The following is a 72,089-nucleotide window of genomic DNA, read 5'->3' on the forward strand; positions in this document are numbered from 1 at the left end:
CATCTCTGCCACATTTCAGCTTTGATTAATGCCACTGTGCTTTGGAGGTGCCATCCTGATGTGTGAAAAAGATGTTCTGGTAAAAGTGGGAAACTGCTGGACTGTTTATGTACTAAATTATATATTGCTTCATGTGTGATGGTGCTGTAATTGACTGCAGGCAACTGTATTGTTTTGCAAAGAGTTGACATAACACAAAAGCTAATAAAAAAAGATTAAAAAAAATAACATTACAGAATGGTTTAAATATGACAAATCTTGAAATTGATATAAATAATAGTGAAGCAAATAATACTCCTCTCGAAATGAATATGGGCATCACTGAAATTAGATACGAATCACATTGTGTTGCATAGCATACTGCATGAACTGGATAAGCGTGTGAATGAATTGGATATGGTGAATTGTGTATAATATGCACTGAAAAGCACTCACAGTGTAGTTCAATGCAAGCTCAGCACGAGGAGGGGTTGCTTCTACCCATAATTCTATTCAGGCCTTCTCTTCTTCTGCAGTACACACGAGCTCCCACCCTTGCTGAAGCTTCTGGCGGTAGGCCTTAGCTAACAGGTGCAGAGGCTTTTGGTGGGCAGTGGCACTGGCACTGATCAACTGCCAGCCAGTGCCCAACAGCCACACCAGCCCCAGCCTGACTGCTGAGCCCTGCAGCCCGGCACTGTGTCACAGCAGCAAAAACAAAAATTAGGCCTGGAAGCAACCGGTATCTAGACCGGATGTACCCCTTGTCCAGAAGCCGCAATGTTAAGTGTGTGGGGGAGGAGGGGTTACATGGCAAGGATTGGGGCTCACAGCTGACCTAAGGCTGCTCAGCGCTGGCAGGCTCACATTCCATGCTAATACTACGTTTCACGTGGCAGGACTGCGTTGTATTATTAATGTTTCCTGCGGCAGGGCTCTCACTTGTCAGCCTGCCTGACGTCACCGGGCCCAGTCAGGTTGTGTGTTATGAATATTGCCGTGCGCGTGTGATCTCACATCCTACGTGCTGGTGTGGGAGGCTGAAGTTGCGTGCCTGCATACCAATCATGGCACTCGCATTGTCCTGCTGCAGCTCGCACCAGCCCGGGCCGCAGTGTGCTGTTTCCCCTACAGCGAGTCCGAAGCATAAAAAACAGTCTCATAGTTATGATCTTACGAGCTTAATCTCAAAAGAAGGTGTTGCCGAATCCAAGTAGGCTTGGCCCAGGAAGCACTTGTCTTCTTATGTTTTCCAGGCAATAGGGGAACACCCCACACTTGATGGCTCAGGCTGCCTGGATTCAACCACATATTCTCTCACCCTGCCACTGCGCAGGACAAATGGTGGTTAAAGGGGGGGGGGGGATGTTGCCGCGCTCTAGTTTTTTTTCACATCCTGCGGAAACGGAAGCCGCACCCGGGAGCGCTTCTGGGTGGCAGAGGCGAAGAGCGCTACGCGCTATGAGTGTGCCTCGCGCTCCATAGGAGATTATCTATAAATAAATGAATAACCCAAAGTCTGCAGCCTCCGAGTGGTTATTTAGGTAAAGGGTGTGCATTACAATGGCAACGAGGGCTTAAGGACGACCCCCACTTCATCTACACACACTAGGCCCCACAAATACGGAGCGCGACAGCACACAAGCTGTTCGTGTGGGGAAAACACTGCTGGAGAGAGCCATAGCCTGGGAGAGGCAACAAACTGGCCAGTGAGAGCCCACGCAACCCTGCTTGCCACTCACAGGTGAGGAGCATCAAGACAGAAGCGCATCTGGCCAGCCTCAACAAACCAGAAAGAGTAGACCCTGCACAACACACCCGATAGGGTAGACAAGACGGCCAAGAGTCACCAGAGTCACCAGGGAGCTCCGGACACCACGTGAGCAGAAAGCAGCAAAAGAAAAAAAATAAACCATAAAACTAAAAAAAGAAGCTGACAATGCAGAGTGGAGCCAGTGAGTATCACCCCACTTACCCAACCGAAAACCATAGACAGAGAAGAGCTAGCCGGCCAACACAAGTCTACGGGGCAAGCCACTGACAGCCATAGGCTAGCATTACCACTACACTGGAGTCCCAGAGCACAGGCGAGGAAGGCGTAGGCAAAGTGACCCCAACTCAGCTCAGTGACAACGAGGACACTGACGAGCACAGAGAGGCCCTGAGTGACGATATCCAGGCCCAGAGACAAGTACCCGCCAGAAGCACGATGTGCGCCCAAACATTCTCGTTGACCAACCCGGTGGCCTTCTTAGCTAAGCCAGGACAGCCAGAAATGCAGTGGGAGGATTGGAGAGAGTATTTCAAGAACTACATCCCCGCGTTGGAAGAAGAAGGAGGTGAAGCCTTTTCTAGCACTAGGAAGAAGAAAATACTCCTGCACAACCTCGGACCAGCAGGCCAAAGGATATACCTTAATCTTGTTAAGGCTGAGAGACCAGCCACAGACACGGACGTGTTTCAACACGCCTTAGAAGATCTTGATGCACACTATCGTCCAGTGGTTTGCACAGCGATTAACAGGTTTAATTTCTACCAACGCAAGCAAGCCGAGGGAGAATCAGTGAATGAGTATGTTGCGGCCTTACAACAACTGGCAATCACGTGCAAGTTTGGGGCGTTACAAGAAGATCTAATAAGGGACCAAATCATAATGCACACCGTCAACACCTCCATTAAAAGAAAATTGTGGGAGAACTGAGATGCCCCGCTCTAGGAAGTTGTAGCGTTAGTCAAAAAGGCGGAACTGTCCAGGAGATGTGTGGAGGCCGCACGCCACGAGAGCAAACCAGAACCAGCAGTGTGCAAGGTCTCGAACCGGGACAATGCAAACGCAAGACCAGGACAACAACAAGGGGCCAGGAACAAGCAAAGATATCAGCCCAAATCATTTAGATTCATCCGGCAACGCGCAGAAGGGAAGAATGCATGCTACAGGTGCGGAAGTCAAACACATGCGGCCCACGACAAGAGTTGTCCAGCTTTTAGAGCAAAATGTTCTTATTGCGGCATATTGGGGCACTTTGAAAAAGTATGCAGACGGAAGTCACAGAAAGCAGAAGTAAAGTTTGTGGACCAAAGCAAAGATGGAGAAGATGGCAACACGGATGAAGGGAGTGAAGATGGCGTCCTGTGCATAGAAGAGCAAGTGCTAGACATAGGAAGCCCCACGCTCAAGAAACCAGCGTGTGCCATGACCATTGGTGGAGTGCCAATAATCATGATAGCGGACTCGGGGTAACCCTACACTGTAGTGCAAAGGAAGGTATCGGAGAGAGACTTTGAGCCCATTGTGGGGAATCACTTGATGCCCATGGACATACACCCTGGCGCATTTACAGAAGAACCTATCCCCATGGTGGGATTCCGCCCTTAAGATTCGAATTCAATGGACAATCAGCAACAGGAAAACTGTACATTGCTGAACTAGGACCTTCGGTACTAGGCTGAAAAGATCAAGGAGCCTTCAAGATCAAACTCAATCCAGGGAGTGGCACACAAGTACTCATGACCGAAGATAACCTGCTCCAGGAGAAGAACACATGGAGGGAGGAATTCCCAGGAGTATTCCAAGAAACCATAGGACGGATGGCTAAGTTTACGCACAAAATCTGCCTAAAGGAAGGGGCAAAGCCCATAAGCCACAAGGTCCGTAACATCCCCTTTAGGAGCAGAAGAGCAGTGCAGGAAGAATTGCAAAGGCTAGAGGAAAACGGGGTCATCGAAGCCATTGAAAGCGCAGAATGGTTGGCACCCCTGGTGGTGGCACAGAAACCGAACGGCAAGGTACAGCTCTGTGTGGACCTCCGAGAACTTAACAAGAACATCATAGTGGACACGTTCCCACTTCCCAAGATAAATGAAATGCTGGCAGAAACCAAGGGAGTGAAATGGTTCTCCACAGTGGACTTTACCGCCGCCTACCACCAGATAGCTTTACACCGTTCTTGCAATCACCTGACGTCATTCATAACCCCATTTGGATGCTACAAGTTCCTGAGGATGCCTTTCGGGCTGGCCTCAGCTGCAGCGGTTTTTCAAAAATGTATGTATTGACTGTTCAGAAAAATGGAGGGCATCCAGTTCTTTCAGGACCACATCCTAGTGATGGGCAAGTCCCAGGCAGATCACAATGAGAAGCTGAGGGCAGTGTTAACAGTCCTAGCTGAGAACGGATTGACTGCTCAATGGGTCAAATGTAAATTTGGGAGAAGGTCTGTAACGTATTTAGGTCACGAGAGACATGATGGAGGCGTGGAACCCAAACAGCCTAATGTGAAGGCCATCGCGGATGCACCCACTCCCTCATCCAGAGAAGACGTCAGGTCCTTTTTCGGAATGGCTGATTTTTATAGTAAATTCGTCCCTCACTTTGTGACAGAGACCCACCATTTAAGACAGCTCTTGAAGGAAAGGAACAAGTTCTATTGGACAGAAGCCGAGCAAGGGGAATTTGAAGCGCTTAAAAAAGACATAAGTGCAGCCATACCTTTACAAGGATTTGATCAGGACGCATTGTCGATCCTGACTGCAGATGCCAGCGATAGAGGACTGGGAGCTGCCCTAAGCCAAAGGAGTCCCCAAGGAGAAGTCACCACCATAGGATTTGCCTCAAGGTCCTTAGCCCCCAACAAGGAGAAATTTAGCGTAGTGGTAAAAGAGATGTTGGCGGCAGTGTGGGCGATGGTGCGTTTCAGAAAATTCTTGTGGGGTGCTAAGTTTCTTCTGCGCACAGAACACAAGCCCTTGGTGAAAGTCCTCACCTAGAGCGGTCATGCACATGCGACACCACGCCTAGCCAAAATTACATTGAGGCTCCTGGACTATGTGTATGAAGTGGAGTATTTGCCAGGCCAGGAGAATAAAGTGGCAGATTACTTAAACAGGGCGGCTGCGCAAGAAAAGGCGGAGGACCAAAGACCCAATGAGTGGGAAGAATATGCCATAGCCATCATGGAAGACCAGGAAACAGCTATCAGTGCCCGTGAGTGGGAGACAGGCTACGAGGCGGACAATACGATCAAGGCCGTGAAAGGATACATAATAAGTGGGTGGCCGCCGGCCGGACAAAATACTATTGGACAGTAAGTTGAGAAGCTACTGGGAAGTTAGGGAGGAACTTTCCATAGGAGATAACCCATGTTTTCTACTTAGAGGAGCTCGGGTAGTAACCCCGCAAGCCCTGCTGGAGAGAGTCTTGGCAATTGTACACAAGGGACATTTGGGAATCGTCAAGACCAAATGGAGGACTAAGGTAGCTTACTGGTGGCCCGGCATAGACAATCACATTGAAAGACATGTCCGTGAGTGTGAGCAGTGTAGCAACGTGGACAAAACTCAGGTGCTGCTTCAACCCCCTCTGGGGAAGTATGACTGTCCAACAGGCCCATGGGAAGAAGTGTTCATCGATATCTTGGGCCCCGTTCAGGATGCCCAAATACGTCACAGTAACCATAGACCGGTACTCCAAATGGCGGGAAGTAATGGTCAATGAAACAGTGGATACAGACGCAGTACTATCATTCTTAACGGACCTGTTCGTAAGAGAAGGTATCCCCAAAGGGATAACATGCGACAACGGGCCACAATTCAAGTCGGAAAAGTGGGCAGCATTTATGGAAAGAAATGGCATTACGGTGAGATATACCCCCATATACCATCCAGTTGGCAACGGCCTGGTCGAGTGTTTCAACAGGGTTATAATGGGGTCTATTAAGGCAGCGATAAGCGCAGGTAAAAACTAAGTATGGGCGAATTTGCGAATTTTCGGTCCGCGAATTCGCACGAAATGGCAAAAAAATCCGCGAGTTCGCGAATTTTCCTGGGAACTCGCAGATTTTTTTGCCATTTGCACAAATATCTGACCACGTGTGCCTGTAACTTTGCTAGCGCGCCAAAAGGCGCTGAGGTCCCATCAGTGAGCTCCCCATTATAATGGGGACAGCTAGGAAGACGTTTCATACCGCTAGTGTGTGGTGGACGGGGCCAAACAGGCGGGGCTTCTATGCAAGTTCAGATGCATCTTGTTAATAAAGGGTTAGAGACCAAGCAGAGCAGCAGATGAGGAGAAAGCAGCCTCCTGGTCACAGGAGCTACACAGGGATGGCGCTCGGGAAACTCATGGATGCAAAAATACGTTTGGCACAGGACCCCAGAATCCTTCAGATGTCCAAGATAGCTCTGCTGCGAGGGTTGGTACAAAGCCATTCTGATCCTGCTCAGTGGGTACAGGCGCATGCAGCTGCTGCTGTTGGACAATATCCCATCTCATACTAAACTGCCCCGTACAGGAATATGCTGGCGCTGGGCAATAGGGTGCAGTGGCATGCGGGTGCTGCACGCCTGGTACATGCACATACCGGAGCCAGGAGGAAGGACACATGTTTATTGGGGCTGTGTAGCAAGTTATGACTTTACATTTTCACTGCACCAGACGGTGGTACCACCTACACGGATAAGGAGCATCCAGGCACCAGACTTCATGATGCAAGAACTTAATGGTGCTGTGCGGTATGGATATACATGTACTGGGGCGGCACTTAGCACAATGTGTGCTCACACCCAGAGTGCTCCCAGGCAATTGAGCACAAATGATTTTCACACTGAGAGGGCTCTGGGGCAGTTCAGCAGCACGGGGGCTCACACCCAATGGGCCCCGGGGCAGTTTTGTAGCGCAGGGGATCACAACCCATGGGCAGCTCAGCAGTGCGGGGGCTCACACCCACAGGGCTACCAGGCAGTTTAGCAGCGCCACCCTCTGGTGGTTCATCACTGCCACCCTCTGGTTCATCACTGCCATCCTCTGGTTCACCACTGCCACCCTCTGGTTCATCACTGCCACCCTCTGGTTCACCACTTCCACCCTCTGGTTCATCACTGCCACCCTCTGGTTCATCACTGTCACCCTCTGGTTCATCAATGTCACCCTCTGGTTCATCACTGCCACTCTCTGGTTCATCACAGCACCCTCTAATTCACCACTGCCACCCTCTGGTTCATCACTGTCACTCTCTGGTTCATCACTGTCACCCTCTGGTTCATCACTGTCACCCTCGGGTTCATCACTGCCACCCTCTGGTTCATCACAGCACCCTCTGGTTCACCACTGCCACCCTCTGGTTCATCACTGCCACCCTCTGGTTCATCACTGCCACCCTCTGGTTCATCACTGTCACCCTCGGGTTCATCACTGCCACCCTCTGGTTCATCACAGCACCCTCTGGTTCACCACTGCCACCCTCTGGTTCATCACTGCCACCCTCTGGTTCATCACTGTCACCCTCTGGTTCATCACTGCCACCCTCTGGTTCATCACAGCACCCTCTGGTTCATCACTGTCACCCTCTGGTTCATCACTACCACCCTCTGGTTCATCACAGCACCCTCTGCTTCACCACGGCTTCATCACTGCCACCCTCTGGTTCATCACTGTCACCCTCTGGTCCATCACTGCCACCCTCTGGTCCATCACAACACCCTCTGGTTCACCACTGCTTCACCACTGCCACCCTCTGGTTCAGCACTGTCACCCTCTGGTTCATCACTGCCACCCTCTAGTTCATCACAGCACCCTCTGGTTCACCACTGCTTCACCACTGCCACCCTCTGGTTCATCACTGCCACCCTCTGGTTCACCACTGCCACCCTCTGGTTCATCACTGTCACCCTCTGGTTCATCACTGCCACCCTCTGGTTCACCACTGCCACTCTCTGGTTCATCACTGCCACCCTTTGGTTCACCACTGCTTCACCACCGCCACCCTCTGGTTCATCACTGTCACCATCTGTTTCATCACTGCCACCCTCTGGTTCATTACAGCACCCTCTGGTTAATCACTGCTTCACCACTGCCACCCTCTGGTTCATCACTGTCACCCTCTGGTTCATGACTGCCACCCTCTGGTTCATCACTGCCACCCTCTGGTTCATCACAGCACCCTCTGGTTCACCACTGCCACCCTCTGGTTCACCACTGCCACCCTCTGATTCATCACTGTCACACTCTGGTTCATCATTGTCACCCTCTGGTTTATCACTGCCACCCTCAGATTCATCACAGCTTCCTCTGGTTCACTACTGCCACCCTCTGGTTCATCACTGCCACCCTCTGGTTCTTCACTGCCACCCTCTGGTTCACCACTGCCACCCTCTTGTTCACCACTGCCACCCTCTGGTTCATCACTGCCATCCTCTGGTTCATCACTGTCACCCTCTGGTTCATCACTGCCACCCTCCGATTCATCACAGCACCCTCTGGTTCCCCTCTGCCACCCTCTGGCTCATCACTGCCACCTTCTGGTTCACCACTGCCACCCTCTGGTTCACCACTGCCACCCTCTGGTTCATCACTGCCACCCTCTGGTTCACCACTGCCACCCTCTGGTTCACCACTGTCACCCTCTGGTTCACCACTGTCACCCTCTGATTCATCCCTGCCACCCTTTGGTTCAGCACAGCAGCCTCTGGTTCACCACTGTCACCTTCTGGTTCGTCACTGCCACTCTCTGGTTCATCACAGCACCCTCTGGTTCACCACTGCCACCCTCTGGTTCTTCACAGCACCCTCTGGTTCATCAATGCTTCACCACTGCCACCCTCTGGTTCATCACTGTCACCCTCTGGTTCACCACTGCCACCCTCTGGTTCATCACTGCCACCATCTGGTTCATCACTGTCACCATCTGGTTCATCACTGCCACCGTCTGGTTCATCACAGCACCCTCTGGTTCACCACTGCCATCCTCTGGTTCATCACTGTCACCCTCTGGTTCATCACTGCCACCCTCTGGTTCATCACAGCACCCTCTGGTTCACCACTGCCACCCTCTGGTTCATCACTGTCACCCTCTGGTTCATAACTGCCACCCTCTGGTTCACCACTGCCACCCTCTGGTTCATCACTGCCACCTTCTGGTTCATCACTGCCACCCTCTGGTTAACCACTGCCACCCTCTGGTTCATCACTGTCACCCTCTGGTTCATCACTATCACCCTCTGGTTCATCACTGCCACCCTCTGGTTCACCACTGCTGCCCTCTGGTTCTTCACTGCCACCTTCTGGTTCATCACTGCCACCCTCCGGTTCATCACGGACACCCTCTGGTTCACCACTGCCACCCTCTGGTCCCCACTGCCCCCTCTGGTTCACCACTGTGACCCTCTGGTTCACCACTGTCACCCTTTGGTTCATCCCTGCCACCCACTGGTTCAGCACGACACCCTCTGGTTCACCACTGCCACCCTCTTGTTCATCACTGCCACCCTCCGGTTCACCACTGCTGCCCTCTGGTTCACCACTGCCACCCTCAGGTTCATCACAGCACCCTCTGGTTCATCACTGCCACCTTCTGGTTCATCACTGCCACCCCCTGGTTCATCACTGCCACCCTCTGGTTCATCACTGTCCCCCTCTGGTTCATCACTGCCACCCTCTGGTTCATCACAGCACCCTCTGGTTCACCACTGCCACCCTCTGGTTCATCAATGTCACCCTGAAGAGTACCAGAGACCCCCCCCCCACTCAAAAGGAACCTGAGCCAATGGACAATGACTCTCTGCTTTGACAACTCGGCAAAATGCATGAGGGACAATCTGCTCTTGAGTCACCAGGTGACACCTGACAGCTTTCACACTGGCTCCTGTGTCTCTAAGAGCCTCCACCTTTTGGCCATTGACTGTCACTCTCTGCCCATATTTCTTAGTATTCCTGGGTAGCTGATCTTCTGAGACCGTCTCACAGTCTCCTAAAGAGACAAGGGTCATCTGTGCGGGACCCTACCCACCTTGGACATCCATCTCCTCCCCCAAGGCTACACTAGCCATTTGCCGGGGTGGAGCACCAGTGGGTGCTTGTTTACAAAACAGGCGGCACCTGGTATCATTCGCCTTTTGACCCAGGTCACCACACTTGTAACATTTCAGGGGCCCCTGGGGAACAGGAATACCTGTCGGGGTCCCTTGCTTTCTCTCAGGGGGAGGCTGGGAACCTTTCACGGGGTTCCGTTGGGGACTACTTTGGGGCCCTTTGCGGAACTCCTTCTGTTTACCCTTGTCCCCCCACTCTTCCGCTGGGGACCCCCCCTGGCTGAGTCTCCCATGTGACACTTGTGAACCCTGGTACTGACCCAGCGGTCTGCCTCCTCAGAAAGCTTCCTAGGGTTAGTCAGCTTGCTATCTATCAGATGCTGGCACAGCTCTGGAAAACAATTATCAGACAAGTGCTCTCATGCAATCAAATCAAAGAGACCTTGAAAATCATTAACCTTGCTGCCCTTTACCCAACCATCCAATGCTCTGCAAAAGAAAGTGACATATTCAACCCAAGTACTGTTTTCTAACTTTTTGCACTTCCTGACCTCTGCCTATAGAACTCAGGTGTCAAACCATATCTAGACATCAATGCATCTTTCATGTGGCTGTATGAATTTTGGACTTCAGAAGGCAAGTCTAACAATGTATCCCGCCCCTCACTAAGGGACGTTCCCCACAACCCCGCTCACCAATCTCTCTCAGGGACCCGGTGGGAAGACATGGCTACCTCATAGGCTCTGAACCACTGACCAATATTATCATTTTTGTAAAATTCTTTCACCACATCCTTGGGAATATAGGGCCAGATGTAGGACTGCAAATACCGGTCGGTAACGACCGATTTTGGCCATTACCGACCGGTATTTGCAGATGGAGATGTAGGGACCTGAAAATGTAACAAATCGTGTATTTACCAAATCTGTTAATTTACCGAATCAGTATATTTACTGAATCGGAAAATCTACATGTAGGTGGCACTGTAATCAGTGCCACAGGCCCTTACCGATTCGTTATTTATCACCAAATACTATTTGGTGGTAAATAACGAATTCCTGTGTACATGCACGCATGTACACCTGTGCCATGTGGCACACATACATGCCCTTAGGGCATGTATGTGTACCACATGGCACACAAGCCAGAACCAGGGGTGCAACAGGGTGTTAAAGTGACACCCTGTCCCCCTTGCAAATTCGGTATTTTTACCGAATCAAGGCCCATAGGAATCAATGACAATTACCGAATCAGTAAATACCGATTAGGTAAGTACCGAATCCTACAGAATCGGTAAAAAATACCGAAATTTAACTACATCTCATTTACCGAATCTAGAATACCGAATCGGTAAAATTCGGTATTCTAGAGTCGGTAAATGAGAATTACCTACATCTAGCCCCTACACTCTACTTTCTGTATGTACTGATTGCATGCTACCTCCAGAGGGAGTAACTTCTAAACTTTTGGTTTTAAATGCCAACTCCCTCGAAACTTTTTCATGCTCAAACTGAATTTTCTTTTCCTCAAGTTTAAACTTTCTATTTTCTATTTCTAGCTGCCTATTCACCTTGAACTTGTTCATCTCCATTTAGTGCCTTCTCGATCTCTCTCTGTCTTCCAACTCTTCGTGAGACAGACTTTTGTTAGAGCCAATGCTACCTGTACGGGAAGGGACCTTCCTTCCACCTGAGCCCAATGGCTCTCCCTGTTGTACAATTGCATCATCATCCTCCTCAATCACAGGAGTTTTCCTTGCTTCTACCCAGGCCCTCAGCGCCTTGTAGAAATCTTCCTTCACTTTAAATCCAGAAGTGAAAACATTGAATTTCTTGCAAAAGTTCTTTATCTGCTTTACTGTGTAGCATTCTAGCCTCTCCTCTTCCCATTCGCAATTAAGGGAGGCTACAGATTCTGCTCTCTCCACTGAATTAGGCATCTTGCAAAAATAGGCAATCCAAAAATCAAAAAGGAATCTACCAAAAAGTATGTGGTATCGTTATGGTCTGCACTCACTAAGTAGTGTTCACCAGTCACTATACATAAGTCACAAATGCCAATTCGGAATCCCTTCCGCTTGACTTCCAATGTTAGATTTGGGGGTCTCTAGTTGGCACAGGTGGGTAATTGTGACAAGTAGGGACCCTCTCCTCTAGTCTAGCTCACCCTCAAGATAGCGTGGCGAGAGCAGCTAAGGCTTTATTTCAGAGGTGTTGTAAGTTGAGCAGTTGTGACCACATACAGTAACCCAGTGACAACACTGCAAATGGATACCACACAGGTTTAATATAAAAAAATAAGTAGACTTTATATAGAGTTACCACAAGACCATACACGACAAAAATACAGACTATGATTACTTTAAGATGGTAGATTTAAGCTTAGTTCAGTTCTTAGATGCGACACTCTGCGTCAATGTACATTAAGCAATGTCGCATCGATGGGAAATGCTGCAAAGTTCAGATACGAAGAAATAAAGATGTGCAGATCTTCCAGATGCGGCACGCTTCTCTGGGATGTGAGAAACTCTCGGTTCGATGCATGGACTGCAGCGGCAAGACCCTTACGATGAGACGGCAGCAGCTCCAGCGGCGACGCTCTTCTCCATGATGCGTGAAGCTTCCGCACGATGCGACAACTACAGCGGTGACATCCAAGATGCGACGGCAGCAGCTCCGACGGCGGCGCGCTTCTCGGGGATGCGAGGTGCTCTTGGTCGATGCGGTGCAATGCGACAGTTCCAGCGGCGACACCCTCCTTCTTCGGAGTTGTGACGGCAGGCACAGTGAAGGCGACACACTCGGACCTCGTTGCGAGATTCTTCTCCTGATGCGGTGCAGTGCGACAACCACAGCGGCAACACCCTCCTTCCTCGGAGTTGCGACGGCAGCAGCAGCGATGGCGACACACTTCTTCTCGTTGAGTCGCGCTTCCAGCTCCTGCGACACGCACATCCTCAGAAGACCCAAAACAGCAGCAGGCACTTCCACAAGAACTCTGGGGAGCTGGGGGTTGAAGTCTGTTGTCCCTGAGACTTCAGCAGGAGGCAAGCTCTTTTCCAAGCCCTTGGTGATCCTTCACAAGGTGAAAGCAAAGTACACAAAGTTTCTTTCTCCTTCCTTTGGCAGTAAGGTAACCACTGCAGGCCAATCCCCCAAGCAGCACTTCAGCTTGGGAATAGTCTCTCCTCAGTTTCTTCAGGTTCTTCTCCTCAGTAAAGGTTTCTTCTTTTAGTCCAAAAGTGATCTAATTTAATGGGAGCAGGGTCCTAATATTTATACCCCAAAATCCTTTGTTCTCTGAGGGGAGAAGGGCCTGTTCCCAGTCCAAACCAGTTCCGAAGCACTCTGTTTACCAGACTTCTCCTTTCCTTTCACAGTGCAGGGCAGAAACATCAGACGCCCCACAGGAGGTGGAGCCAGCATTGCGGAAGGCAAGTACAGTCCTGGAGCACTTTGTTGACAGGACTCCTTCTCTTCTTTCAGTGTGCAGGGCAGAGACATCAGCCGCTCCCCGGGGGGGAACCAGCATTGTGGCAGGCAGGCACAGCCCTATTCAGAGTTCAGGTGCACTCCTCCCTCCCATCTAGATGCAGATCTCTCTATTCACCAATGGGTGACTCAGCCTGTCTCCTGGAATTCCCCAGCCCTGTCACTCACACAACCAGACATAGGAATGCACAACCTAGCAGAGGCAGGTTTAAATGGTTAGACAAGCAAATACCTACTTTCTAAAAGTGGTATTTGCTAACACAGAATAATAAAATAAACTTTAGTAAAAGATGTATTTTAATATTCTTAGTCCAGGCATACTAAACTCGAATGTCTACCATGTTCTATGAGCCTGTTAGGATTATAAAATGTAACAATTCTAACAGCCCCTTCTGGCTCATGGAGAACAGGTAGCCGTGCAATAGTGAAAAACGAAAATGGCTGTAATTCATTATTAGGACATGCCACACACATCAGGGCTTGCCCTACCTTATACTCACAATGCACCCTGCCCTTGGGCCTACCATAGGGGCGACTGATTTGAAGAAAAGGGAAGGTTTAGGGACTGGCAAGTGGTTGCACTTGCCCAGTCAGCATGACAGTACCAGACTGCACGCAGGCTCTGCAATGGCAGATCCTAGACACATTTTACAAGGCTGCTTCTGTGGGTGGCACAACCAGGGCGGCAGGCCCACCAGCAGCATTTACAGGGGTGCCTGTAATCAGTCTTGACACCAATCCCCTAGTTTATGTTGTGCAACAAACGTGCAGATCCTATATATTTTTGGGAACTACAAGAAATTACACTGCCATCCCTGGTTTGTTTCTTATTTAACGGTCAAATCAGAGTAGTTCAGTCATGCTTTCTCAAAGACCCCACTCACATTTAACCTGAGACGTCTGTAGTGAGAAGGGAAATCCGCCTCCGCTGAGTAGGTGAATCCTATGTATTGGCTGAAGGTTTTCTATTCCTCTTTTTATCCTATCCTGTTGGACGTCGGGAAGCCACCCCTGTCGCAATTGAGCCAAAGCAAATCAGCTTTGAGCCTGCGCACTATCCTGTGTAGCCCCGGAAACTTCACATTCTCATACTCGCTGTTAAGAATATAACCGTCTCTGGGACTAATTAAAGGCACCACATTGATACGACGTCTCTGCTGGTTTATATCCATACATGACTGCTTGTATCTCACAGCTCTCTGATCCAACAACTATTAAGCCCAGGTGTGCTGTATGAACTACGGTAGAACCTTGATGCACTCCCTGGTCAAACTAACTGAAGGTAACTGCTTTTATAGAAAGTTTTTTGAGCAACCCCTGCGCCAAAGTATGCTCATTGTGTGAGGAACGTTCATGACAGATATCTTTAGTCCTCTCTAAGCAAACTCCCCGTGTTGGATATCTTGAGTTGTGTTGCTGTCCCCATCCCTTCTTTACTGTGCCCTGATGAAGGTGTGGCCCAAGTCTAGGACGAACAACGAAACACCCGTTGGCGCTCGAAGATAGTCCCTACACTGTTTCATCTGGTCTCAACTGTGTGTGAGACCCCACGGGACCTGAGTCATCCACATCAGTTGGCTATCTGATTGTGTTGTGAGAAGGATGAGTGAACTCTGTTGATGTATGTGTGTTTTTAGTATGATTGCTTGAAGGGATGTGTGGGACGTTGTCTGAATGTGGTGATTATTTATTATGAAGATATAATGATTTTTCTAATCTGATGTTTGAACTGATAGTGTGAAAAACAAAATAAAAATGAAATCTTTTTTCTAATATCGCTGTGGCCTTTTGATATTATTATGGCTGTTCTAGTGAGCCTTTGAATGAATACTTTCTTTTATAGCGCATGGCTACTCTTGAGCATCCCAGCGCTGTAAGACAAAGGAAAGTAAAGACACTATTGGAAAAGGTGCGTCTTTAAGCGCTTCCTGAAAGCAAGATGGTTTGACTCATGCCTGATGGCGTCTGGGAGTGCGTTCCATTCTTTAGCTGCGTGCACCGAGAGTCGGCGGCCACCCATCCGGGCCAGCTTCATCCTGGGAACTACCAGCAAATTCCGCTGGTTGGATCTCAGAGATCTCACTGATTGGTGGCGACGAAAAAGGGGATCCAGGATAGGCGGGCCAGCCCGATGGATGGATTTATGCGCCATGCACATGGTCTTAAAAGTTATCCTTCCCTTGATGGATAGCCAGTGCAAAGATTGAAGTGCGGCTTTTGCTGAACATCTTTTCGGGACTTTCATGAGTAGTCGGGCAGCACAATTTTGTACCGATTGCAGAATTTTTATGGTCCCGACCGGGGCCCCCATGTAGACAGCATTTGCATAATCCAGCCGTGACATAATCAATGACTGGACTAGCAATCTTCTTGCTTCAAATGGCAGAAGGTCTAGCACTTTTTTTAAGACTCTCAGCAGCCCATAGCAGGTTCCGGCTACCTTTTTTGCTTGGTGTTGAAATCCTAAAGAGGAGTCTAGCCAGATCCCTAGGCTCTTTATATGAGTCTTGGGTGCTGGGGGAGGTCCTAGGCAGTGAGGCCACCAAGGATCAAGGTTAATTGGGGCCTTGTAACCTAGGAGCATGATGTCTGTTTTGGCCCCATTTAACTTTAAGAAGGAGGAAGTCATCCACTCCAGAACCTTGGTGAGACATGGGGTCAGGTTGTTGATCCCCGGGTTTAAAACATCGTTCCTCACCAGGGAGACCACCAGCTGCGTGTCATCGGCGTAGGTAACAAGTTGGATTCCCCAGGGAAGCACCACCTCAGCCAGTGGTCTCATATAGATATTAAACAGAGTTGGGCTGAGGGAGGAGCCCTGGGGAACGCCGTGATTCAATTGCAGCTGGCTGGATGACACCTCTCCCTCAAAGACAGAAAAGCTTCTGTCAGATAGAAAGGAATGGAGCCATTTAATGGCCAATCCCGAGACTCCTGTAAGATGCAGCCGATGCAGCAGAAGAGAGTGGTTTACTGTATCGAAGGCTGCGCTGAGGTCCAACAGGACCACCGCAGCGCAGCCTCCTGCATCCACTATACCTCTGACTGCCTCCACTACTGCCACCAGGGCTGTCTCCGTTCCCTGTTTTGCTCTAAACCCGGTCTGGGTGGGGTGCAGACCTTCCGTGGATTCAATGAAGGAAGAAAGGACCCGATTCACATATTTTTCAGCTATTTTGCTGATAGTTGGTAATAGTGAAATAGGCCTGTAGTTGGCCAGATCTTCAGGGTCTAAGCTAGGTTTCTTAAGCAAAGCTCTGACCTTGGCCTTCTTCCATTTGGGGGGCACTACACCGGAGGCCAGTGATGCGTTAATGACCTGCGTTATCACAGGGCATACTGTCCCTGATACCTGTTTAAGAACTGCCGGGGGAGCAGCATCTAACGGGGAGCCAGATTTAAGCTTACCAAGGAGACTATCCACCTCAGCCAAATCCAATAAAGGAAAGGCTTTAAGATCTACTGATGGGTTAGAGTCCATGTCCAGGTCCTCCTTTTTTTCTCTCTTCCAATCATCTGGGATGTCTGTCACAGATGCAAAGCCGGAGTAGATGTTAGAAACCTTAGATGCAAAAAAGATAGCCAACTCATCACAGTGTTTCTGTGGATTCTGAATAGGACTAATGGTCCTGGGTGTAGTTGCCAGGGATTGAAAGATTTTAAAAATTTCCCTGGGGGCGTTAGCGGCTTCCATAATTTTGCTCTGATAATATGCAGCTTGTGTGGTTTGTATTAAAGTTTTGTAGGATCTCAGGGTTGACCTATATTCATTTTTCGCAGAAACTGCGTAGTTCTTTCTCCACTTCCTTTCCGCACGTTTACACACTTGTTTGTGTTCCTTGAGTTCCCTGGAGTACCAGGGTTGCTTATTAGAACCCTCTCTATGCCGTAGCTCTTTTTTTGGGAGAATAGGATCTAGTGTGGTGTTGATCCACTGATCAAAAGCTTCATTAGCTGCAACCGGGTCCTCAAGGGGAACGGGCGAGCAGCTTTTGAGGGCTGCCTCCCATTTTTCAGTGGGTAATCTAGACCATACTCGGCTAACCTTTTTTTGAATGGAGGCCTTGTGGATCTGTGTTGCTGGGGACCACAAGAAGGACAGTAGTGCATGGTCTGACCATGGTACAAAAGTGGGCTGAGTACATGCTATATTTCCAAGATTGGTGAATATGTGATCTAATAAGTGTCCACCTGTATGAGTGGGACTGTCCACAATTTGTTCCAGATGCACCACTCTCATGGTCTCCACCAGGCATTGTGATGGCCTGGCATTGACTTCATCAAGGTGAACATTAAGGTCACCCAAGATGGTAAAATTGGGGGTGCTACTGATAGGGAGAGAGATCTTATCTAAAAGATTGTTACAAAAATCATGGGAGTCGCCTGGGGGTCTATAGACCAGGATCCCGGAAAAAGTGCAGGTGGGAGAAAAGGATATAGAGAAACCAATACTTTCACAGTCCGTAAGTGGACTCTCCGAGGTTCTACATCTGAAGTTATTTTTATAAATAATCGCCACCCCTCCTCCTCTACCGGGCATACGGTCCTGTCTCGCAATGGAGTACTTCGGTGGTAACGCTTGCACTAAGTATGGGTCTGAGTCATCAGTTAGCCTTTGACTGATTGTACAAGTTTGGGACTCTACATGAGCCCGCATATTTATCAAACCTAGGCAGAAGTTCAGTTTTTTTGATTGTGTCTTTGATTCCCCTGCCCTTCTGCCTAGTATTTGTTTTTCCAGGGGTCCCCTTTGTTTAATTGCCCACCTACATATGGCCCTAGTGAGCTATTTTGACTCTGTGAAAAGTACTGTACTGTTTCCACGATCCCTGAAGGATCAAGGGTTGTCATATTCGATGGTTGCCAGAAACTATTCGCTCCTTGGTAAGGTTAGGGGGCTTATGGTGGCTCTGTGAACTAGCTGGTCTATAGGCAGTCATATCCTGCGGGGTTGTCCGTAATCAGTCTTTACACCAATCCCCTAGTTTATGTTGTCCAACAAATGTGCAGATCGTCTATATTTTTGGGAACTACAAGAAATTACACAGCCATCCTTGATTTGGTTCTTATTTAACGGTCAAATCAGAGTAGTTTAGTCATGCTTTCTCAAAGACCCCCACTCATATTTAACCAGAGACGTCTGTAGTGAGAAGGGAAATTCGCCTCCGCTGAGTAGGTATATTCTATGTATTGGCTGAAGGTTATACAAGCCTGAAGGATTACAAATTTCCCACAGTGTGCAAAACCTTATCTCTTTTCCATACTACTTCCTCTCACAATGTCTGTCGGGGGAGACGGTGTTGCTAATACAGGGGAAGAAGATCTAAAAGTTTTTCTAAACATTACAGTAAATTGCAGACGTGCAGTTACTATGCAATTATTGCAATCTGGCCTCCCAGCAACTGGTGGTAGTGTTACCTTCGTGATTGAGGCACACAAAGCCTTCATTACAGAGGTATTCTAATCTTGTTTCAAAGTCCCACCTGCAGATGCAAGCACACAGTTGTTTCATGCTTACAGTGAAGATGGCACACCTGAAGAATACTTTCCATACCTGGACATAGAAGTCCTGTTAACATACCAAAAGTATTTGAATTGGTTTAATGGCACCTTTTCCACACAACAACAAATGTGAGACAGCAGAGAAGGAACAGCCTGGCTGGTCCTAGCTGCTTACACACCGCATCCAGAGATTGATACATTGCCAGCAGCAGAATTACGTATGCTTTACAGAGACGTAGTAGAACTATACAGAAACCTTACACAGTTTGTAATATGAACACTTGCAATTCAACCTGCGTGGATTACTCAAGCTGGCCAACCTCAATTGACTACACCAAATATCAGCCCACAGACGCCGAAAACGATTAGGGGCAGAATGTCCACTAAACATGAGCAAATGCTATTCTGGATAGCACAGTAAATAGCACAGCTTGAAGCAGTATTTCCCTATATGGGCCAACAGGAAAAACACAGGATACTAACAATTTGCTTCCCAATGGGAATAGCTCCCTCGATAGAGGATTGTACCGCTTGGGGTACAGTTTTCGCTGCTGATTATACCAGAATTCATGGCACCCCCCTGAGCAGTTATACCAGATGTAAGGAAACAAATAGAGAATGAGTACGGGGCAGAACCTGCCCTGTACTTGGGGATGAAAATTATGGCAATTTAGCCCAGGTACCAGCAATTATGTTATGTAACATGAAAGGGGAGGCAGCAGCCGTGGCTATACGTCAACGCCTGAGGGAAGTCACTCCTACAACAGGAGCAAGCACTACCTAAGATTATCGAAGAAACCTATGCTTTGGGTAGAGATAACTTGGGAGCTAGACCTTGGAAACCACAAGTGACGAGTAATCCTGAAAATAATAACTCAAAGCAAGCACCCGATTCTTCCAAAAAGAAATTGTTGTAATCGAATCTAGGTCCCTAGTGCAATTTTCCCGATTCACGCCCTTATATAGGTATACTTTATCATATCCTTATATAGGCATAGAAATCACAACCCTATTTGGTCTAAGCCATACAGCCCAAACACTGCATGGCTACTTCCACTAGGTTCCGAGAATTAACAATGATTTCTTCGCAAACCCCGCCTTCAGCAGCTAGGATCTTCCTCCTGCTTGAATATTAAGTTCTCCAAGAACTCCTGGCGTTTTCCAAGAATTTAGCCTTTGAGTGATGATATTAAGTCCAAACATGCGTCAAACTTGGCACCTTCAAAGTATAAATATGCCTAGGTTTGCCCAGTCAAACACACAGTGGTTTGGAGCAGATCGACTATCTACTTGCCCGACGCCCTGCAGCAGCAAGTGCCGAAAGAAGCCGACCCTCCAGCTGACGCAATGAGAGAGACGCTGTCTTTTCTCTTGCCGAAAAATACAGCTCTAGTGTTTCCAGCTTACCCTTGCAGGTATCTGGGAAATCGAGTCCTGAGAGAGAGATACAAGACCTCCTTCATTCTAAAACCAAGGTACGAAGCTGATTAGACCTCTTAGAGAATTCTTGGAATAGATTCCTGGCAGTGAACTACTAAACTTAGGCTACTCCTCACTTACTTCCTCACTAGTACTAGACTCAGGTTAGGTACACCGGGGTAGGCGTATTTTAGAAACACCAGTTGAGTACTTTTAGTCATTATTTATTACTGTATGTATTTTATACATTTTATCCACTTTCATGGCTTAGAAACCATATCATGCTTTTACAGTACTACTTTATAATACTGTTCGTGTTATATGCAGTGCACTTTATAACCAGTATTATGATTGTAGCAGTACATTTCCAATGATTGAGAAAGAAGACTGTTCAATAAATACTTTTATTAAAAACGCCCGTCTCCCTATTTCTCTGCATCTCTGGTGAAACGAAGCATGCACGATTGACTGAGTAAAATAGTTATCTATTGTTTCCGCGACTCTAGAGATTTGATTTCTTATTCTTGAGAAACAAAGTTGTCATGTTTACGCGGTTGTCAGAAACGAATCCCTTCTTGTGAAGTCGAGAAAGTTTCTAGTGACCTCTTAGCTAGCTGTCACTCACTATTAAGTTTAATATATTCGGTAGAGACCTAGTCGACTTCAGTCCTACGTCTAAACTACAGTAAATATTATTCCAATGCGCAGAGCCTATTTGGAATATAGGAACTACACTACATGGCTCCCAACGTTTGGTAAGGCGATAACTTAACGCTAGATACTAGAGTAACTCAGTGGTGCTTTTCACACAGACCCCTTTTTCCCGTAAAATACTCAAATAGACGTCTTGAGTGGGTAAAAGGATAATATCCGCCAGAACTGAGTAGGATGAAAATCCTATGTATTAGTTTTTTTTGGTTTATTCAACGTTGAAGGATACAGTGTTCCAAAATATTGTACACCTAATCTTTGTTTCCTTGAAACTTGTTCTTGAAACTTTCATTAAACAATGTCGGATAATGGCAACAACAACGCAACCGGTGGAGCTGCAGTAAATGCGAACCAACCGGGTTTAGACGTTACAGGGTTTAATGAAAACGACAAGGATGCTGTAATCTTCCCGGCAAATATAAGGAAAACCATAACTATAAAACTTATAGAAAAGGGGGTATCATCGAGAGGTGGTGAAGTTATATTTGTGATAGAGGCACATGAATATCGGCACACAGAGGTGTTCTATTCATGGATTGCTTTTCCACAAGCAAATCCATGAACACAGGAGTTCCACTACTACAAAGTAGAGGAACCTCCTGTGGAATACGTTCCTTTCAGGGACGTTGAGATTCCACTAACTTACCAAGAGCATCAGCTCTGGTTTAATGGCGCCCTACAACATCAAAATCACATTACCAGGCTCGGTCCACTAGGTAGACCAGGAGCTACATGGCCGGTACTAGCCAGCTATACACCACATCCTGACATTAACAGAATGACAGGTCCAGAACTGTTAGCTCAGCTGAAACAGTAAATTAAAATACACAGTCAATTGGTGCAATATGTCATGAGGCCTTTAACAGTCCAACCTGCTATAAGGATTCCACAGGACACCCCTCACCAGGGGAACACAAACAAAATTACACCACAGACTATAAATCAGTCATTGGTAAATTGCCCGCAAAAAGGGAACAAATTCCGTTCTGGTTATCTCAAAAAATTACTCAGATAGAGGCAGTATTCTCTGATAGTACACCTCATGAGAAACACAGAATTCTGACAATCTGTTTACCAATGGGGATAGCACCACATGTGGAGGACTGTGACACTTGGGGTACAGTCTTTGCTTCAATCTACACAAAAACACATGCTGTTCCGTCTATGGCGGTAATACCAGACATTCTGAGTTAGATTCAAAATGAATACGGTCCAGAACCGTTCTTAAATCTAGGTATGAAATTACTGAAAGATTTCAAACAGGTCTCAGCTATATTATTAGCTAACATTAAAGGTGAAGCAGCATCCGTGGCAATCTGCCAAAAATTAAAAGAAACAGATATAACATATCAACCATATGAGCTTGCTAGAATTATTGAAAAATCTTATGGTGAATTAGGAAGAGATAGTTTGGGTGGGAAACCAGTAAAATCTGAATTAACAGAAAATCCTGAAAAGGTGTTTATTAAAAATAATCTCACTACTCCTAAAAAGAAGTGGGAAAACACTAAACAGACTCTTCCTAGAGAGAAACGTTCTCAGTCCAGAGGAAGATCTCCCCAAAGGGGAGGTAGGTCTCCCCAACGAGAGCCCTCTGAAAAAAGGTATAACCTTAGGAATAGGGATAATTTGAAAAAACCTGACAGATATCAAGATAATGATACATGTCCCTCTCGATCTTTTCAGACTTCCTCGCAGAAATCGGAAAGAAGAGGTTGGCCAGAACACAAGGAGGAACGTGTCAAGTCCAAAGGCAAAGAACCCGTTCACCAAAGGAAAAAAGCTCAATTTCCCAAAAAGAAGGTAGCTAGCATAAAAATCAGACATACCGAGGATCTTGAGGACACAACTCAAGAACGTGGAGTGGGCTTAAACAATGCTAGACAGCGCAGCAGAATTCACCATAGTTCGCAGGATCCTGAAGGATCATCTGGAGACAGTGGACTTGAATGAATGCATTCAGGTTGAAACTGCAGACACCAGGGTTAGTGTATCCCACAAGTTATATTAAGTAACACTCCGGATGGAGGGGGACATAACTAGAAAAATAAGAGCACTCTTCTGGGAAAAGCTCTCCAAGTGCTATGACATTCCTCTAGCTGAACAAGACTGGCCACCTGAATTTGTCAGGGAATGCTCACATGGCAAAGAAATAATTATGCCAGCCTTCTCAAATCACATTCCAATTCATAACAAATACACTTATGCCAGATAATGGGCAGTAGCTCAGGCTCCAGCATTATATAAAAATCATGTGAGGTGGGATGAGGATTCTCCTCACCATAAAATCCAGTTAAAAAATCAACATGCTGACACAAAGGCAGTACCCAGTTAAGCAAGAAGATAAAAAAAAAGTCAGGGAGATTTTAAATCAACTTGAATACCAAGGGGTGATTGAAACATGCAATTCATCAATGAACAATCCTTTGTTTCCTGTCTCCAAACCAGACAATTCATATCGTCTAGCATTGGATTACAGACACTTAAACTTGTGTTGCAAAACTTTTGCAGTACAAAATGCACATAGTGCAGCACTGATGAATAACATTGTGCGCCAAAAATAAAAAAACACATTAGACATTTCAAATGGGTTTTTCTGTCAAAACCTTGCACCCGAGAGCAAGCATCTGACCGCTTTCTCAATAATGGGGACGCAGCAACAATTTTGCTGTCTCCCCCAAGGATTCAAGAATAGTCCAGGGTTATTTTCAGCCAGGGTAACAGAGTTACTACAAACGTACGATGATGAGGCATTATCTTATGTCGATGACATCTATCTTACAGATGACGACTTGGACAGACACTTGGAAAGAGTGAACACCATAATACTTGGGTTCGCCTCTGAAGGGTATAAATTCAATTTTAAGAAATCACGAATTGCCCACCTCAACGTCCTATTTCTAGGATACGAGTTATCAAGTGAAGGCAAAAGCCCGACAGCAAACTTTCTAGAAAAATGTGCGCTGCTCCAAACTCCAAGAACGCTGAAAAACTTACAGTCCATTCTAGGTTTCCTGAATTTTGGAAGTACTTATGTTCTGAATTACGCAGAAAGGGTTAAACCTCTCTACGAACTAATCAAACCTGATTTCGAACCAACTAATTGGATTCAAGCACACACAGAAATTCTGCGTTCAGTCCAAACAGACATGTTTGCAAAAACACAGGTACAGACACGCGAAAACATTCACAATCTTGTAATCCAAATCATTCCAGGGAGATGCAGATTCACTTACCTGACCTTTAATGAGGGAGAAATTGTACCAATAGCATACAAATCACACTTGTACACACAAGCTGAAATGAAGTTCACTTCTACTGAGAAAATTCTGATAGCAGCTCAAACTGCAGTAGCAAAAGAGAGAGCTCTAGCGCAAGCTAAACGCATAATGATCGTTACCCTGTTCCTGCCTTAGAGGCAGTGACAAAAGCAAGCATCCCAAATGCTAAAGCATTACATGCGAGATGGATACAATGGGTTAACTCTCTTGCTGCAACAGACGTTGAATACGTATCTGACCCCAGCTTGAAAACACAAGAATTTCTCCAATACGAGCATGAATGTCCACTGCAGACGGAAATTCTGCCTCTTGAACATTACGGATGTATAATATATACAGACGGATCAGCACAGCCCTCAATTGGGGGTAAACAAGCATATAGTGCTGCGTGCACGATCGTTAAAGGTCATTGGCGCGAAGGTAAATTCAGACCTATGGTCACAAAAACTCAATCACTCGGAGACTCTACAGTCTTTCAAGATGGCGCTTGAAAATACCGATCGCGAATTCCCCACACTCATAGTGTGCGATTCGTATTTCTGCGTCCAGTCTTACACTGAAAATTTGCAGAACTGGGTTATTGTTAGACCTGGCATCTTTGGCGTGGTTTTCCCCTATATTTTTGCCTCTACCTCCTGTATTTTTGATGCTGTGCTGGATTTCGGTTTTGCTGGTTTAGATGCTTTGGACACTCTGCCACTGCTGATCAGTGCCAGAGTGTAAGTGCTCCCTATGTAAATTGCTATTCTGATTGGATATACATGTTTGGCATAATTGTGTCACCATGAAGTCCCTAGTAAAGTGCACAGGGTCTGCCAGGGCTGGTGATGACAAATGCTACTAGTGGGCCTGTTGCACTGATTGTGCCACCCACAGGAGTAGCTCTAAAATGGTGTCTCAGGCCTGCCACTGCAGTGCCTATGGGCAGTTTAGAAACTGCCATGTCCTCCTGGTCAGTGTCCCCACTGACCAGGCCTAACCCTTCCCTTTTCGTGCACATCAGTCACCCCTATGGAAGGCCCAAGGTACCCCCCTGGACAGGGTGCAGTGTATGTGAAAGGTAGAGCATGTACTAGTGCAGGTGACATGCTCTGGTAGTGAATTACAGCCATTTTCGTTTTTCATTATTGTAAGGCTATCTTGCTCTATTGGTTAACATGCGGGATGCTGGCTACAGTGGCTTCCAGCATTTCTTCCCATAGGACCAAGATAGAACATAAGTATCTAGTATCCCTGAACTCAGAATTTAATAACACATCTTTTAGGAAAGGTTGTTTTTAAATCCTGTGTTTGAGAACAGCACTTTTAGAAAGTTGCTGTTCTCTTGTCTGACCCTTCTGTGTGCCTTGGCCTGTTTGTGTATTGACTGTCTGGTTTGTGAGTGACAGGGGCTGGGGATTCCCCAGGAGGCTGGCTGAGTCAACCCTAGGCTGAATGACTGCATTTGCAACCTGAGTAGTGGGAGGAGTTAGCACCTGGGCCTGAATAGGGCTGTGCCTGCCTGCCACAATGCTGGCTCCACCTCCTGCTGGGTGGCTGACGACCCTGCCGCTCACTCTGAAAGGAAAGAAGAAGCCAGCAAAACAAAGTACTCATGATCCACCCAGAACTGGTTCACACCGAGCTCAGGGCCCACATGCACTAAGAGAACAAAGACTTTAGGGGTATAAGTGCAGGACCCCTGACAACAGAAAATTAGATCATCCTGGAATCAAGAAGAAACCTCTGCCAAGGAGAAAGCTGACTCTGAAGAAGGAAGACAGTCCTGCTGTTACTCTACTGGACTGACCTGCTGTTGCTTTGCTGCCAAGGAGAGGGGAAGGACTTTGCTGTGTGCTGTGTCCCCTGTCTTGAAGGGATCTCCATGGGCCTGAGAAGAGCTGGCTCCTTGTTCTAAAGTCCCAGGAACAAAAGGACTTCACCCCCCAGCTTCCCTGAACTCTGCTGAGAGAGTTCTGTCCTTCCTAGAGTGCGTGATCCAGTTGTGGGGCCTCTGGAAGTTGTACCTGTGCTGGGAAGCTTGAAACTAAGCTTGAGAGACTTTTGAAATTGAAAAGTGTTGCATCGCTTGCTTGCGGAGCGCATCCCCGACAGTGCGAGAAGTTTCCCGCCGCTACGAAGGTCAAGATCGTCGCAGCGCCTGACGCCGCTGCCAGAGCCATCGCATCCTTCGTTTGCGGGACGCACCAGACCGGTGCGGGAAAGTCGAACATCGCTGCGAGTGTCGTCACAGAGCCTGTCGTCGCTGTGTGAGATCGCCGCACCGCTTGCTTGCCGACCGCATCACGTCGCTGTGAGCATCGCCGCAGAACCATCGCATCGAGGAGCTGCGAGAGAGAGGATCACTGCTGGACCGCGCATCGTCGCCCCGGAGATCGTCGCAGCCCCTACGAGATTGTCGCATCGTGCCTTTGTGAGAACAAACTTCCTACGGAACCTACGCACCGGAATCCATACAAGTGGCCTTCCTCCCCATACAGACCGGATTCGTTGCAACACGAAAGAACTTAAAGAACTTTGATTACAACCGTAAGAACCCTTTTGAAACCTTATTCTTGAACTGTGTATGTTGGATTTTTGTCGTTTTGGTCTTGTGTAGTTTCGAATAAATAACTTTATTTTCCTAAACTGTTGTGGAATCATTTTTTTTATACAACACAGTTCGGACAGTGGACCGCTCCTATTTTTAAAGCACCTACCCAGATATCACCAAAATATTCAATTTTCAATAAACTAGCGTGCACTTTAAGCATGGGCGGAAAATCCGTTACGCTCACGGATTTTGCGGATTTTCGGGAAATTCGCAATCCGCGAGATTTGCGAATTTCCCGCAAAATCCGCAAATTCGCACGCAGCGGATTTTTTTTGCGGCGCGCGGCTTTGGTGATACAATTTTTGCGGCGCGGGGAGTTTATCATCGTTTGCCGAGTTGTTTTTCTCGATATTTTGCGAGTGCTGCGCCATTTTGGATCTTGCTGTGTGATCCCGCGGGAATTTGGCGAGCGCGATTACGTCATCGCAGTTTGCCAACTTGCACAGCGAGAGTTTGTCAACGCGAGTACGGCGAGATCACGTCTCGCGGTACTTCGCAATTGCGAGATTTGAGATGCGGCGAGCAGCAACAATCTCGCACAAGCTAAAATATAAAATTTGCAATTCTGCACAAGAAATCCACCAGCAAGCAGCATAAACCTTCTTGAAATGATGATTTTTATCTTAATAACTCCTTAGGTTGACATTTGCCTGCACTTTTTTAGCGAGGAGTCCATTTTGGGGAGGGGGGGGTGGGAGGAAGGAAGTGCCCCACAGTCTTCAACTTCCTGTTCCTGTCCAGCAGGCTCCTTCCAGTGCTTTGTCCATCTCCTGGTCACTTTTCATTTGGATCTGGAGCTGGAAGGATTACTTTTTGTGGATGCTGCTGGATATTTGGATTTGAGGCCTTTTTGACTTTCTTTGGATCACTGTTGGATTAGAAATTTTACAAGTAAGTTTGTTTGGGGCATTACAGTTGCTGCAACTAAAATTTTGGAATTTTCGATTTTTGGGCTGTTTTGGGGCCTTTTGCCCAGGGGTACTCAGTGGTGGGTGGACTGAGTCTTTCTGTGGGTTGTCTTGAACTTAAACATCATGGAGGGCATGGATGGATTGGGATTGTGCTGATTTTTCAGTGATTTTCGTTTTTTGGGGCTGTACTTGTGGCCTTTTCACCAGGGGTATTTGAGTCTAGCATGGGCCTAGTCTTTCTGTGGGGTGTCTTGAACTTAAACATCATGGAGGGCATGGATGGAATGGGATTGTGCTGATTTTTCAGTGATTTTCGTTTTTTGGGGCTGTACTTGTGGCCTTTTCACCAGGGGTATTTGAGTCTAGCATGGGCCTAGTCTTTCTGTGGGTTGTCTTGAATTTAAACATCATGGAGGGCATGGATGGATTGGGATTGTGCTGATTTTTCAGTGATTTTCGTTTTTTGGGGCTGTACTTGTGGCCTTTTCACCAGGGGTATTTGAGTCTAGCATGGGCCTAGTCTTTCTGTGGGGTGTCTTGAACTTAAACATCATGGAGGGCATGGATGGAATGGGATTGTGCTGATTTTGCAGTGTTTTTCGATTTTTGGGGGTGTTCATGGGGAGGGACAGGCCATGTGGCTGGGGGCCATTTTGAGTGCTGCTACAGGCCCTGGCCATGTGCTGGGAGGCAAGTGGCCATTTTGAATGCAGGCTTTGTTGTTAGGCCTGCAAACATTTTGCCTACTTTTCAACCTTTATGCCCAGGGGTAGTGAGTCTTGCATGGGCCTAGTATTTCTGTGGGTTGTCTTGAATTTAAACATCATGGAGGGCATGGATGGATTGGGATTGTGCTGATTTTTCAGTGATTTTCGTTTTTTGGGGCTGTACTTGTGGCCTTTTCACCAGGGGTATTTGAGTCTAGCATGGGCCTAGTCTTTCTGTGGGTTGTCTTGAATTTAAACATCATGGAGGGCATGGATGGATTGGGATTGTGCTGATTTTTCAGTGATTTTCGTTTTTTGGGGTTGTACTTGTGGCCTTCTCACCAGGGGTATTTGAGTCTAGCATGGGCCTAGTCTTTCTGTGGGGTGTCTTGAACTTAAACATCATGGAGGGCATGGATGGAATGGGATTGTGCTGATTTTGCAGTGTTTTTCGATTTTTGGGGGTGTTCATGGGGAGGGACAGGCCATGTGGCTGGGGGCCATTTTGAGTGTTGCTACAGGCCCTGGCCATGTGCTGGGAGGCAAGTGGCCATTTTGAATGCAGGCTTTGTTGTTAGGCCTGCAACCATTTTGCCTACTTTTCAACCTTTATGCCCAGGGGTAGTGAGTCTTGCATGGGCCTAGTCTTTCTGTGGGTTGTCTTGAATTTAAACATCATGGAGGGCATGGATGGATTGGGATTGTGCTGATTTTTCAGTGATTTTCGTTTTTTGGGGCTGTACTTGTGGCCTTTTCACCAGGGGTATTTGAGTCTAGCATGGGCCTAGTCTTTCTGTGGGGTGTCTTGAACTTAAACATCATGGAGGGCATGGATGGAATGGGATTGTGCTGATTTTTCAGTGATTTTCGTTTTTTGGGGCTGTACTTGTGGCATTTTCACCAGGGGTATTTGAGTCTAGCATGGGCCTAGTCTTTCTGTGGGCTGTCTTGAACTTAAACATCATGGAGGTCATGGATGGAATGGGATTGTGCTGATTTTTCTGTTTTTTTTCGATTTTTTTGTGGTGTATAACTGAACTGATGTTCCTCTGTCTTCCATTGTTTTTAGGTGCACAAGACTCAAGAGAACCACCAGTGCCAGGAAGAAGTCCTGCAGCGGTGTGTGTGTGCAGCATAACGTCACGCGACGTCACGTCTGGCCTCAGACAACTCGACAATTCGTGCAACTGCGGCCTGCTGTCTGACCTGCTCTGAAGAAGATGGCCCCAAAAAAAGTTCTCCATAGCTCCTCTAGCAAGAAAGTTGCTAGTAAGGAGCAGAAGAAGCAAGTTACCAAGGAGGCTGGTGTGCCAACCGCCACGTTTTTTGGGAGCAAAAAAAAAGTACGCCTGCAGCAGCAGCAGGATCTGCTGGGGACCAAGCTGGGAGCAGCACCCCTGCTCCATTGGGTTCAGTGCCTCCACCACCACGCCAACTTAAGTCAAAGCCCTTGAGTGCTTCAGAGGCAGTCAGTGTACTTCTCCAATCACCATCGACCAGTGATGTTGGCTCATCGCAAGAAAGTAGCAGCAATGTCCCTGAATCAACACAGGTTGTTGTAACTCATCTGACAAGTGTTGAACAACCACAGCCGCAACAACAACACCATGTGCAAGTACAAGCCCAAGTACATGTGGAAGGAGAGGCAGCAAAAGGAGATGCGCAAGCAGAGGTGCATGGAGGGTCACAAGTACCCACAATAGTTGTTCCTCCCGAAGTAGGGGCACATCAGGAAATCGACAATGAAGCCGAGGTATCATTGGAAGCCACTCCTCCTGATGATCATTCATTGTGTTCCACATCCCTAGCAAGGAAAAGATCATGGGGGGTGTCTACATCTTCTTCAAGCCCACCTCCTTCTGATGATACGGATTAAACTTGGGAACCACCACTGCGATCTGAGAGTGAGGCACACCATGATCTGACAAAGGTACCTAAGCGTAAAAGGAAGGTCGTCGAAAAACTCATAGCTATGGAGTGTGATGAGGCTCAACAAGAAGTGACAGATACTGCTGGTGATGAAGCCTCTCACGATGACGACGAGCCAGTCATCACAAAGGTCACTGCAGCCCCAGCGGGCATGCAGCAAAGAGACATTTTGACCCTATCCTGAGAAGCTGCTGAGCGTGATGATGATGTCGACGAGGAGGCAATGGAAATACAACAATCATTGGATTTGGAGTTAACTAGTACACCAACACCTACCGCTTCCATATTTCTTCCTCGCAAGAAGGGACCTCGATCCACCTCGGCCTCAATTCGTGGTGGTGAAAGTGCAAAATGTACTGAAGTTCGGCAATCCACATCCTCCACTTCATCTGGCATTAGCAGCAGGACCACCACCACCAGTATCGCCGCCTCCTCCGGCCCCCAAAGACATTTCAAGTCTCCAGTTTGGGACTTCTTTAGTGTTTGCCCAAAAATGGAAAACGTAGCCATTTGTAGCATTTGTAAGCTTCGAGTTAGTCGTGGTAAGTTTGGTACCAACTATGGTACCGGAGGCCAGAGAGGTCATCTTAGGAGAGCGCACCCTGTCCAATGGTTTCCGCACCTAGAGGCGTTCAAGGAAGCCAGAATTGCACGTAATGAAAACGTTGATTTTTCATCTGATGATGACGAGGAGGAAGAAGACGATTCAAACACTTCACTTACACCCAGTACCCCTGTCAGCAGCACACCCCATGTGAGGCACACTAAGAGTGTGGGAGAGAGTGAGACATCAATGCGGGAAAGTTCATCAGCGAGCGTAACTGGGTCGAAGATATCATCATCATCCCGTAAATCCTTGGTCCAGGGCAACATTAAAAAGATGTTGTTTACAGAAGCGCAATATGAACGCAACCACCCACTGACGCGTCTGTATAACACTAAGCTGGCTAAAATGTTAGCTCTGGACCTTCTCCCTTTTTCTTTTGTAGAAGGGGTTGGTTTTCTAGAATTAGTGGCAGAGCTCTGCCCTAAATGGAAGGTTCCTAGACGGTTCTATTTTGCCCGAGTTGCGGTTCCAGCACTACATGAAGATGTTCTGAAGGTGATTGGGGCAGCTTTGCAGAAGAGTGCTGTTCACACTATACATCTGACAACAGACATGTGGACCAGTGGCGCAGGCGCTGATTACATGTGCATCACTGCACACTGGGTCTCTTTTTCAGGGGCTAAAGCAAAGCTAAACACAGGTGTTGACACGGACATTGTTTTTAAAGCTGCTCGGAAACATGCAACACTAGCCATGTTTGGTTTGGAGAAACGTCACACAGCAGAAAACATTTTGGATGTCTTTAATACAAAGGTCCTTAACTGGCTGTCCCCACTAAAACGCCAGGTTGGTTATGTTTCCACGGACAATGGCGCCAATATAGTTAAGGCCATGAGGCAGGGTGACTATTTCAGAGTGCCGTGTTTGGCGCACTGTATAAACCTGGTTGTCCAAAAATTCTTGGGTAATAAAGGCAGTGCAGCGTACAGAGTATTGGACACCTGCCGAAAAATGTGCAACCATTTCAGCCATTCTTTTAAGGCCCGGAAGCAGCTGAGGAGCCTGCTATATCAACGTAAAATGCCAGTGAAAGCACTCATCCAGGAGGTGGTAACACATTGGAACTCAACCTTCTACATGCTTGAGCGTCTGTATGAGCTGTATACAGTACTCAATCAATATTTCTTGACAGAGGGTACAGAGGACCTGAGGATGGGTGCGGCGCAATGGAACATAGTTCAAAGCCTGACACGCATGCTTCGTCCTTTTGAGTTCTTCACGCGTGCAGTCAGCAAGGAGGACTGTAATTTGGGAAAAGCTATCCCATTGTTGTACATGCTGGAGGACCAACTGAAGGAGGTGTGTTCTGTGTTTGAAAAAGATGTAAAAAACCAAGACTCTTTTGCTCTGGCTGAGAAATTATTAGAGCTCCTACAAGGTGATGAACGTCTTAAAAAGATCCACTCAGAAGAGCATTACATTTGTGCTACTATTCTGTATCCACGCTACAAAAAGGCGCTGGCAGGCCAAGCATTCTTTCCTTTTGATGATGAACATGTTCCAAAGTACAAACATTGGCTAGACTTGTCAGCCAAGAGGTTTGAAATAGAACGGCTGGAAATTGAAGGAAATGGCAGTACATCAGCAGGCCATCCCCAGTCAAAACAATCCACTTCTGCACCTGTGGCTGTGGCACAAGTGACCTCTCAGCCGTTAAAGACACCGGCAACCGGATCATCTGCACCAGACACAACAGAAACATTGGAGGCTGAAGAGGATTGGCTAGCTCTGCGTGGGTTTGGTTCTCAAAAGGTCAGAGGCACAGCAAGAGCTAAGCAAAGTGGAGGAACCTTGGATGAGGACCTTGAGTCGATGGTGAAGGACTATCTGAATGACTCAACAGAGGTCTATGTTAATTCTGACCCATTGGCGTATTGGCATGGGAAAAAAGAATTGTGGCCACAGCTCACCAACCTGGCTTTAAACTACTTGTCTTGCCCACTCGCAAGCGTGTCTTCTGAACGTGTTTTCAGTGCTGCTGGTGGCATTGTAACTCCCAAACGGAGCCGCCTCTCGCCCAAAAATGTGGAGAGGTTAACAATGATCAAGATGAATCAGCACCTCATACCACCAGATTTTAGAGTACGAGAAATCGCGCCGGGTGAAGACGAGGTGGCCAGCAACATAGATGAGGGAATTTCTACTCTGTCAGGTGAAACTGAGCTCACCCTACCTGAATTCGCAGAGTATGATGACGAAGCCTTATTCTCATTCCTGGACCGTGATACTGAGCCCTGAAAATGAGACAACGAATCAATAACTTTCTTGTTCGTCCTTATTCACTTTTATTCCTGTGTGTATGTCTTTCTTTGTTGTGCACAGTTAATATATTTCAAACTTTAATCAGATAATCACAAAAACAAGCCCATCAGCAGAACTGTCTTCACTGGTTTGCTAATTGATTTGAAGTTGCCGCAGTCTGCATTCCTCAGGTTCACAAGTTCAGAAAAACATGCTCCTCTATCCTCCTCCTTCAGACTCCTATTTCCATCAAACCAGAGGGCTGGTTTACGCCCAATGAAGAAAGACTCAGCACTTGTGGGGGTGTTGTTCTACCTCTTTGCAGGTGAGTTGACGGCGCTGGGGCCATTGCTGGGAAGCTCTAATACCGGATAAAAGTCTTTTGGACCAAATCCCAGGCGGAAATTTTTTTGTGTTTTTGATGACTTGCTTGCCTTTGAGGTGCTCTTAGGGGGGGTTCGGTCTGTTTGTGGGTGAGTTTCGGGGTCTGGGAGCACTGCTGGGACACTCTAATCTTGATTGCATTTGCTTTTCAGGAAATCCGTGGTGGCAACACCGACTTATGGCCTAGCTACGCAGCGCGTTTGGACCGAAGGCCGAGAAATATTGCAAGTATGAGATTTTGCTTTTGGCCTGTTTGGGGGTGTTATGCTTCTTGGCGGGTGGGTTGGCGGGTCTTGGGGCATTCCTGGGAAGGTCTAATACCGGGTTGAAGTGGTTGGGACAAAATCCAGGTCGATTTTTTTTTTGCTATTTCTGACATTTTGCTCAATGTAGCGTTTTCGGGGGCCTGTTTGGGGGGCTTCCTGGTGTTTGTGGGTGGGTTTCGGGGTCTGGGCGCACTGCTGGCTATATATACTTTACTTTGCAAGAGGTTTAAAGCAAATCCATGGTGGCAGAGGGGAGTTAGGGCCTAGCTGCAGAGCGTGCGCGGAGTGATTTGGGAAATTTGGGAAAAACTGACAAAGTCCTCATTTTTGTACTTTTGCTCTTTGGCTGTTTGGGGGTCTTCTACTCGTTTTCTCCTGGGTTGACGGCGCTGGGGCCATTGCTGAGAAGCTCTAATACCGGATAAAAATGTTTTGGTCTTAGGGGTGTTCCGTCTGTTTGTGGGTGAGTTTCGGGGTCTGGGAGCACTGCTGGGACACTCTAATCTTGATTGCATTTGCTTTTCAGGAAATCCGTGGTGGCAACCCCGACTTATGGCCAAGCTACGCAGCGCGTTTGGACCGAAGGCCGAGAAATATTGCAAGTATGAGATTTTGCTTTTGGCCTGTTTGGGGGTGTTATGCTTCTTGGCGGGTGGGTTGGCGGGTCTTGGGGCATTCCTGGGAAGGTCTAATACCGGGTAGAAGTGGTTGGGACAAAATCCTCGCGGAAAAGCCTTTTGGCACTTTTTGTAACTTAGGGTTCGTTAGGGTTAGCCCTAGCAGCAGGATTGCACGTGTTTCGGGGTGTTCTAGATTTTTGCAACTGAGTTCTGGGGTCTTAGAGCACTCGTGAGAATGTGTAATTTTGGTTGCAAGTCATTTGAAGAAAATCCATGGTGGGAAAGGGGGGATTTGGCATAGTTAAAGAAAGCCTTTGCCACTATTCTTAACTTAGGGTTCGTTAGGGTTAGCAGTATTTCTATTGCATGTGTTTGGGTGGGGGGGTTTTCGAGTCTTGGAGCGATGCTGGCTATGGATACTTTTGCTTGGTTGCTTGCAAGTGGTTTGAATGCAATCCACGGTGGGTAAGGGGTAATTAGTAAGGGGGTACTTCGGCCTACTTTTACTTTCAAAGTAAGTTTTGTCACCAGTTTTCTGCTAGGCCTCGTTTTTTGAGATTTGATTGGGGGTCTTCTACATTTTTGCGACTGGCTTTAGTAAGGGTCTGGGTGGGAGCACTGCTGGGAAGATCTAATTTTGTTCTAAAACACAGTTTACAGTACACCTAGCTTGAGGGGAAAGATCCGCTACATTAATTTGCCCCTACTTATTTATCCTTCAAAAGGTGACTCAGACAGAGTACGCACTTTCAAAAATATTGTACTGTCTACTAGGAAAATCAAAGTGTGACTTTTTGCACTCCACAGCCTACATACCTTATATTTATTTATCAGTGGTGTTGTAATATTATATTACTTCCTGTTTTTCGTTGAATAATTACAGGCCGGGTTTCAGTCTCTGCAATGGGGAAAAAAGGATGGAGTCAGGCTTCACATTAGCGAGCCACAATTTAGCATCAGGCAGGCAGTGGACAGGGTGTCTTCTGGTGACCAACATCGATGGACGAAGCGTCGGCTGCAATGGAGGAGTGCCGCTAATAAGAGGATTTTTTTTCTGCAGGCAACTTACTTACCACTTTCAACAGGACAACTACAACAACATAGATACAGTTTCCCTTGCCTTTTTCTCTGACTGTGACTGCATTTCTTGGATCTCTCTCTGCTTCTAAATTGATCCCTTAACACATCACTTAGTCCACTCCACTATCACATCTGCACCACACATAGTCATTTGTAAGTGCTCCTACGTAATTCGCAAGTCGCAGCACGCCCCAGCCCGTAGAGGACTGGGATGGCCCCAATGATGAAGCATGTCACCAAGGGGCAACCCTGGTGAGTGAGGGGACACCTAGAAAAAGAGCAATTTCTCCTTTTCTATCTACTATACCTTCCAGACCAACCCCATTGAGTGTTGTGAATGGATTTATAGTGACCAGCAAGGCTCTCAGGTAACTGGCTACAGAGACCTTATGTTAAATATAGTTATCAATAATTCCACACACGCCCTGTACTGTCGCATTCTTTCTTCCACCGTTGTCGAAAGTACTACTTACTTTTCACTGACATGCATGCAGTAGTGCATGCACTTTCAAAGATTGATGGATAGGTTTGTACCCAAAGAATTGTTTATGTTCAATTGTTTGTCTATGCTGTGCTTTTTTTACAGGGTGTCTTCTGGTGACCAACATTGATGGACGAAGCGTCGGCTGCCATGGAGGAGTGCCGCTAATAAGAGGATTTTTTTTCTGCAGGCAACTTACTTACCACTTTCAACAGGACAACTACAACAACATAGATACAGTATCCCTTGCCTTTTTCTCTGACTGTGACTGCATTTCTTGGATCTCTCTCTGCTTCTAAATTGATCCCTTAACACATCACTTAGTCCACTCCACTATCAAATCTGCACCACACATAGTCATTTGTAAGTGCTCCTACGTAATTCGCAAGTCGCAGCACGCCCCAGCCCGTAGAGGACTGGGATGGCCCCAATGATGAAGCATGTCACTAAGGGGCAACCCTGGTGAGTGAGGGGACACCTAGAAAAAGAGCAATTTCTCCTTTTCTATCTACTATACCTTCCAGACCAACCCCATTGAGTGTTGTGATTGGATTTATAGTGACCAGCAAGGCTCTCAGGTATCTGGCTACAGAGACCTTATGTTGAATATAGTTATCAATAATTCCACACACACCCTGTACTGTCGCATTCTTTCTTCCACAGTTGTCGAAAGTACTACTTACTTTTCACTGACATGCATGCAGTAGTGCATGCACTTTCAAAGATTGATGGATAGGTTTGTACCCAAAGATTTGTTTATGTTCACAATTGTTTGTCCATGCTGTGCTATTTTTTCTTGTCTCCCAAAACCTTTCCCAAAAACCCCCGTACCCATCCATTTTTCAAACCCTAACCCTCTTCCCCCAGCTGTGTGGTTTTCATTGATGTGTGACTAAATTACAGCAATAAATCCACACACTTGCTGGGGAGGATAAGGTGATAGCAACAGGCTGGTGAAGAAATCCGAGGATATATTCTTACTCTGATTGACAAAGACCCATGGCTAATGTCAAAGAACTTCAACCGAATTAGTTATACTTTAACATTTGTTAGGCTACAATGTGGCACTGTTCTAGTGTACTTCTGTCACCTGCTATATTCTCTATTGTACCGTTGTATTGCTCAGGAGGACAAACCAGATTTCATTTCTTTTTTTTTCATAGGCATGCAACTGCCACTGTGTCACACCACTAGTACCACCGCTATGAGGAAATTTTATCCGCCCAGGATTGCCAACCTTATTCGCTGTTTCCCGTGGAGCCAGCCCTGGGCCTAGCCCTACTTGCAAACAGAAATTACAGGTAAGATAGGCGTTTGGTTGGAGGTAGTATAATGGAGTATTAGGAGAGACGAGAGATTGGATTGACGGTAGTACTACTAAAGTCCTAGGACTATTCAGGAAAACAAACTTACTGTTAAACCCCCACCCACCAGACTCAAAAGCAGTAATAAACAGGTATGGTCAGATAAAGTTTCAAAAAGTATATTTTTATAGCCCTAACAAAATAATCTCCCGCAAGACCCTCCCTAACCCCAACGATTGTCCTTCAAAAGTCCCCAAAAATCCCAACTCCCAATTCCCACCCCCCAAAAGTCTCTAAAAAAGGGGCAAGGGACACTATGGCAGGGTGCTGTTGGAATTAGCAGCCAGGGCATCATGCTCCTTGCGGAGGGTGGCAAGTTCGAAGCGGAGGCCCTCCACCACGTTCTTATAGTTATGGACCTCCTGCTCCAGGTAGGACAGTCTGAGGGATAAGCGGCGCCGGTGTGCCTTGCAAATCCTGTGAGGGGCAGCTGCTTTCTTTGCTGCTGGGCGGTGGCGTTTGGCTTTGGTAGCCCGGCTCCGTACCGCTGGAGCACTGCGCTGGCTGGCAGCCCGCACGGAGGAGGATGCAGCTGTCCCAGTGGACGTTGTTGTTGTACCAGACTGCGTCTCCTCCACCTCCACGGCCACCAGCCGCCGATATTCAGCGATAGTGGCATCCAGCCTCCGTTGCCGGGCCATTCGAGCCAGCTCCTTCCTCCTTGATGGTGTCTTGGATTTGGAAGGAACAACTACATGAAAAAAGAAAGACATAGTCTGTAACCAATCCTCCTTAAGATTAACACAAAATGATTGAGCAGAAAGTTGTCACAGTACAAGTAGCAAATTGAAAGCACAGTACATAACTATTGAGGACAGTATCTATGTAACCTCCGACTTCTTCATCCTTGCTCTAACATTAGTGGGAGTTTCAGGAACAAATTGTACGAGCACTATGGACTTCCATTACAGTCGACTATGACAGTACACCACTCTTATTCTTCTTCTTCTCTCTTGTTTAGGAAAATTGGTACGTTATCTTATGCAAGCCGGCATAATGCCAGCGCAGTGAACTTGCACCCGAGAAAAACAGACGCACACCATGGTGAGTGAGACAGACTTGCGTTACTGTACCGGTCCAGTACATGCAGGTGGTGAAGCTCTTACTTTTCTATTACGGGTGGCACTGAGAATACTCTGTTAAAAGGGCTACTGCTTAATTAATTTAGCTTTCACCCTACAGTGCAAATGAGTATTAGAAAAGGAAAATGAAGAAGCTAAATTATCTGATTATCTATCACTTCACATGGGATGTATTTGATGACATATGGGATGACTTTAGGTGCTTTGCTTATTATTGAGTGAACAGTGATACCCCCACACATGAATGACGTACTACTACTAAACTAAAGTTATTAAGAGAGGTAGGGAGTGTCCACCGTAATAACCGGATATATGCTGTGCTTGCAGTTGCAATACAAACTACTGCTACTATTCATGGTAGTATTTGGACAACGTTACAACTTCTTTTCCTTGCCTTTCCTACACTGGAACGGACGTGCGGGTGCGGTGTTACATGCTCTTCAAAGTAACACTTAGTTCATCCAGTGACCGTCTACTCTCTCTAGATACACATATGCTATCTAAGAGTCAGATAGTACCATGAATGATCCAGGCATCCATCCATTCAAAGTATATTGCACACATACAGTTTCTGTCTCACCCACCCAGGCTGTTCTCCTTCCACCCATCCTTGCTTCATCATTCACCCAGCCATGCACCATACCATTTTCTTACCTTCCCAGCCACCTCGGGGACCAAGCAAACACATATCATTCTTCTTTGCCAGTCATCATTACATTTCTCGTGCTTCCACACTTACTTACACCCTTCTTTCGCTTTTCGTTCATCCCATCCATCAAGTTCACCTCAGATCTGATTGGGATTCTTCTCGCAAAAAACTTCACAGCTAAGTCGAAGTACATTTAGAGGAGGCTACTACCTGCTTTTTTTATAATACACCCGTGCAGAAAGCACACTCTGCAGTCTTCAATCTCAATGACTAAGGAATGTATAGCTTACCTCTGCCCGCCACCACCGTGTGAACCCTCACAGGCATGTCCTTGTCCGGCACTTGCACCGCCTCCTCCCCAGAGTTGTCCTCCTCGTCCAATGCCACCACCACCTCCGCGCTGGCCCCGTCTCCAGATGTTCCACCTACAAAGTACATTTAATAATGTTAGAATACACCACTCACTACTATATAATATTTGGTCTAGGAGGAAGAAAGAATTGTGAAAAAAACAGTATACAATTTAATAATTTATGACTGTGTACTCTAGAGTAAAAATGTCCCTTTTTCCAGGGAAGGCTGTTGTCTTGCTGCACTTGTTGGCACAACTGATGAATGTTTGCTTTTTACTTTTTAACACGCACCACTTTTTCTCCTAACAGACAGAACCGTGGGGCATATTATCAAGCCTGTGCGCTAAAATTATCGCCGCTTTATCGGCCGAAAACGGCCGATAAAGCGGCGATAATGGGCTTGATAATATGCTCTGTGGAATTCCAATCGAAGCCCATGTTAGATGTCTTCACATCTAACATGTGCTTCGATTGGAATTCGATAGAGCATATTATCAAGCCCATTATCGCCGCTTTATCGACCGTTTTCGGCCGATAAAGCGGCGATAATTTTAGCGCACAGGCTTGATAATATGCCCCCTTGACTTCTAAGAACACGAGCAGGATCAAGTTCAAACCAGGTGAGAGCTCGGCTCGACCACAAGAAATGTGTCCAATTAATTGTCAGCACTAAGCACTTTTCCATTTTCAGTTACACGTTCACTTTTATAACAAACTTGAATTTAATAAATGTGTTTACTTTTAATAAAGCTTTTAAACTTAACTAGACTCTGTGGTTTTTGGTCCTCCAGACTAGAGTGGATGAGCTAAAGGTTTTCGAATTTTTGCAAGCATGAGTCCGTGCCTCTGCCATCGGTGACTTTGGGAGCTAAATGACTCTGCCACACTATCTAGTCAGTAAGGAGATTGGGGGTTCAACTACAAAGTCTGTTATCACTGAGGTATGTGGAAAGTCTAACAGTTACAGCACCTATTATAATTGATAAGCTAAGCGATGCATTATTTAGTGTCCATAGTTCTGTTTGTGCAGATTTGTCCCTGCAACAGTAGTGGAATGGGTTGTCCTCCTATCCAAACCAAAAGTAAAGTAGTATCTTATTCTTTCTTGGTGGTCATTCACCTTTTTATTGTTGGCAATGGTCAAAGCATAAACATTTAGAATACTTGAAAAGACATTATGGACAATCCCAGAGGACTGCACTCAGTGCATAGAGCTATTGCTGACTAGAATGGGAGTCCAATGGAAATGCCAAATGTGCAATCTTAGTTAGCTACACAGACAGACTAATGAGAATAATCTAGTAATACCACACGGAGTCATAGTCGAGGCAGGATAAGAATTTAGATCCTGTCTACAAGAAGATCAAAGACGATTTAGAAAAAATCGAATGAGGAACGCTAGGAAAAAATAAGTACTCTATATTAAAATTAAAACTTACTGGGGCCAGCAAAGGAGCCCTCGCCTGCCCGGTCCTGGCCTGCATCGTCAACAGCACCCTCCTCCTCCTGTGTCCTCCTCTTGCCCCTGGGGGAAGCTGATGTGCAACATGAAAGAAAGAAAAACAGAAAGCATGGATGATATTTCTCAACCAAATCAAACATTTCAAAAGAACTAACAAAGTAACAAAATATTTTTGCGAAATAGCAAATAGGGAACGACTCCACGGGATATATTATTGACCAATCTCATGTGGTCGACTACGTCATTACTTTAGTATTGCTTGATTTGCGGACCGTCGAATTGGAAACCACCCTATGTAACTCACTAAACAAAGCACTAAAAAGGTTTGCCTAGGATTGGCAGGCAGCAGTCCGCAGCACGCAAAGTGACAGCCAAAGTCCATCGTGATTGAAGATCAGCGACAACACTAACGTTTCCTACTACATTAACCAGTCATTAAAATACTCAGACTATTAATCCACCACCACTATTTCTTCTTATCGCCATGTGTACAAAGGAAGGACTGGACTTGAGTCTGTAGGGGCTGATTTAGAAGGCCCTTGCGGCTCTTTTGCTCCATTGCTGCGTGACTTTTGTGACGCAGCGACAGCACAAAAGAGGCGCAATGGTGCGGCGTATATTAACAACGTGACGCATATGGGAGATGCATCACGTTGTAAAGCCCTGCGCCAATAGGGGGCGTTCCGGCGCAAGGGAGGGCGTTCCTGCGCAGGAACGCATCCTAAAAGTGGCTGAGGGAAATCTACAAGATTTCAATCAGTCACTTTGAGGACAATGATGCGTGACTCAAACCCTGCGCCTGCTTGAAGCACACGTACGGCTTGACGCAGCATTGGGGAGATAGGGCACCACAGAGCATTGATGGAGCTGCACCATCGTTGCGACGCAACTCCAGCAATGCGCCGCCTTTACAGCACAGATGCGTAACGCTTTGTTGACGTTTTGGGCCCATGGTGCGCCGCATTGTAAATACGGCGCACCATGGGTGATGGTGGCGTGACGCACAATTACTGGCGCATCCCTGCTACTTTGCAGGGATGGGCCGGTAATTAAAAATCTGAACCTTAGTGTGTAGCATTACGCAGTTCTTTCAACTACACTTATACATAATTTCACAGGCCAATGAAATGAACACAAAATCTAAAACAAATAAGCATAGTAGCAACACTACTGAGAAGAAGGAGAGCAGTGTACCTGAAATGCACAGAATATTTTGAAATATAATTTACCTACAATGTAATGAGCAGCATTATTGCTCTTGGTAAAAAACAAAAATTTGCAATATAATAACACAGCAGGAGAAAACATAGTAGTAAAGACATAGCTACTACTACTCACCAAGCCCGGGGATCTCAAGGCCAAGGAGGTCGAGCAGATCTCGCTCACGGGTCAGGACATCCGTCCAGCGGTGGGTGGCCTGGTTGTAGGTGCGCCAGACCCGAGAGTGGTGGTAAATGGCCTGGCACACCTTCTCCCACCGCTTCCGGCGCTCCCGGGCTGTGACCCGGCACTGATCTTGCCGCCTCCCATGATGGTCCTGGGGAGGCGGCGCTGAACATAAAAAATGAGTTGGCCCACCTCCTCCGGGGTAAAGATCTCCCTGGGTACGACCTCCTCTCCACTCAAACGCCCGCACGGGAGCCGGACACGGGGTGCGGGACCCTTCCCCTTCTCGGGATGCTTCCCGGCTCCCTTCACCATGGTCTGGGCGGAAAGGAATAAAGAAAATAGAATAGGGAAGAGAAGAAAAGAAAAGAGTTTACAAAAGTAGTTTAAAATTAACCAAAAGTAGCAGTAAACACAAAAATATAGGGCTAGAAAAATAGAGGGATAGATAATAAGTAAAATAGATCAAAAAAAACTTCAAACAAGCAAAGGATGGCAGAGATTGACAGAGGATACAAAGACCATGCCCAGAACCATAGCAATGAATGAGAAACAAGATGGCCGCGCCCGTTCACGACCGCGCGGAAGTTCGCGCGAGATTTTCCTTGCGAACACGTGCGAAACTGTACTGGCAAGCCGCAGACTTTGCGAGATTACACTTTGTGCCCTAAAACGGAAATACGTCAGGCAAACAAGATGGCTGCGCCCTTGAACGACCGCGAGGGTAACTTCGCGCCTTGCGCTACGAGCGGCTCGCAAAAACGCACAAAACCTTGCCAACTAACACGCCGCAAAAAAAACAAATTGCATATTCGCACGAATTTGTGGCTTCCGAATCCGATCTCGCGCGTGTTCGCACCCCGCGAACCCCGCGAAATTGCAGAAAAACGAGTTTTTCAAAACTGAAAGCACTCGGCAGGGGCAAGAGTTCAAACTCATCATTAGTAACAATTCCCGGTAGTGCTTCCTGACTGGGGCCCCTCCAGAATTCAGTTGCTAGTTGCAACAATTGTATGACCCTGCTCTGACCCTCACAGCAGGCTCATAGAATAGCTACAAGTAGGCCACAAAGGTCCTGGGGAAAAAAAATGCACTGCAACAGAAAGCAAAATTACAGATAAGGAAGCAGGTGCCAGACTGGAATTTTAAAACAGTGACACATTAATAAACTAACCCCAAATTAATTCATCTCAGTTGAAGCAGGGCTGGTGTGCTTGCTTTCCCCCCCCATAATCTACAGTAATGATGAACCAGAGGGTGGCATTGATGTAACAGAGGGTTGCAGTGGTGAAACAGAGGGTGCTGGGAACCTGTGATGATGAACCAGACGTAGAAACAACATAATTCGCGACCGTTGCGCGCCAAAATGTAAGTTCGCAATTGCGAACTGGTACGAAACCCTCGCGAACTGGCAGAAATCCTTGCGAACACAAAAAAAAAATCCGCAAATTCGCAAGAATTCGCGGATTTTGCGGATTGCGAGTTCGCAAATCCGCAAAATTCGCGAACGCGAGATTCGCAAAATTCGCCCATACTTAGTGCACTTCTCACATGCTCCCTGTCCCGAAAGCATATCCAAAAACTTGGAAAAAGAGTATATTTTTATCATGGATGAAAAAGCACTGCTGCGAAAGTGAGTCTCCACTGGTCATAGGAGATTAGTAAGCCGTTGAACTGTCCTCTTATAAAGACGCTGAATTGTGATTAATAAAGTTCAATGTTCTTTTAATAATCCAATTATAGACACCAGCCAACGCGTTTCGTTCTGTCACCAGAACTTCTTCAGGGCGCAATCAATATTTCAAAGCGTGGGGTATTTCCAAAACGAATTCCTTGTCCAATATTTTTTGTCGCGTTTTCTATATTGGGTTATCCTACTACGGTGGACCCATATATTTAGATGTTGCCAATAGATTCCAAGTAAGGATCTAACTTACTTGTTTGGTATAGGACAAGGTATTAAACTTATAAGTTTGAAAAAATCGTTCAGCACGGTTAAATGGTCCCACCTCTTGTTCTTTTTCAAAAACCCAGGTAGATATCTCCTTTTGGCAGTTGCCTGTTGGGTCGATCCGTAATCCCCAAAAGCGGCGTCTCGATATCCAGACGCGTGATCGTGTCCAATGCTGTGGAATCAGTTTGTGGTGTTTTCACTGTGTTACTGTGAGTGTTGGTATAAATACTTTACGCATTGCCTCTGGTTAGCCTAGACTGCTCGTGCCAAGCTACTTAGAGGGTGAGCAGGGGTTATCTCAGAGGGTTGTCTCCTTGCCCTGACTAGAAGCAAGGGTCCCTATTTAGACAGTGGTACCTACCTCTGCCAACTAGAGACCCCCAGTTCTAACATTGGTGGTCAGGCGGTGGGATTTGAACTTGTATTTTTACTTGACCCACAGTAATTGGTGTACATCACTAGTGAGTGCTTACCACTACGTCACCGCATACTACTGGTTTTTGATTTTTGATTCTATTTTTGAGTAACTCTTCCAAGCATCATGTCTGTGAATGGGAAGGCACCCAGAAAGGAGGCAGAAGTAGAATTGGAGTTTGCCATTGGAGATTTGAATTCATACAAAGTCGAGCAACTTAGGAAATTCTGCCTTGAGTTTGAGTGCCCCATAAAGAGCGCCTACAGAAAGGAGGAGCTGCAGAGAATCTTGAAGGCCAATTGGGAGGCACAAGAGGGAAATGATGTGAATGAAGAAAATTGTTATCAAGTCACAGATCTGCCAGTGGGCAGAGTAGGCTCAGGAGCTGGCAGCAACCACTCCGGTAGGGGCCTCACCCCAGAAGAGTTACAAGAAAATCAGAGAATGAGAGAATATGACTTGGAAGTCATGAAAATGAAACTGAGGCAATTGGAATTGGAGAAAGAAAGGGCAGCGGAAGACAAGAGAGAGGACCGTGCCCTAGAGGAAAATAAATTTATTTTGGCTCATGAGTTGAGCATGAGAGAACTGGATCATAAAGCCAAGGAGGTGGATGTCAGTTCAAATGGTGGCAGCGCGCAGCCAGTGGATGGGGGTAAAGTATATATTCCCAAAGACCTAGTGCAGAATTACCATAGGAGTGAGGATATTTATGCCTGGTTCACTTCGTATGAGATTGCATTGAGGATGAATGGTGTGCCTGAACAGCATTGGGGGGCGGGCCTGTGGAAACATTTTGAGGCTTCTAGGAGCCCTTAGAGATGGCAGGTACCATGACCTACCCCAATATGAAGGAGGCCTTATGCCTCAGGGATGGCCTTACTCCAGAGCAGTATAGACTGCAGTTTAGAAACTCCAAGAAGAGAGAGTCTGAGACTTGGATGGAGTGTGTGAATTTGTACTCGCGGGCAATGGAAGGTTGGATGAAGGGCAGTAAGGTAACTGATTTTAAGGGGTTGTTGCATTTAATCAGTTGGGAGCACTTGAGTAGTCTTTGTGTTACAGAGCTGCGCCAGCATCTTTTAGACAGCAAGCTGACAGACCCCATTGAGCTTGCTAAGGAGGAGGACCGCTGGACCAGTACCAGGGTCCACAGAGGAATTGTGGGTACTACAGCCAAAGGTGGGCAGGGTCCCCAGCAGAAGAGTGGGGGGGACAAGGGTAATCAAAAGGAGTTCTCAGAAGGGCCCCAAAATAGTTCCCAGGAAAGGAATCCCAACCCCCCAACCCTAAACAGCCATGGCCCTCTAAGGACAGGCCGGACAATAGACACAGAAGAAATAACCAGGGTTACCTTACCTGCTATCACTGCAATGAGGTGGGCGACATCGCTCCAAAATGTCCCAAGAAGAAGCCCGCACCCACTGGTGCTCCAGCCCCAGGGTTAGCAAGTGTAGCTTTGGGCGGGGATTTGATTTCTAGTGGGAAGGTGGGCTTAGCAGTTATGTCCCTTGTCTCTCTAGGAGACCGAGAGATAGTCCCAGAAACCTTACTGCCCTCTAACACTAAGAAATATGGGCAGAAGTTGACCATCAATGGGAGGGAGGTTGAGGCTCTGAGAGACACAGGAGCCAGCGTGACATCCGTGAGGTGTCAGTGGGTGTCTAAAGAGCAAATCATCCCTGATGTACTCCGCCCTGTAGTGGCAGCTGACAGCACAGTGCGCCTCTGCAAGCTGGTGCGTTTTCCCTTTGCATGAGGAGGAGTCTCTGGTCTTTTGGAAGTAGTTGTCAGTTTTGCCTTGCCTGTAGACTGTCTGTTAGGTAACAACCTGGAGAGTTCTCCATGGAAGGATGTAGAACACAGAACTCACTTGGAGATGTTGGGTCTGCCTGCGTGGATCTGCATGACCACGCGTGCTATGGCAGCCAGTAAGGGTGATGCAGCAGAACTGGAGCCTGAAACAGTGGCCCAGAGACCTGCCAGGAGAGGAAGAGGCAGGGGGCACGGGAAACCCGCCCCATCAGTTCCCACGGTCCAGGAAGGAGCAGAACCTGAGGGGGATGCCCTGGAACCTACAGGGAACCAGGTGGCCGAACTGGGAGCCCTACCTGAGCTGACCCATTGGCAGCAAGAAGGTGGTCCCTCCAGAGAAGAGTTCTGCCAGGCGCAGAAAGAATGCCCTTCCCTCATTGGTCTGCGGCAACAGGCTGTAGATCAGGCAGCAGGTGGAGCAGTCAGAGACCACTTTATCTACTGGGAATATGACCTACTAAATAGCGAGCCTAAGTTTGCTGAGCCCGGTGCAGCCCGTGTGCTGGTGGTACCCCAGCGCTTCAGAAGCTTCCTAATGGTCTGGCTCATGACGTGCCTCTTGCAGGACATCTGGGGCAAGACAAGACCCTGAACCGGCCTGTCACCCACTTCCACTGGCCCCAGATGAGAAAGCTCGTTGGTTCCTTTTGCAGATCTTGCCAAACCTGTGAAGCTAGTGGCAAGACTGGAATGAAGTTGAAGGCACCCCTTCAACCCTTCCCAGTGGAGTGCACCCCTTTCGAGCGGGTGGGAATAGACATAGTAGGGCCCCGGGACCCCAAGACAGCCTTAGGCAACAGGTTCATCCTGGTCTTGGTGGACCATGCCACCCGGTACCCGGAAGCAGTCCCACTCAGGAAAATCACAGCACCCGTGGTGGGCCGTGCATTTATGGGGATCTTTTCCCGTGTGGGGTTCCCCAGGGAGGTGGTCTCCGACCGGGGGACCAACTTCATCTCTAGGTACATGAAGTCTCTGTGGGAGGAGTGTGGGGTAACATATAAGTTCACCACTCCTTACCACCCTCAAGGAAATGGGTTGGTTGAAAGGTTCAACCGGTCCCTAAAAGGTATGATTATGGGCCTAGCGGAGCCCATGAGACGGAAGTGGGACGTCTTGTTACCATGCCTGTTGTTTGCCTACAGGGAGGTGCCTCAGAAGTCCTTAGGGTTCAGTCCCTTTGAACTCCTGTATGACCACCCTGTTAGAGGACCTCTCTCACTGGTGAAGGAGGGGTGGGAAAAGTCCAGTGGGAAAAACCTCCCAGGATGTGTTCAGCTATGTGCTGGCCATCCGCAATCAGACACAACACTTCAGGAAGCTCGCTCAGGCGAACCTGGAAGCAAGCCAGGAAGAAATGAAAAGATGGTACGACCAGAATACCACTCTGGTCGAATTTCAACCTGGGCAGAAAGTGTGAGTGATGGCGCCAGTGGAGCCTTGTGCGCTCCAAGACAAGTGGATTGGGCCATATGAGATGGTGTAAAGGAAGAGTGAGGTAACCTACCTGGTTAACCTGAGGACTCCCAGGCAGCCCCTGAGAGTCTTGCATGTAAACCGCCTCAAACCACACTTTGAGAGGTCTGAAGTGACAATGCTCATGGCTACAGATGCAGGGATGGAGGAGGATAGTGATCATCTCCCTGACCTCCAGGCAGTTAAGGAGCAAGATGGGTCAGTGGATGGTGTGGTCCTCTCACCCACCCTGACCCCAGAACAGCAGAGTGACTGTCGCCAAGTGTTGGGTCAGTTCCCCCTCCCTGTTCTCCCTGACCCCAGGAGTCACCAACTGGTGCATCCATGATGTGGACACTGGAGACAGTCTGCCTGTGAAACAAAAATTTTACAGGGTAGCTGACAAGGTCAGGGCCAGCATCAAGGAAGAGGTTTCCAAGATGCTGGCGCTAGGGGTGATTGAGTCCTCCAGCAGCCCCTGGGCTAGTCCAGTGGTCTTGGTGCCCAAGAAAGCTGCTACGCCCGGTGGCCCTCCAGAACTCAGGTTTTGAGTGGACTACCGTGGGCTCAATGCGGTCACGAAGACTGACGCACACCCCATCCCCAGAGCTGATGAGCTTGTGGATCGGTTGGGAGCTGCCCAGTACCTCAATACATTCTATTTGACTTTTGGGTACTGGCATATTGCCTTAACTGATGGGGCCAAAGAGAGGTCAGCATTTTCAACGCCAGAGGGGCACTTCCAGTTCCGAGTCATGCCCTTTGGGTTGAAAAATGACCCTGTCACATTCCAGAGACTGGTTAACCAGGTACTGTTCGGACTGGAGGAATTCAGCGCCGCATACCTGGATGACCTTGCTGTGTTCAGCTCCACGTGGGAGGAACACTTGCAACACCTCTGTGAAGTGTTGAAGGATCTGCAAAGGGCAGGCCTCACTATCAAGGCCAGCAAGTGTCAGATAGGGCAGGGATCTGTGGTGTATTTGGGACACCAGGTGGGGAGCGGCCAGGTGGCGCCCCTTCAGGCGAATATTGATACCATTCTCGCTTGGGAGCCCCCCAAGACCTAGACGGAGGTGAGAGGCTTTTTAGGACTCACCGGGTATTACCAACAGATTGTCAAGGGATATGGCACCATTGTCGCCCCCTTGACAGAACTCACTTCCAAGAAGTTGCCCAAAAGAGTTGACTGGACTGACGCCTGCCAAACTGCTTTTGATGCCCTGAAAACTGCAATGTGCACAGCACCGGTGCTCAAGGCACCTGACTTTTCCAGTGAGTTCATAGTACAGGCAGATGCTTCAGAGCATGGTGTGGGAGCAGTACTCTCACAAATCACTGAGGAGGGAGGAGACCAGCCGGTAGCTTTCATTAGTAGGAGGCTACTCCCCAGGGAACAGAAGTGGAGTGCGATTGAGAGAGAGGCATTTGCTGTGGTCTGGGCTCTGAAGAAGCTGAGGCCCTACCTGTTTGGGACTCACTTCCGTGTTCAGACCGACCACAGGCCCCTCAGGTGGTTAATGCAGATGAGGGGTGAGAACCCAAAACTGTTGAGGTGGTCCATCTCCCTACAGGGAATGGACTTTACGGTGGAATACCGCCCTGGTACAGAACACGCCAATGCTGATGGTCTGTCCATGTTTTTCCGCCTTAGTGAAGAGAACTCCCAAGAGGGTGGGTAGTTCTCCCCACTTTCAGATGGAGGGGACACGTGTTAGACCTGGCATCTGTATTTTTGATGCTGTGCTGGATTTCGTTTTTGCTGGTTTAGATGCTTTGGACACTCTGCCACTGCTGATCAGTGCCAGAGTGTAAGTGCTCCCTATGTAAATTGCTATTCTGATTGGATATACGTGTTTGGCATATTTGTGTCACCATGAAGTCCCTAGTAAAGTGCACAGGGTGTGCCAGGGCTGGTGATGAAAAATGCTACTAGTGGGCCTGCAGCACTGATTGTGCCACCCACAGGAGTAGCTCTAAAATGGTGTCTCAGGCCTGCCACTGCAGTGCCTATGGGCAGTTTAGAAACTGCCATGTCCTCCTGGTCAGTGTCCCCACTGACCAGGCCTAACCCTTCCCTTTTCGTGCACATCAGTCACCCCTATGGAAGGCCCAAGGTACCCCCTGGGCAGGGTGCAGTGTATGTGAAATATAGAGCATGTAATAGTGCAGGTGACATGCTCTGGTAGTGAATTACAGCCATTTTCGTTTTTCACTATTGTAAGGCTATCTTGCTCCATTGGTTAACATGGGGGATGCTGGCTACAGTGGTTTCCAGCATTTCTTCCCATAGGACCAAGATAGGACATAAGTATCTAGTATCCCTGAACTCAGAATTTAATAACACATCTTTTAGGAAAGGTTGTTTTTAAATCCTGTGTTTGAGAACAGCACTTTTAGAAAGTTGCTGTTCTCTTGTCTGACCCTTCTGTGTGCCTTGGCCTGTTTGTGTATTGACTGTCCGGTTTGTGAGTGACAGGGGCTGGGGATTCCCCAGGAGGCTGACTGAGTAAGCCCTAGGCTGAATGACTGCATTTGCAACCTGAGTGGTGAGAGGAGTTAGCACCTTGGCCTGAATAGGGCTGTGCCTGCCTGCCACAATGCTGGCTCCACCTCCTGCTGGCCGGCTGATGACCCTGACCCTCACTCTGAAAGGAAAGAAGAAGCCAGCAAAACAAAGTACTTAGGATCCACCCAGAACTGGTTCAGACCGGGCTCAGGGCCCACATGCACAGAGAGAACAAAGACTTTAAGGGTATAAGTACAGAACCCCTGACAACAGAAAATTAGATCATCCTGCAATCAAGAAGGAACCTCTACCAAGGAGAAAGCTGACTCTGAAGAAGGAAGACTGTCCTGCTGCTGCTCTGCTGGACTGACCTGCTGTTGCTTTGCTGCCAAGGAGAGGGAAAAGACTTTGCTGTGTGCTGTGTCCCCTGTCTTGAAGGGATCTTCAAGGGCCTGAGAAGAGCTGGCTCCCTGTTCTGAAGTCCCAGGAACAAAAGGACTTCACCCCTCCTTCCTAGAGTGCTTGATCCAGTTGTGGGGCCTCTGTAAGTTGTACCTGTGCTGGGAAGCTTGAAACTAAGCTTGAGAGACTTTTGAAATTGAAAAGTGTCGCATCGCTCGCTTGCGGAGCGCATCCCCGACAGTGCGAGAAGTTTCCCGCCGCTACGAAGGTCGAGATCGTCGCAGCGCCTGACGCCGCTGCCAGAGCCATCGCATCCTTCGTTTGCGGGACGCACCAGACCGATGCGGGAAAGTCGAACATCGCTGCGAGTGTCGTCGCAGAGCCTGTCGTGGCTGGGTGAGATCACCGCACCGCTTGCTTGCGTACCGCATCACGTCGCTGCGAGCATCACCGCAGAACCATCGCATCGAGGAGCTGCGAGAGAGAGGATCACTGCTGGACCGCGCATCGTAGCCCCGGAGATCGTCGCAGCCCCTACGAGATCGTCGCATCGTGCCTTTGAGAGAACAAACTTCCTACGGAACCTACGCACCAGAATCCATACAAGTGGCCTTCCTCCCATACAGACCGGATTTGTCGCAACACGCCCGCTGCTGCAGCGGGTCTGTCGCATCGCCTCCCCAGGGTCTCAAGAGCAACGCATCACTTGTTTTCCACCGCACCAGCTTCTGCATTTAGAACTTTGTTGCATCTAAAAGGTACTGTGAGTAAACGTGACGCAACTGTGAACTTTTCACTCATCTGTGGATTATTTCATTGCAACTTAAAGAACTTTGATTACAACCGCAAGAACCCTGTTGACACCTTATTCTTGAACTGTGTATGTTGGATTTTTGTCGTTTTGGTCTGGTGTAGTTTAGAATAAATATCTTTATTTTCCTAAACTGTTGTGGAATCAGTTTGTGGTGTTTTCACTGTGTTACTGTGAGTGTTGGTACAAATACTTTACGCATTGCCTCTGGTTAGCCTAGACTGCTCGTGCCAAGCTACCTAGAGGGTGAGCAGGGGTTATCTCAGAGGGTTATCTCTTTGCCCTGACTAGAAGCAAGGGTCCCTATTTGGACAGTGGTACCTACCTCTGCCAACTAGGGACCCCCAGTTCTAACAGTTATAAACTGATTAAAAAACACAAAAGGTCGCACAATTAAGCATAAAACGCTTTGGGAACAAGAAGTTCTTTTGCAGAAAGAACTACAAAAGACTCATGTGATGCATACACGGAGTCATCAGCATGATGGCGTTCACGTTGCAGGGAATTCATTGGCTGATGAAGCCGCGAAGGCAGCTGTACAAACGGCTTCCGTAGCTACAATCGCTCGCGCGAAAAAAGTTATAGATGGTGAAACGTTACTAGCAGTAAAAGCCTCAATGGAATGCAATCATGCAGCGTTACCTCTAAACTATCCACTCACGTATACATGCACCCGTGGTTTCTCTGGACGCCTACTTTGCAATCTCCAGCGCTACTCCTAGCCGCACCCGCTCCGCGGGTGCCGCGTCGACTGTTGGGGCATACCGGCTGTTGGGAGCTTATCGTAGCTCACAGCCTTGACGTGATAAACAGCGGGGGCACTTCCATCTTTTGACAGCAGCAGAGACTGGCGCAGTAGCAGGGACTCTCTCTCCCCGGAGTCCCTGCCTGCACACCACACCTGGTCCGCGCTGACTCGGTGCCCCGCCCCCAGGACGCTCTACAGGCAGCGAAAAGCCTCACTCTGGCATTTAACTAACGGGACACACAAAGTTGTTGAAAGCTCACCCGTGGTTTCTCTGGACGCCTACTTTGCAATCTCCAGCGCTACTCCTAGCCGCACCCGCTCCGCGGGTGCCGCGTCGACTGTTGGGGCATACCGGCTGTTGGGAGCTTATCGTAGCTCACAGCCTTCAGGTGATAAACAGCGGGGGCACTTCCATCTTTTGACAGCAGCAGAGACCGGCGCAGTAGCAGGGACTCGCTCTCCCAGGAGTCCCTGCCTGCACACCACACCTGGTCCGCGCTGACTCGGTGCCCCGCCCCCAGGACGCTCTACAGCCTATTTCTTACATCTAGCTACCGCAGCGCGGGAGCGCGCGGGAGCGCCGGGTGAAGCCCGGGCAAAGGGCGGGCCCTCTGTGGCCCTCGGTGACTGAGGTAGGCTGGGCTAGGCCCGGTTATTTTCATCTATAGTACAATATATGTCGGGTGCCCAGAAGAAGTAATACCTTGTGTAGTTAAAGAGTTGCTTCATTGTCATCTACTGCAAGTTAGTTTTTGTCGTATCTCCACTGACCTATTTATTTTTTACGGAAATTGTAAATTTTTTCTACGCTCACTCTTACTGGAAGGATATTACCCTTATAAACAACGTATTGTGGTAAAAACTTTGGTGAAGATGACTAAAAAACTTCGCTCTGGGAGATTAGTGAGGGGAAGAACTTGTGCTAAAACAAAATCCAACCCTATGCGAAATAAAGCTGTGAATAATCCCCTAGTAAAGGGACAATGCCAGCTTTTTGAGTTATGGGATAAACCAGTGGATAAGAAATCTACTACTGCCGTAAAGGAAGCTCTACCCTCTGTGTCTCAGGAGGATCATACAGAAGTGACTGTTAATTCAACACACCTCTCCTTGATGATAGAGCCACCGCAAGTAGCAACTTTGGTGAGCTCCTGCCCTGTGCAATTTGAAGAGGATGGGGAGAGTAAGCCTGGCGCTCCTTCTACAGATGGAAAACTAGCGAATAAGCTACCTGTGCCTCAAGCTCCTTCTCTGGATGGTCGGTTAGGTGGGGATTCCTCACTGTTATCCATCGACCTTGAACTTTGTGGCCGCTATGTAAATACAGCTAGTTTGGAGGCTTTAGAAGTTATTAAGCCTTCTGGGGGTGCCACTCCATCTGGGCTAATGCTATATAGTAGTACTCCTTCTTTAAATGGGCAGGATATGTCTGAATTGTTAAATGTTTCCAGGAGCCCGGTTCTTAATCTTTCTGGAATTAGTCCATCTGCTGGAGCTAGTGATAAACCCATATCGGAATCTTTAATTGCTTTGGAACAATTGTTAGCCTCTATATTATCTCTTTTGGGGAAATTTGTAGGTAGTTCGGATTGTATCCTGGACTCAGTTACACAAATACTGAATACATTGCTACAAAAAGCCCCTGAAACGAGGAGTGTTCCCTCCCCCATGGCCGATATCAGCTCCCCAAAGGGGAAAACAAATGCGCTCATTGGGAACTCCGGTATAAAGGCTCCAGCAACTGCAATAATTCATGAAATCCAGGCCACAGTCCTGCCTGTGACCGCAGCGCCCAACTGTGTTAAGAATTCCGTTTTGGAGATAGAGGAAGAAAATAAATCCATCTCCGGCTCTAAAGTGGTACAAGAATTATTCCCAATCTTCATAGCGGAAAATAAAAAAGAACAATCTGAGGATAAACAAGAAGTAAAGGAAAAAAACGGAAAACATAGAAATATTAAAGGGAATAAAAGGAAGCCGGTCCGAAAATACAGGAAGAAAAGACATAGGCGGATAATCTTCCAAAACTCTATAGTCTTGACTGATAATGAAGATAAAGACACAAATCCAACACCTATGTCCTTAAAGGTGGCTAGTGAATCTTGTCCTTCATACCGTGGTTCAGAGATTATTCCCAACACTCTGCCATCGTCTATGGAAGATGATCCGCAAAAGGGTGGTTCTGGCCCGAGTACATCTCCATCGATAGAGACAAGGAGCTCTATCTTACATAATCTCGGGTCTCTCAACCCTTTGGCTTCCTCTTTCTCTCTTGCTGCTGGGGTCGGCGATCGCCCTCTCCCCACTCCTCAACCAAAAAACTCAAAGTCTTATGTGGACACTTTTGTGTTGGACTTTTTACCCCTATTTGATGTGGACTTACCTTTAAACAGAGCATGGTTACTTAAGTGTTTCAGTGAGTTGGAAAGTCTCCACCTTATTCAATCAAGTGACATTGAGCTAGTCTCTTTGCTAGGTGGAGACAGTGTGTCACGTATAAGGGTCAAATTTTATTCTAAAATTATTGTAAATTTGATATTACAGCAAGCTGAGAATTTCCAATGTACAGGTATTGATGTTCTGCCTATTTTTAGTTCTGGTAATTTCCACTCTCCTCATAGGATGACACTAAAGGGTGATAAACAAAATGGGGTAGCTTCTCCTCTTAAAGATCTAAAGATTTGGGTCTCTAAAGGGAAACGTTCGGTCTCCCAGGTAATGCCACTCCCACTGGCTCATAACTCCTCTCTAATAGAGGACAATAATCGGTGGAATTGGCTGCACAGTGCTTTGTCTACTAAGACCACAGATAACCCCAAACTGTTTCACCATCTTTAACAATCAATTGAAAATTACTTCTTGGAATGCTGCGGGGATACATAGTAGTCCAGAGAAACTTGAATTTTTATTTTCTTTGGGAGCAAATGTGATTTGCATCCAGGAAACATGGTGTACTGATACCCTTGATGTCATGAAGGATTACTATGTATTAGAAGCGCCGGCTGCTCCATCCAAGAAAGGACATGCTAAAGGGGGGATTGCTTGTTTATTATCAAATAAATTGCAGTGGGGATTCTCCCAATATATTGACCCAAGTAACCTCTTCCAAGCTATAACAATAACTAATCTCCCCAGTTATCTTAAGAACCCCTCTGTTGTTATTATCAATGTGTATATTCCTCCAGAAGAGCGTTTTAATGTGATACTGAAGCAAGTATTTCAATATATTGGTCGAATTAAAAATGTTTCTCCCCCTCCAGAAGTCATCCTAGTAGGAGATCTGAACTGTAAAATTTCCAATGCTAGTCTGAACCTCTTCAGAAATAAATCTAAAGAAGAGGCGCACTTTGTACCACAATCCCTCTTTCCAGATAAAATAGTAACTAATAAAAGAGGGAAGATTCTGCTAGAAGTCGAGGGGCTTTTGGAAAAGGTGATGGACAGAGTTTCTGAATGATGCAGAATACTCCTACCCAGTCAAGAGATCAGGGCTTGATCCATCACCGTTCATCATCATTCAGAAACTCTGTCCATCACCTTTTCCAAAATTGATTTTATCCACACTATGTGAGGGAGGGTATACTCAGACATGAGTCCCTAGCTCATTGCACCATCAGGATTCAAGCAAGCCGGGCCGACGAAGGCTGAAATGCCAGAAACCGTCCCCCGGTAGCTTGTCTCCTTCCCAGTATAAGAATTGGCTTGGTAGTTTGGTTTGCCCTGTTCCCATCATGCACTGGGACAGGAACAGACTAATTTGCATATAGCCAGGTTCCGAAGCTGGGATGGTGCAGTGAGCTAAAAAACGGTGATGGATCAAGCCCTGATCTCTTGACTTGGTAGGAGTATTCTGCATCATTCAGAAACTCTGTCCATCACCTTTTCCAAAATTGATTTTATCCACACTATGTGTGGGAGGGTATACTCAGACGTGAGTCCCTAGCTCATTGCACCATCAGGATTCAAGCAAGCCGGGCCGATGAGGCTGAAATGCCAGAAACCGGTCCCCGGTAGCTTGTCTCCTTCCCAGTATAAGAATTGGCTTGGTAGTTTGGTTTGCCCTGTTCCTATCATGCACTGGGACAGGAACAGACTAATTTGCATATAGCCAGGTTACGAAGCTGGGATAGTGCAGTGAGCTAAAAAACGGTGATGGATCAAGCCCTGATCTCTTGACTGGGTAGGAGTATTCTGCATCATTCAGAAACTCTGTCCATCACCTTTTCCAAAATTGATTTTATCCACACTATGTGTGGGAGGGTATACTCAGACGTGAGTCCCTAGCTCATTGCACCATCAGGATTCAAGCAAGCCGGGCCGTTGAGGCTGAAATGCCAGAAACCGGTCCCCGGTAGCTTGTCTCCTTCCCAGTATAAGAATTGGCTTGGTAGTTTGGTTTGCCCTGTTCCCATCATGCACTGGGACAGGAACAGACTAATTTGCATATAGCCAGGTTCCGAAGCTGGGATGGTGCAGTGAGCTAAAAAACGGTGATGGATCAAGCCCTGATCTCTTGACTGGGTAGGAGTATTCTGCATCCTTCAGAAACTCTGTCCATCACCTTTTCCAAATTTGATTTTATCCACACTATGTGTGGGAGGGTATACTCAGACGTGAGTCCTAGCTCATTGCACCATCAGGATTCAAGCAAGCCGGGCCGATGAGGCTGAAATGCCAGAAACCGGTCCCCGGTAGCTTGTCTCCTTCCCAGTATAAGAATTGGCTTGGTAGTTTGGTTTGCCCTGTTCCCATCATGCACTGGGACAGGAACAGACTAATTTGCATATAGCCAGGTTCCGAAGCTGGGATGGTGCAGTGAGCTAAAAAACGGTGATGGATCAAGCCCTGATCTCTTGACTGGGTAGGAGTATTCTGCATCATTCAGAAACTCTGTCCATCACCTTTTCCAAAATTTTTTTTTTTTTTTTCTTAAGATAATCCCTACAGCATTGAGTGATCATAGCATAATTTTTATTACTATTTCTTTAAAACCTCTGCCCACTGCGTCATGGTCCCTCAATAGTAATGACGCCACTTTTCATGCATCTTCGGGCAGATGTTTTTGGAACCCAACGGCCATTACAGTGGTGCATGCTACTCTATGTAAAACTTTATTAGAACTAAAAGATTGGCACGGTCTGGAAATTGTTAACTTTGAAAAATGTATGCGAAATATTATCTTAGATGTAAAAAAGGCTAGCCGACCAAGGAAAAGGGTAGTTCTTCCTTGTGTACTGCGCACCCTGAATAAGGAAATAAATAAATTAGTCCGTGAACAATTCTTAGATAGAGTTGGTGAACGTGGAAAAGAAATCTCTAGATTAAAAAGAAAGAGATGTAGACTAAAGGCGAAAATAAAAAAGGAGAAGGAAGATACAGTTTGGATTAACCTAAGGGAATCAGTTGCCCATGGCAGGATTAGAGAATTTTGGTCCATAATTGGGAAGGGATGTGGTACTAGAATAAGTCCTTGTCCCATCCCTATAGCTGAAGAGGTATGGACCTCTTATATTCGGGAGCTTTATGCAGGGAACGGCTCCTCGGGTGAAGACAGTGGTCCTGATGTAACACCTGAAGGACTGATTACTTATCCTACAGAGGAAACAATTGAAATGGCCATAAAGAATATGCGCTCCTCCGGTGCAATGGGACCTGACGAACTCCCCATGACGGTTCTGAAGCAGGAACCCGAAATGTGGAGTAAAATCCTTTACCCATTGTTTAAAGCCTGTTTTGTGTCTAAAACGGTACCTGCCTCCTGGAGGGGAAGTGTTCTGGTCCCTATTTTTAAGAAGGGAACTAAGGATAGCCCCAGTAATTATCGTCTGATTGCCCTCCTAGACTCCATCGGAAAGGTTTTTGCGAAATGTCTTTTAAATTTACTTTCCGAGTGGGTCAAGGAGAACAATATCCTGCCATTTGAACAAACTGGTTTCCGTCGGGGGCACGGCACTTTAGACAACCTCACCACCTTATTTTTTTTTTTTTAAATATATTTTTATTGCAGAGTTATAAACAGCAGGAAAAAAATAATCAGCCAGTACATTTGTGGGCCCCTCCCACTAGTAACAGTTCACAATTGTACACAGCCATTCAGCCCGCATCCCGGAGGCCGGGCGGCATATCAGATCGCTCCGGAGGAGCACAACACAGTGTACGTCCCATTGGGACCCTGGCGAAAGGTCGTTTTAAGTATCTGCTTTTACCCCCCCACCCGCAACAACAGTCCCTTCAGCCAACTCCGAGGTATCAACGTAATCGGCCCCATCGGGGCCTGCTCCAGGCTATTCGGGCCTTCGTGCCAGGCCGTTCCAACCACTCAATCCGCCCGCCATTCAATACCCCCAGTTCCAGTAGATCCAGGCCTCCACCAGCAACCCTCCAACGGCTTCCGGCCCTCCCCAACCCCCCCTACAACTAAACCCCCCAACGCCCCCCCCCCCCTGGCAACTGCTAAGGTGCGTGCTTCGCTCTACTGAACTGGAAGGTTCCACTACAATACGTGATGTCATACTCCTGTGGTCGCCCCGCGGTGTCCAGCGGCTTAGTCGTCGCCGACTTCATCCTCAACCAAAGCATCCCGCAGAGCCTGTACCACTAACTCCCACGCACGCGCTGCATCCAGAGCCTTCTCATTCCCCAACTTCACTGCTTGCTTCATCCGGAGCACGCTCTCGCAGTCAGACCATCGCAGTAACTCATTCTTCCACCTACGCAGTGAGGGACCCCCCCTGGCCTTCCAGTGCCACGATATTTCCCTTTGAGCCAATATCAGACCCAGATCTATAAATTTACTGGTCACCTTGGTGTGCTTAGTATGTGGGAACCAGAGCAATAGACACGTCGCCATGTCGAAGTCTACCTCCCTGTCTGTCACTTCATTCAGAAGGTCCCCTACCTCCGCCCAATAAGTTCCCAGCTGCGGACACCCCCAAAACAAGTGGTCCATGTCCGCCCCTAGGGACGAGCACCGGGGGCAACAGGCATCCGGCACCCTAAAGTGCCGCTGTAGTTTTTCTGGAGTTAGGTAGGCCCTATGGAGCACATAAAAATGGACCTGCTGAAAGCGCGCATTCCTAGTGCCCTTCCACGTGCGTCGCAGGATATGGCCCCATGCCGTATCCGGTATGGGCCGGCCAACGCTCTCCTCCCACTTAGCCTTGAGCCCATGGAGTGGTTCCAGCCCATCGTTCAGCATCCTGTTGTGGAGGCACGTCACAGCTTTGAATGTACCAGCCGCCATCACCACATATTGGCATGCCATAGTTGTCGCTGGTTCCAGGAGCCCCTCCTTCCAGTGCTTTTGCACGGCAGCCACTATAGCCGCGTGCAGTAGGAAGCCCCCTTCAGGCAGCCCGAACTGGTCCCGGAGCACGTCGAACGGTGCCAACGCCCCATCTATATACAAGTCACCCACCACCTGCAACCCCGCGTCCTCCCAATCCATCAGCGGGGACCAGTCCCCTCCGTGCGGCAAAGCTGTCAGCATCCCGATCGGGATCTCCGGGGCATAAGGCCGCGATGTTCTCGCTCTCCGAAGGCTCCTCTGCCAGCACAGCCGGAGCGTCCGCTCCTCCATGGTGAGGGCCCGTATTTCGAGCCGTTGCTGCATAATGATGTACGACAGCACGTGGCGCTGTATCCCCCGACCCCGGTCCTCCTCCGGCCCCCGGAACACCCTGGCTACGTTCTGCGTTAGGACCTGCAACTGCGCCGCTAAATAGTATAGCTCAAGATCGGGTACAGCCATGCCCCCCTCCAGCTTGGGGCGAAGGAGCGTGCTCAAGGCTACCCTGCGACGACCATGCCCCCACAGAAAGCCAATAATCATTGACCGCAGGTCCCTAAACACCCCCTGGGGAATCCAAACCGGTAGCGTTCGGAAATAATAAAGGAAGCGCGGGAGCGCCACCATTTTCAACAATGCTATCCTGCCCAGGACTGTCAGCGGTAGGGTCGACCAGAAAGACAAGCTACCCCGCAGTGACCGGACACAACGGCCAATGTTGCCCTCCAGGAGGTCGGCGGCCGAGTGGTAGATGCGGACACCCAAGTAGACGATGCAAGAGGGCTCCCACTTCACACCCAGGTCGCTGCTAGGGGCTGGCGATCCCGCTCTCAGCGGAAACACGCAGGTCTTTGCCCAATTGACCCTAAGGCCCGACAATCGGCCGAACTCAGACAGCAGAGCCATCGCTCCGACCAATGCCCCCGAGGTGTCTGCTAGGTACAGGAGCAGGTCATCCGCATAAAGCGATATATAATGCCATTGCCCATCCCCCACTACTCCCGCGTAACGGTCACCAGACCTCGCATGGACCGCCAAGGGTTCCATCGCCAGGGCAAACAATAGAGGGGAAAGAGAGCATCCCTGCCGTGTACCCCTGCCCACCGGATACGCGGCGGATACCAGGCCGCCCAATCGTACCCTCGCCGTCGCCGAGTTATACAAGACCCTCGTCCACCTCCTAAACCCATCGCCCATGCCAAACCGCTCCAGCACTCCATCCAGGAAAGGCCATTCCAAACTATCGAAGGCCTTCTCAATATCCACGGACAGTACCGCTGGCGACCCCTCCCCTTCCAAGATGGCGTCCATTATTCCCACTAGGCGGCGGATATTCATCGCCGTGCTCCTCGTGGGTATAAACCCGGCCTGGTCCCTGTGCACCAGGCCCGTCATGTGCGGGGCCAGTCTAGTGGCTAGGATGCGACTCAGGATCTTGTAATCCACCGTCAGCATGGACAGTGGGCGATAAGACCTCACGTCCGCGGCATCCCGGCCAGGCTTGAGGAGTGGTACTATCAAGGCCTCCCGCATGGAGGCAGGCAACACCCCCTTCTCGAAGGCCTCCGTATATACCACCAGCAGCCTGGGCGCCAGAGCGTCTGCATAGTGCTGATAGAACTCGATTGGGAGTCCGTCCAACCCTGGTGTCTTGTTACGGGCCATATGTTTGATAGCCACTCGAATTTCCGTTAGCGTGATCGGGCTACCCAGGTCCTTCGCGTCGCCCTCGTCCAAGACCGAAAACGGCCTCTCCTCCAGGTACTCCACGATGTCCTGCACCCCCACTCCCAGCTGACTCCGGTACAATTCCTCATAGTAACCCCGAAAGCGGTCCACTACAGCTGCCTGAGAGTACACCATCTCTCCCTGTGGGTCAATAATGCTGAGGATCGGGCAACCCCTAAGTTCCGGGCTAGCTAATCTGGCCAAGAGGGTACCCACCTTGTCCCTTTCAGCGTGCGCCCTAATCATGTACTGCCTGTAATCATAGCATCTCAAACGTTCCGTCTCCGCGGCCACCACTTCCTTCGCGTCCAGTAACTGGGCCTGTAAATCTGGCCTAGTTGGCCTGCGGCGTTCCAGGTCCCTCAAAGTCTCCTCCGCTTTCATTAGGTCATTCAGCACAGTCGTTCGAGCATTCGAGAACTTACCCAGGCACACCCCTCTCACCACCACTTTCATTGCATCCCATTCAACAGACCTGCTCGTCGCCGTTCCATCGTTCACACCGAAATAACTATCAATGCCCTGCCGGACCGCATCGTCGAACACAGAATCCTCTAGCGTCTCCGGCCGAAGCCGCCATGTTGGAATTACTGAGCGCTCCCTCTGCCATTGAATATGCGCCAACAGGGGGTTATGATCAGATATCGTCCTAGCAAGGTACTCAGCATGGGTGATCAATGGTGCTAGGGTGCCCCCACAAAGCACCGAATCAATCCTAACATGTAAATCATATAAGGCGGAGTAAAAGGAGTAATCCCTGGTTCCCCTGTGCCTCTCCCTCCAGACATCCAGCAACCCCCACCGGTCTTGCCAGTCCTTCCTGTGCGCGGCCAGCCTGCGCACAGGAGAGTCTACTAGGGGGGGATGGGACCTATCCAGAGCCACATCCGTAATTGAATTGAAGTCCCCCCCTAATACTATCGGACCCGCTAGGAAAGAAGCCAAGGACCCCGAGAGGCTATCAAAGTATCGGCCTTGGTCAGTGTTAGGTGCATAAACACAACATAAAACCACATCCCGTCCATACAGTCTCCCCTCCACCGCTACAAACCTGCCATCCGGATCTATTACCTGATTCAGGACCTGGAAGGGGATCCCCGCCCTCACCCAGATCAAAACCCCCCTGGCATACGCTGAATAAGTGGTGCCAAAAACCTGGCCCCGCCATCTTTTCTGCAAGGCAGCGCACTCTTTTTTAGTGAGGTGAGTCTCCTGGAGCATAGCTATCTGAACCCCCCTGCGTACCAGGTATGCATGCACTTTGTGACGTTTCACCATAGTCCGCAGCCCCCGGACATTCCACGTTAGGCATTTCAAATTAGGTAATGTCCCCATTCCAAGTCCGTACAGTCCAATTCACACTCCAACGGTCCATGACCCCCCCAATGCAGTTGCCCCCCCCCCCAACAACCCCAAAACTGAAACATTCCCCAACCCCCACTCCCCAGGACAGAGCATACGAACCCAATGGCCGCCCCCATCCAAACCTTGAACCAACTGCTCGCACACTTACCCTGTGGTCTCCACCACAGTCGGCCTTAAGGGCCTAGGGGGGGTGAGTCGCCGCCGACCCCAGCCAGCGGAGCCCGCGTCCGCCCTTCATCCCCTCAGATACACTCCGCTCCCCCACCCGGCAACCCGCCCTCCAGCAACAGGATATCACCCTACCATGAAGTCCCGATCAAGACCAAAGTCTGTCTTAGCCGCAGATAATATTATCCGAAGTCTGTGGGGTCACTGTCGGCCCCTTCTGGCTCCCTGCCTCCGAAAGTTCCTCTCCTGTTCTGCTGCCCTCTCCTCCCGAGTCCGTTTCGGCTCGCTCACTGTTCTGTTGCGACCCTGTAATGGCCGCCGTCGCCGCGAGTGCGTCCCTCTTCTCCGCCGCCATTTGGGCCTCCCGCTTCTCCCGCTGGCGCCTGTTGCGGGACCTGATACGTTGTGACTGCCGCTTGGGCTGGTCTCGCCTACTTTGGTGTGTCCTGTCCGTCCCCGCTCTGTACAACTCAAGCCAGTGCCAAACTTCGTCCGGAGTATGGAAAAAGTGTGTGGTGCCATCCATGATAATCCGCAGCTTGGCCGGGTAGAGCAAGGAGTACTGAATGCCTTCCTCCCTGAGCTCCTTCTTCACAGCAAGGAACGACGCCCTGTCCTTCTGGACCGCCTGCGTGTAGTCCGGAAATATCGTCACCTTGCTGTTCTCCACCCCGTAAGGGCCCGACATCCTGGCCCGCTGGATGAGAAGGTCTCGGTCTTTATAATGGAGGAGCCGCACCACCATCGGACGGGGGGGGCGGCCAAGCCCCGGCGGGCGAGCGGGCACCCGGTGGGCTCGCTCCAGAGTGAAAAATGGAGTAAGCCCCTCCGGCGCCACCACAGTGCGGAACCAGTTCTCCATGTAGGCCACCGCATCCTCCCCCTCAATCCGTTCCGGCAGGCCTACGACCCGCACGTTGTTCCGCCTATTGCGGCCCTCGGCATCCTCCGCCCTCCGTTCCAGAGTGTCCAGCCGGGCCAAAATGTCTGTAATCCTGTGCTCCGCGGTCACCACCGAGGGCTTCAGGTCCAGCAACAGTTGGTCATGATCCTTGACCCGATCCGCCAGCTTCGCGTGATCCGCACGTAGCAGCCCCAGGCCCGTGGCCACTTGGGCTATGTCGTTATGTAACGCCTCCTTGGTGGAGGTGATCGCCTCAAGGATGGCATCCAAGCGCCGGTTCAGCCGCTGTTCTTGGTCAAGCTCCGGGGAGGGACTCTCACTCAACCGGGTCGATGTCGCCGAGTCCCCTTCGCGGCTCCCGGGCGTCGGCCCTCCGATCGCCGCCATGTCAGGGTGCTGCGTCACAAGTCCGGCCACCCTTTCTGTGGGGCGCTCTCGTGGGCCCGTGCCGAGCACCGGGCACCAGGCAGCACAATGTCACCGCCAATGGTCTCAGGAGCAATGACCAGGCGGATGAGCTCCGGTCCGTCACCCCCACTAGTCCGGTGGGGGGAGGATGAGTCACGGGACGGCGGCCGACGAGGGCCCCGGGTCCCCTGGGTGAATCGGGCAGCGTCCCCCGGTCTCAAGGCTTCGCGCCGCCAATCCCAGTGCGTCGGGCAGTCGGGTGCAGGGTCTCTTTCTGCTTGGCGACAGCCGGACTCAAGGCTGTAGTTCGGGACCATCCGATCTCCTCGCCGCCATTTTCTTCACACCCTGGTCTACACCTCGGCCGCCTCTTCCTCGATCTCCTCGGGGCCAGCAGTCCCCCAGCAATTAACCGATTATGTCCAGCTGTCCCCCTACACTTCAGAGGGTAGGAACGTCTTCTCCGGGTCGCCTGGGGTCCCGAAAAACAGGAGAATTAGCGGGAATCCGCGCGGAGCTACGAGCTCACGCCGCCATCCCGATCGGCGTCCAAGCCACGCCCCCGACAACCTCACCACCTTACATGTGGTATCTGATAAATACGTCCAGGTGAGAAGGGGGGTGGTGTACGCTGCTTTTATCGATTTCTCCACAGCGTTCGATAAAGTGGATCGTAGATCGCTGTGGAGGAAATTAGCAGCTCTTGCTGTCCCTTCCTACCTATTAGATCTTGTTCGTGCTCTCCATACGGAGACTTGGTGCAGAGTCTTACAAGGGGGCGAAAGGGGTCTCTCCCATCAAATCCCATCTCTGAATGGCCTTAAACAAGGCTGCTTACTGGCTCCTCTCTTGTTTTCCTTATATACTTTAGACCTGCCGGCTGCCCTGTCTGTTTGTGAGGGTATTGCTCCAGTGATTGGGGGGACCCCTATCTCTTGCTTGATGTATGCCGATGACGTTCTTATTTTAGATTTAACTCCCAAAGGCCTGGCAAATCGGCAGCAAGTTCTTCATGATTTTGCTGTTTCCCACTACATGAAGATTAACACATCTAAAAGCAAAATTACGTGCATAGCCGGGAAAAAGAAGTGCCGATCTGAAAACTTTGGATGGTATATCGGTGGCCAAAAACTGGAGGTTGTTAAATCTTACACTTTTTTGGGGAAAATTGTTGCGGCTAACCTGAGTGAGAGACCCCACATCGAGCATAGCTCACGCAAAGCCCTCGCCCATGGTAAAGGTCTAAATTCCCTTTATCACGCCACTGGAAAAAGGCACTTTACCTGTTTACTGGAGGTATATAGGGCTAAGATTCCCGCCACGATACTATATGGTATCGAACTTATAGAGTTGAACTACTGGGACTTTTGTCATAAAATTGAAGGGAAACTCTTAAGATCCCTATCTTCCCTAAATACCGCGTGTTCTTTAGCCGCTTGTAGGCTTGACTTTGGTCTCAGGAGCAGCTGGGTACAGGGATTATGTGCCTTAGTAAGATGGGTGGCCTGCTTGGCTAGAGCTGAACCGGGGATGATGAGAGCCCTCCATAAAAATGAATTATTGGGCAATTTTAAAGATTTTTCACAACTTGTAAGGAACTTTAGAAGAGCTGTGACTCTTCTAAAGTTAGATGAAAGCGTGTTGTTCCTGCATTCACCTACACAGTTAAAATGCTTATTAAAACAGGCTTCGTGGGAACTATGCTTTCAGTCTGATAAGAATACAATACAAGGAAAAAGGGGTGGTGATCTTCTCCTTAATTCTTATTCTATTAAGTTGGCCCAACCCTATGCTACATGGAACTTGCCGCATGGTATTCGTAGATTTTGGTTCCTTTTACGTTATGATTTATTACCTTTAAATCTACTTCTAGCCAAATGGTACGGATCTTCTCCTATGTGCAACTTGTGTAATCTGAGTATTCAGGACCGTATGCATGTTTTGCTGATTTGCCCTACACTCCGTACATTGCGGCTCAGATAGCTAAAACCAATATGTCTCCGTTCTGGTATCTCTAATGTGAATATGTTTCTCCAATCATTATATCGGCCTCCTAATGAAATGTTCTGTTTCCATATTTTTAATTTTTTTAAAGGTTTTTTAGCTATTTATTAATGTTACTGGAGAGGTTCGACATTGCTTCTTGTTGCAGATTTGACATTGTATGTTTTTTACTTAAATGTGTTATTGCATGTTATTTTTTTGTTGTTGTTTGGTATGTACTTGCTTTTTTTATTGCTGTGAATTTTATGTGGCCCTCGTTGAGAGCCAAAACATAATAAACAAATTGAATTGATATACATACATAATTGATGCAAACTCCGTTCCTTTTGCTCGAATCCCTGGAGTGGGGGACAGAGTAATTCCAAACAGGAAGCAGAGAGCTTACTTGGTTCAAGAAGCACACATGGGAGAGGGTCTGACACATCAAGGGATCTTGAAATTTCTTATAGAGTTAGAAGAGATGTACTGGTGGCCAGGAATGAGCATCCAAGTTTACGAATTTGGAATAAACTGTGATACCAGTTACAGATATCATAGCTTTGACAATCACCATATACCTGACTACTGTGTAGCTCAGATACCACTGTTAGACAGCATTCGACTATCTACACGCAGACGTCCCTACAGACAGATGCGGTCCCACAACTACTAGGACAAGATTTATTTGGTTATGGCCCCAGCGCTCGGCTGACGCCCGAACTGTAATAAAGGATTTGCGAGTCTTTATCAGCACATAGGCAATCGGCACACTACATTCTGACCAGGGTCCTGCGTTTAGCTCTCGAGCTTACAAGGAGGCTAAGGTTAGCTTGGGTGTTGCATCGCGGTATTCTAGTCCCTTCCATCCTGAGGGTAATGCGGTAGTGGAAAGAAAAAACTGTGACATAAAGCAATCCATAAGAGCTAAGGTATTAGGTTCAGGTGATGGGTGGGTCAAACATTTAATACGTGTCCAACGCAGTCTTAACAATCTGCCAGTTAATTCTCTTGGGGGAATCACTACTTATGAATTACTGTTTGGTACTAGAATGATAATCGAAGACCTCGATTTTCAAACTTCGGTGGTGCAACAAAAACCCTTTGAAGTCAAAGATCGTTTGGCTGTTTTGCAGGACTTAAATGAAAAAAGAAGAAGTCTGAGTAACACAACACAAAAGCCAACAGCCACTGAAGAAAAACCACCTGTCCCAGCAAGACCTGTCTGGTTTCCAAAGATTGGGGATCTAGTCAGGTAAAAGATAGTGGTGAAGAAGGCATTTGGTCCTTCTTACAGAAAAGCAGTACCTGTCTTAGCAATCCAAGGAACAAGATCAGTAGTACTACCGCCCCTTGCTGGTAAAAAGGAGAACCCGAGTCGTGTCCATCGACCTGGTCAAACCACAATCATGTGGCCAATAATAAGTAGCAGGCCCAGTGGACTCCCAAGATGTAGCAGAAGACCAAATCTTGCTTCTATCCGAGAGGTTCATACTGAAAGACTTATCATGTTTGATAAACCTGCAGTAAGAAAAGAAGGACTATGCAACAAAGCCATGGAACTCGTGCCTCTTGAGACCCAAATAACAGTTCATCAAGAAACACCCGTCTACAATGAGGTAGCCTCAGACTATACCAATATGACAAAGGAAGAAGCAACTCCAAAGATGAATAACAATCCTGGTGCAATTCCAACAATTGACAGAACTGCCTCTGGCTATTTTATCAACTTTGATACATTCTCTGAGGATCCCAGTGAACCAGAAGAAAGGCTAGCAAAGAAAACTCTCAAAGAATAAACAATAGAACTGTTTCATCAACTGGAGATAATATATCTGGTTTCACCATGGATTGAATTTTGGATTGGTTTGGGTGTATTTTTCCTCCTTCTCTGACTAATATTAGTTTTAAGCTTGGGACAAATGATAGATGGAAACCACAGTAAAACGGACACAGCAAGTCAGAAAATCAACTTGGTCCTAAAACCTCACAAATCATCCCATTGTGAAAAGAGAGACCTGTCATCAGTGAACATCACAGCCGTTCCTATACCTGGTGGTATAGCATGGGATAGAACTGACTATGATGTCTATGGCCCAGTGGAGCTGCTAAAGATTCTACACCAGTTCAAGGTTTCTTTAAGTGACTTTGTATCGTCCAGCACATTTTCTGATGATTGGGACTTTGAGACTATTAATAATATGATGTCAGATTTAGAAATGTCTGCAAAATATACCGAACATGACTATTTAGAAGGGTCATCATACTATGAACAAATGTATTGTTTCAATCACTATGGTCACCACTATTTGCACAAATCTGCATGTCCAAGGAATGTCTTTACATATAATCAATGAGAAGATTGTCCCATGCCACCAAAAGGCAGCTCAAAAACATTTCATGATAAGTTTTTATACTTCTCAGTGTTTAATGTCACAAATCCAGATACGTTTTATTTTAAAAATGTAAATAAGACAGGAATGAAAACAATGTTGACCAACACTAAACAAATTTATTCTGCAAACTTTTATGTTCAGCTGTCTACATTAGGTTTTGACTTTTGGAGAGACAACATTGAGACAAAAACTGTCTGGGGCACGAAAGAATGGCAGGTACAAAGTTTAGAGGCCTTGTTCAGAGCCTGCATTATACCAGAACAAGTAATGTTTTTAAACAATACTGTTCAACAGACTTCTTGTCTTGGCCTGGCTAAGATAAAAGATTTAAATAAACCGTCTTTACCTAAACCCACTTCTGACAGTAATGACACAACTGAAAAGGAGGTAGACGTACCATATATTTTAACACAAAACAGAACTTATCCTGATTGGAAAAGATGGTTAATCTGGCCCACAGACACCAATAACTGTCATGATAGAGTCCTGAACAAAACACAGGGGTTAAAACTGAACAGGCCAGATCCAAGATACTCCCGGAGACAACATCCAGGGATAGTAACAACATATAGTGTAGGAAAGCTATGCCTTGAGGGGCTAAAGACATCCACACTTCCGGAAATCAAACAACACTTATCTTTACTTAAAGAAAGCAATGATTTGCGAGATTTCTTAATAAGGCCTCGCAAACCGCGGCAAAACGTTTCATATAGGCTGGGATATACGCTGCGTACAACTAAGCTTGGAAAATAACGCAAATGGAAACTGCAGAAAGAATACGAGAAATTGATCGTATTAATTTAGAGAAAGCTCTCTCTGTAGTGGACAATGGGTTAACAACTCTGTCCTCCAGAATATATTCTTTGGACAGCATTGTATCCTCTGCAATTGACATAATGGAACAGGACTTGCTAATGTTACAACATGGCCAGTCCCAATTATGTTCTATAATGCAGTTAGGCTGGATGTTGCAAAATCTTAGTTCAGGCTACGTGCCATGGCGTCTAATCAACACAACGTCATTGTTTGCTATATTTAACCTTACAGATAAACAAATCTCTTTGGCACAAAGAGGAGCAGACTATACGGCGCTGAGCATTGAAAAACTGGAAAGATTACCATTGACAGTTTCTGAGAAGCCTTTCATTGAATGGATAATTCATGGCACCATCATGATACCAGTGACGATTTTCCAATTCCAGTATTGTCTACAGCATATACCAGCGGGCCTGTATGAAAGGTTGGGTAAAGAATACATTAAGTCAACATGGACTTTACCTTACACACACAAATGTTGGAACAAGGGAAAAGAGGTATTCCTTAGTGGAAAAATTGTAAAAACTCACTAAGTGGTACTCTTTTGTGCAAAGGCATTAATTTACATGGATATTCACAAACCAAGACCGAGACCGAACAGGCATAGAACATTCAATCAATTAATGGTGTACCATCAAATGCAAACCTTTTTGCACACTACTCCTCTCTTTTAATTGCTGAGGTAGGAGGTACACTCAAATTATGCCATAGTTAAAAACAACTGCCCAATCCCTTGAAAAACATAAACCAGTTGTGAGACAACAAATAACACACACCTATGTGCCTAAATAGGTAAATGGAGAAAAGTAGAAAAAAGTGTGTGTGAGCGAGATGGCGCCTCACGGGCGAACCACCAACGGGAACCTGGCAGGTACTCACCAAGATTGCCCTGATCTCATCATTGGCGCCATCAAGCTCAAAAGAAAGAATGGATTCCACAAAACAAACAAAACAGTGTTTGTGAGGGAATGCAGTGTGTGGGAGTAAAAAACACACACAAAAATGTGTCAAAAGACAAATACATAAAAGACCACAAGCAACACAGAACTTAGCTTTATTCTGTCACTTTTGTGTAGGTCGTGGGATGTTAAAAAAGTGAGAATGGCTAATACCTATCTAAACAACAAAATAACTGTGGGTCAAAAAGGAGTGTGTCTTTTATGAAGTGTGTCTGGGTGACTGAGTGTGTGTTGAGCAATTTGTTAGAACAGCACACAGCAAAGTATCGCACTAGATGGGAAGATATCCATCAGTTTATCGTCCTTTGCCGCCCTGTCATCATTTGAAACCTTTCCCAAAGCGTGGAAGCCAAGTTATTGCCACTTCAACAAGGAAAAGGTGGTACGCGGTAAAGGGGATGTTACTTGATACCTGAGGAGCAGTGCAAGAAAGAGTTTGTGAAAATCAAAAAAGGAAGGAGAAAAAAGTGCTCTATGTTAAAATTGGATAATGAACGCTAAGGAACTATTCTGGTGCCGTTCATTTCCAAGGTTAAAAAATTCAGTGCAAAACAACCAGTGAGTAACCCTAATAGTCACTGGCTTATCCTAGTGGTCGACATGTTTCTGCGGTTTATAGATCAATAAGTATCACCCGCTTCATCAGGACCTATAGTATATGCTACTGCTCAACGTGCGATAAAAAGAGTATTTGATACAGATATCACCAGATCAAACGTGGTGATCCATTTGAATTTTTCTCTCCAAAAACTTTTTGGCACAGACTAATCTGCTTAAAGTAGAACTATTCTTAGAGAACAAGAAATTATTTTCCCTTTTGAACACTGCCTAGAGAAAATATTTGGCCTTGTCCTCATATAACCATTGACATGATATGTTATGTTATGAAATGGTCTTGACCTTTCTTTCTGTATTTAAGAGCCATTTTCATAAATGCAAATTCATGATTCATTCAGTTTGCATATTCAGATACCATACTATATGCTTAGAATGTCATCACTTCCTTTAAAATGCATACTGTGGAAATGCTCTATATTTTTTCTCTTGTACAACCATTTCAAATGCATTTTTTGTATTTTGGAGTGGGATTGTAAATATGTTCAGTGCTTATTAGGTTAGCTTAATTGAACTTAAGATCGTGGAGTGGGTGTTGTAATCGAATCTATGCCCCTAGTGTAATTTTCCCGATTCATGTCTTTATATAGGTATACTTTATCATATCCTTATATAGGCATAGAAATCACTAACCTATTTGGTCTAAGCTATACAGCCCAAATACGGCATGGCTACTTCCACTAGGTTCCGAGAATTAACAACGATTTCTTGGAAAAACCCACCTCACCAGTTAGGAACTTCCCCCTGCTTGAATATTAAGTTCTCCAAGAACTCCTGGCGTTTTACAAGAATTTAGCCTTTGAGTGACGATATTAAGTCCAAACATGCGTCAAACTTGGCACCTTCAAAGTATAAATATGCCCAGGTTTGTTCACTCAAACACAGGAAGCCGACCCTCCAGCTGACGCCCTGAGAGAGATGCTGTCTTTTCTCTTGCCGAGAAATCCAGCTCCAGTGTTTCTGGCTTACCCTTGCGGGTATCTGGGAAATCGAGTCCTGAGAGAGAGATACAAGACCTCCTTCATTCTAAAACTAAGGTACGGAGCTGATT

Source organism: Lissotriton vulgaris, chromosome 8 (assembly GCF_964263255.1).
Source record: "Lissotriton vulgaris chromosome 8, aLisVul1.2, whole genome shotgun sequence".
In the NCBI taxonomy this organism is placed as follows: domain Eukaryota; kingdom Metazoa; phylum Chordata; class Amphibia; order Caudata; family Salamandridae; genus Lissotriton; species Lissotriton vulgaris.